Raw genomic sequence first — 72,089 nt, 5'->3', positions numbered from 1 at the left:
TGCAGTGCATAGTGAGACTTTGAGGAAAGACAGGCAGATGATAGAGCAAAACTGCAGTCAGTGTGACGAGTGTAACATGGAGGGAAAATCAAAAAGGGTGATGAAAACAGGACTAAGTGTGCTATATTTGACTGCAAATGGTCATGTAGCACAGATAGTGAGGTATGATGCTATGGGCATCACTGTATCATGGCTGAAAAAAGATCATAATTATGAGCTTAACATCCAAGAGTAAACATTGTATCAAAAGGACAGGGTGGTAGACAGAAGGGGAGGAGTGGGTCTGTTGGCAAAAAATGAAATTGTCTTTACAAAGAGGTGACATAGGATGTGAAGATGTAGAATCCTTGTGGGTAGAGTTAAGAAGGTAAAAAGACCCTGATGGGAGTTATATACAGGCCTCTGAACATTAGCCAGGAGGTGAGCTAACAATTACAGCAGGAAATAGAAAAGGCATATAAAAGGGGTGATGTTATGATAGTCATGGAAGATTTCAATATGCTGATAGATTGGGAAAATCAGGTTGGTTCTGGATACCAAGAGGGGGAATTTGTAAATTGCTTTTAAAATGTTTTTTTTAGAACAGCTTGTGATTGAGCCCACTCGGGGATCCGCTACTCTGGATTGGTTATTGTGTAGTGAACTGGATTTGATTAGTGAGCTCAAGACAAAGGAAACCTGAGGAGCCGATGATCATAATATGATAGAAGTCACCATGCAATTTGAGACAGAGTAGTAAAAATCAGATGTATCAGTATTACAGTGGAATAAAAGAAATTTCAGAGGCATGTGAGAGGAGCTGGATAAAGTTGATTGGAATGGGATACTAGCAAAAATGACAGGAGAGCAACAAAGGCTGGAATTTCTAAGAGCAATTCAGAAGGTGCAGGATAGATACATTATGAAGAAGAAGTCTTCTAAAGACTGGATGATGCAACCATGGCTGACAAAGGAAGTCAAAACCAACATAAAAGCAAAGGAAACAGAAGCCAACAGAGGCAACTAAAACATCCATAAAGAGGGAAACGATGAAATATGAAGGTAAGCTAGCCAACAATATCAAAAAGGATACCGAACATCTTTTCAGCTATATAAAAAGTAAAAGAGATGTGAGAGTGGATACTGGACCACTGGAAAATGACACTGGAGAAATAGACATAGAAATGGTGGATAAAGTGATTGATTATTTTGCATCAGTCTTCACACTGAAGACACCAGCAGTATGCTAGAGGTTTGAGAGTATTTGGGGCAGAAATGAGTGCAGTTGCTATTACTAGGGAGAAGGTACTTGGGAAGCTGAAACGTCTGAAGGTAATAAGTCACCTGGACCAGATAGAATACATCCCAGGATTCTGAAAGAGGTAGCTGAAGAGATTGTGGACACATTAGTAATGATTCCTTAAGAATCACTTGATTCTGAAATGGTTCTGGAGAACTGGAACACACCACACTTCAAGAAGGAAGGGAGTCAGAAGAAAGGAAATTATAGGCCAGTTAGTCTGAACTCAGTGGTTGGGAAGATTTTGCAGTTGATTGTTAAGGAAGTGGTTTCGGGCATATGATAAAATAGGCCAAAATCAGCAGGGCTTCCTTAAGGGAAAATCTTGCTTGATAAATCTGTTGGAACTCTTTGAAGAAATAACAAGCGGTATAGACACAGGAGAATTGGGAGGAAGTTGTGTACTTGGATTTTTAGAAGGCTTTTGACAAGGTTCTCCACATGAGGCTGCTTAGCAAGATAAGAGCCCAGGGTATTACAGGAAAAATACATGTGTAGATAGAGCATTGGCTGATTGGCAGGAGGTAAAGAGCGGGAATAAAGGGAGATTTTTCTGATTGGCTGCCAGTGGCTAATGGTGTTCCGCAGGGGTAATTGTCGGGATTGCTTCATTTTATGTTGTATGTCAATGATGGAATTGATGGCTTGTGGCTAAATTTGCAGATGTTGCAAAGCTAGGTGGAGGGGCATGTCATGTTGAGGAAGCAAGGAGGCTGAAGAAGGACTTAGATAGATTAGGAGAATGGGCAAAGAAGTGGCAGATTGAAAACAGTGTCAAGAAGCATATGATCATGCACTTCGGCAGAGGGAATAAAAGTGCGGGCTCTTTTCTAAGCGGGGAGAAAATTGAAACTCCAAGATGCAAAAGGACTTGGGAATCCTCATGCAGGATACCCTAAAGGTTAACTGGTTATTGATTTACTGGTTATAATGTTAAGTGCAATGTTTGCATTAATTTCAAGAGGACTGCAATATAAATGCAAGGATGCAATGTTGAGGCTTTATAAGGCACTGGTGAAGTCCACTTGGAGTACTGTGAGCAGTATTGGTACACTTATTTAAGAAAGGATGTGCTGAAATTGGAGAGGGTTCAGGAGAGATTCCTGAGAACCATTCCAGGAATAAAAGGCTTATCATATGAGGAGAGATTGATGGCTCTGGGCCTTTATTAAATAGAATTTAGAAGATTGAAGGGGGATCTTATTGAAACTTATCGAATATCGAATGGCCTGTATAGAGTGGATGTGGAGAAGGTGTTTCATATGGTGGGTGAGTCTAGAACCAGAAGACACAGCCTCAGAATAGAGAAGCATCCATTTAGAATAGAGATGTGAGACAATTTCATTACTGGAGTGTGGGGAACTTCTGGAATTTACTGCCACAAGAGGCTGTGGAGACCAGGTCAATCAGTGTATTTAAAGTGGAGTTTAGTAGGTTCGTAGTTCTTCAGGGCATGAAAGGTTATGAAAAGAAGGCACGAGAATAGGATTGAGAGGGAAATGGATCCACCTTGATGAAATGGCAGAGCAGACTTGAATGGCCAAATGGCCTAATTCTGCTCTTAAGTTTTTTTAAAATATTTAAAACAGAGGTTGATAGTTTTTTCATTAGTCAGGGTTTCAAATGTTACATGGATAAGGCAAGAGAATGATATTGATAGGGAAAATAAATCAGTGATGATGGAATAGTGGAGTAGACGGTAGGCCGAATGGCTTATTTCTCCTCCTGTGTCTTATGGTCTTATGATCTAATAGTATCAGTGAAATACTGCAAACAAAGACTGGTTAAGATCAGTGTTGAAAAGAGACAAACTGTACAAATGGACTAAAACATAATAGTAATAAAAAGAATTAAATGAATAAATCTGAGAACATGAGTTGTAGTGTCCGTGAAAGTGAGTCTGTTGGTTGGGGAATCAGTTCAGCATTGAGGTGAGAGTCCATGTTTGTTTCGGAGTCTGATGGTTGAAGGGTAATTACTTTTGTTAACTTGGTCACGTGGGACCAAGGGAACATGTACTTCTTCTGCGATGGCAGCAGTGAGAAGAGAAAATGACCTGCATGATGGGACCCTTCATAACGGGTGTTGCTTTACTGTGGCAGTGCCCTTTGTAGATATGCTTAATGGTGGGGAGGGTTTTCTTCTGATGGACTGGGCTGTGTCCATCACTTTTTGTAGATTTTCTATTCATGCACATTGGTGTTTCCATTCCAGACCAGATCAGGATACTCTCCACTGAGCATCTATAGAAATTTGTCAAAGTTTAGATGACGTGCAAAATCTGCACAGATGTCTAAGACAGTAGCGACATTGTTGTGCCTTTTTCTTGTGATCACACTTATGTGCTTGTCCCAGAACAGCTTCTCTGAAATGATAACACCAAGGAATTCAAAGTTACTGACTCTTTTCTCCTCTGATCCCCCCAATGAGGAGTGGTGCATGAACCTGAAATTTCCTTCTCAATCAGCAATTTTGTTTTGCCAGTGTTACTGTGACACAAATGAATCAGATTTTCAGTCATCCCTCTATATGCCGATTTGTTACCACCTTGGATTCAGCAAAAAATAAGTTGTGTTGTCAGCAAACTTAAATATGGCATTGGAGCTGTTCTTAGCCTCACAGTCATAAGTATAAATTGAGTAGAATAGGGAGATATAGCTCACAGCCCTGTGGTGCACCTGTGCTGATTGTGATTGTGGAGGAAATAAGACCATAAGATATAGGAACAGATTTAGGCCATGTTGTCCCTCAATTCTCCTCTGCCATTTCATCATGGCTGATGCATTTTTCCTCTGTTGCCAATCTGAACTGACTAGTGTCTGAAAATGAGAAAATTGAGGATCCAGTTGTATAAGGAGGTATCACGGTCTTGGTTTGGTGCTTATTGATTAGGTTTGAGGAGATGATAGTGTTGGATGGTAAGTTATAGCATCCTGATGTATGTACCTGTCCAGATGTTCTAGGGCTGAGTGAAGAACCAACAAAATGATATCTGCTGTTGACCTGATGTGATGGTGGGCAAATTGGAGCAGATCGAAGGCATTCCTCTAGTAGGAGTTGATATGTTTCATGACCAACCTTTCAAAGCACATCACCACAGTTTACGTAAGTGCTCTTAAGCAATAGTTATTGAGGCAAGTTACTGCATTCCTTTTTGGGAACTAGTATGATTGGAGATATTCAGAACAAAGTGTTTAATATTACTTTCTGGTCATAAACCAAGCCCAACAGATCACCTGTTACAAAAAGTAGTGGCTACAGCCCAGTTCATCATGGGTAAAGCTCTACTCACCACTGAGCACATCTACAAGGAGCGCTGTCACAGGAAAGCAGCATTGATTATCAAGGACTGACATGATCCAGGCCATGCTCTCTTCCTGCTGCTGCCATCAAGAAGAAGGTACAAGAACCTTAGGATCCAAATCACTAGGCTGAGGCTCTCGAACCAGAGGGGATAGCTTTAATCAGCTTTGCTTACCTCAACACTGAACTGTTCTCACAGTCTATGGAGCAAACATGAGGAAATCTGCAGATGCTGGAAGTTCAAACAACACAAAATGCTGGTGGAACACAGCAGGCCAGGCAGCATCTATAAGAAGAAGCACTGTCGACATTTCGGGCTGTGTTCCACCAGCATTTTGTATGTGTTGTCACAATCTATGGACTCACTTTCGACTATTCTTCATCTCTTTTCTTGATATTGATTATATTTATTGTATTTTTTGTGTTTGTATTTACACAGTTTGCTATGGGTGCATTTTTTCTTTGATTCTATTGAGTTTCTTAGTATTTACTGTGAATGCCCACAAGAAAATGCATCTTAAGGTTGTTTATGATGACATATATACACTTTGATAATAAGTTTATCTTGAACTTCTGAACTTCGAACATAACCAAAGACTCCTCCCACCCTAGACATTCTCTTTCCTCCCACCTTCAGATGCAACAGTCTGAAAGCACATGCCACCAAAGACTGCTTCTATACAACAGAATATATCATCAGGTGATGACAAGGAAGTATACTGGAGTGAGATATGTCAGTTAGTTGAGTGGTACCCTTGTATAGCTGGAGCACTGCCTTTCTAATAGACAAAATGCATTTGGACATATCCTTTAGTAAGATGCAGTAGCTGTTGTGACAGCAAAGCATGACTGATTCCAGTGATACATAGACTCGCCACTGTCTAAGTAGGCTGCTGCTTCATACAGCTTTGCCTCTGCTGAAGCCAACTCAACTTCAAGCTCCTCCTTGAATTCACTTAATGTAGCCTCTAAACACACTCTCTTCAAGGCTATACAAGCTTTCTCCATTTGAATCTCAACCTTGCACTGAGCAAAGGATGCTCTCTTCTGCTGAGCTTTGGCATGAGCTTGTGCTGTAACTCTGCTAACTATAGTTTTGCTCAGGCTTTTCCATACAAGGCCATAATGCAGCTGTCAATATACTCTCCAGTACACATCTATAGAAGTTTGTCAAAGTTTTAGATGTCACGTCAAATCTCTGCAGACTCCTAAAGAAGTAGAGGTGTTGCTGTGCTTTCTTTGTAATTGCACTTATGTGCTGGGTCCTCTGAGATAGTAACAGCCAGGAATTTAAAGTTGCTAACCCTCTCCACTTCTGACCCTCTGATGAGGATTGGCTCATGGATTTTGTTTTCTGTCTCCTGAAGTCTATAATTAGCTCCTTGGTCTTGCTGACATTGATAAATCAATCAATCAATGATAGTGTACATATATTGACTAGATTAAAAAACAAACAAAAACAGAAATAATATACATTAAATAATGAGGTAATGTTCATGGGTTCAATATCCTTTTACGAATCAGAGAAAAATCTGTTCCTGAATCTCTGAGTGTGTGCCTTCAGGCTTTTGTACTTCCTACCTGATGGTAACAATGAGAAAAGGGCATGCCCTGGGTGCTAGGGGTCCCTAATATTGGATGTTGCCTTTCTGAGACACCGTTCCTTGAAGTTGTCCTGGGTACTTTGTAGGTTAATATCCAAGCCGGAGCTGATTAAATTTACAACCTTTTGCAGCTTCTTTCAGTCCTGTGCAGTAGCCCTCCCATACCAGACAATGATGCCGTCTGTCAGAATACTTTCCATGGTATATCTGTAGCAGTTTTTGAGTGTTTGTGTTGACATACCAAAACTCTTCGAACTCCTAATGAAATATAGTCGCTGCCTTGCCTTCTTAATAACTGCATCAATACGTTATGGCCAGGTTAGTCCTCAGAAATCCTGACACCTAGGAACGTGAAACTGTACACTCTCTCCACTTCTAGTCCTTCTATGAGGATTGTTATGTGTTCCTTCATCTTACCCTTCCCGAAGTCCACAATTGGCTCTTTCGTCTTACTGACATTGAGTGCAAGGTTGTTGTTGTAACACCACTTGACTAGTTGGTATATCTCATCTCCATCTGAGATTCTACCAACACTGGTTGTATTATCAGAACATTTATAGATGGTATTTGAGCTATGCCTAGCCACACAGTCATAGGTATACAGAGAGTAAAGTAGTGGGCTAAGCACACACCTGTGAGGTGTACTAGTGTTGATAGATAGATAGATAGATAGATAGATAGATAGATAGATAGATAGATAGATAGATAGATAGATAGATAGATAGATAGATAGATAGATACTTTATTCATCCCCATGGGGAAATTCAACTTTTTTTCCAATGTCCCATACACTTGTTGTAGCAAAACTAATTACATACAATACTTAACTCAGTAAAAAAAATATGATATGCATCTAAATCACTATCTCAAAAAGCATTAATAATAGCTTTTAAAAAGTTCTTAAGTCCTGGCGGTTGAATTGTAAAGCCTAATGGCATTGGGGAGTATTGACCTCTTCATCCTGTCTGAGGAGCATTGCATTGATAGTAACCTGTCGCTGAAACTGCTTCTCTGTCTCTGGATGGTGCTATGTAGAGGATGTTCAGAGTTTTCCATAATTGACCGTAGCCTGCTCAGCGCCCTTCGCTCAGCTACCGATGTTAAACTCTCCAGTACTTTGCCCACGACAGAGCCCGCCTTCCTTACCAGCTTATTAAGACGTGAGGCGTCCCTCTTAATGCTTCCTCCCCAACACGCCACCACAAAGAAGAGGGCGCTCTCCACAACTGACCTATAGAACATCTTCAGCATCTCACTACAGACATTGAATGACGCCAACCTTCTAAGGAAGTAAGGAGGAGATATCATCACCAACTGACAATTGTGGTCACACAGATTGTGGACTTCCAGTTAAGAAGTCAAGGATCCAATTGCAGAGGGATGTACAGAGGCCCAGGTTCTGTAACTTCTCAATCAGGATTGTGGGAATGATGGTGTTAAATGCTGAGCTATATTAGATGAATAGTATCCTGACATAGGTATTTGTATTGTCCAGGAGATCTAAGGCTATATGAAGAGCCATTGGGATTGCCTCTGCCATTGACCTATTATGGTGATAGGAAGTTGCAATGGGTCCAGGTCCTTGCTGAGGCAGAAGTTCAGCCTAGTCATGACCAACTTCTCAAAATATTTTATCACTGCAGATGTGAGTGCTACCGGGTGATAATCATTAAGGCAGCTCAAATAATTCTTCTTCGGCACTGGTATAATTGTTGCCTTTTTGAAACAAGTGGGAACTTCCACCCATTGCAGTGAGAGGTTGAAAATGTCCTTGAATACTTTGGCCAGTTAGTTGGCATAGGTTTTTAAAGCCTTACCAGGTACTCTGTCAGTGCCTTCTGTGTTGTGTGGTTTCATCCTCTTTAAAGACAACCTAACATCGGCCTCTGAGACAGAGATCGCAGGGTCATCAGATGCAGCAAGGATCTTGACAGCTGTAGTTATATTCTTCCATTCAAAGTGGGCATAGAAGGTGTTGAGTTCATCTGGTATTGAAACATTGCTGCCATTCATGATATTGGGTTTCGCTTTGTAGGAAGTAATGTCTTGCAAATCTTGCCAGATTTGAAGTAGCCAGAGTTGTTGTACATCCGATGTCACCTCCAACCTCATTCAAAACTGTTTCTTTGTCCTTCAAGTAGCCTTCCACAAGTTATGCCTGGTTTTCTGGGACAGATCTCGGTTGCCAGCTTTGAATGCAATATATCTAGCCTTCAGCAGACGACATACTTCCTGGTTCATCCATGGCTTTTGGTTTAGGAATATACAGCAACACTTTGTAGGCACTCAGTCATCTGCATAAGCTCTAATGAAGTAGCTAACTGCAGCATACTCATCCAGATGTGAAGATGAATCCCTGAGTATGGTCCAGTCCACCGATTCAAAGCACTCCTGTGCTTTCTTTGTCCATACCTTCTTGGTTCTCATTGCTGATGCTGCAGTCTTCAATCTCTGCCTATACTCAGAGAGTAGAAGTACAACCAGGCAATCAAAGTTCCTGAAGTGAAGGTGTGGAATAGCATGGTAGGCATTCTTGATGATGGTGTAGCAATGGTCCAGTCTGTTGTTTCCTCTGCTATTGCAAATGAATCTATTGATAGTAATTGTTTAGTGATTTTTTTCAGACTGGCCTGGTTGAAATCCCCAAAGCAATGGTGAAGGCATTCAGGTATGCTGTTTCATGTATGCTGATCCCATTGCTCAGATCATTTGAAGACTAACTGACATTGGCCTGAGGTGGAATGTATACCAAAATCATCAAGGAAATCTCCCGTGGATGGTAAAATGGATAATACTGGGAAACTTGGCTGCGTGGAATCAGAATTAGTTTGGCCACTAAACGCAGAATGTGCTCATAGATGGATTGTATTCTGCCTGGAAGTCTGCGACTCATAGTGTTTCATAGGAGGCTGTGCTGGGACCCCTGTTCTTTGTAATTTTTATAATTAACTTAAGTGAGGAAGTGGTCTAGTACATTTGCAGATGAAATAAAGGACAATGGTGCTGTGGATAGTATAGAAGGTTGTTGTGTGTTACAAGGGGGCATTAATATGTTGCAGAGCTGGGCTAAGAAGTGGCAGATGGAGTTCGAACCAGTAGAGTGTGAAAGGTGGAACTTGAAGTCAGAGTACAAGGTTAATGTCAGTATTGTTGGCAGTATGGAGGAACAGACAGATTTTGTGGTCTATGTCCATAGATGCCTCAAAGTTGCCATTCAACCTGATAATGTGGTTAAGAAGGCTTATGGTCTTTTGGTTTTCATTAGTTGAGGCATTAAATTCATTAAATGCATGTTAATGTGGCAGCTCTATAAAAATCTGATTAGATTACACATGAATTATTGTGTTCATTTCTGATTACCTCATTATAGGACGGATGTAAAGGCTTTAGAAAAGAAGCAGAGCAGATTTACCATGATGCTGCCTGAATTAGAGAGCATGTGTTATGAGGAAAGATTGTGTGAGGTTTTAACTTTGGAGCAAAAGAAGATGAGAGATGACTAACAGCTGGAATACCTTGGAGCAATGCAATAAGTTCAAGACAGATACATCCCAAAAAAGTAGTATCCTAAAGGTAGGATGACACAAATGTGGTTGACCAGGGAAACCAAAGTCAACATAAAAGCAAAAGAGAGGGCATATAATAAAGTAAAATTGGAGGGAAATTAAAGGATTAGGAAAATTTCAAACTCCAATAGATGTCAACTAAAAAAACCATAAAAAAGATAGAACATGAAGGCAAGCTAGACAATAATATCAAAGATAATACCAACAATTTTTTCAGATATATAAAGAGCAAAGAAAGGTAATAGTAGATAAAGCACTGTTGAAAAATGATGCTGCAGAAGACAAGGAAATGGTGGACGAACTGCATAAGTATTTTGCATCATTCTTCACTGCAGAGAACATTAGCAGTATGCAGAAAGTTCAAGAATGTCAGGGTGCAGAAGTGAATGCTATTACTAGGGAGAAGGTGCTTGGGAAGCTGAAAGGTCTGAAGGTAGATAGTTCTCCTGGACCAGATGGTCTACAGACCCTAAGGTTCTGTAAGAGATAGCTGTAGGGATTGTGGAGGCATTAGTAATAATCTTTCAAGTATCAATAGATTCTGGCATGGTTCTGGAGGACTGGAAAATTGAAAACATCATGCCACACTTCAAGGGGGAGACAGGCAGAAAAAAGGAAATTATAGGCCAGTTAGCCTGAACTCAGTGGTTGAGAAGATGTTGGAGTGGATTGCTAAGTATGATGTTTTAGGGTACTTAGAGGCATATGATAAAGTAGGCCAAAGTCGGCAGGGTTTCATTAAGGGAAAATCTTGCTGGGCAAATCTGTTAGAATTCTTTGAGGAAATGACATGCAGGATAGACAAAGGAGAACTGGGGGAAGTTGTATACTTGGAATTTTAGAACGCCTTTGATAAGGTGCTGCACATGAAGCTGTTTAGCTTTTTAAGAGCACATAGTATTACAGGAAAGATGCTAGCATGAATAGAAGATTGGCTGATTAATAGCAGGCAAAGAGTGGGAATATAAAGACAGCCTTTTTTGATCAGCTCCCAGTGACTAGTAGTGTTTCCCAATGTTGGGAAGATATGGATGATGGAATTTATGACTTTGTGGCCACGTTTGTGGACAATACGAAGATAAGTGGAGGGGCAGGTGGTGTTGAGGAAGCAGGGAGACCGCAGAAAGACTTAGACAGATTAGGAGAACGGGCAAAGAAGTGGTAAATAGAATACAGTGTTGGGAAATGTATGGTCATGCATGTTATTAGGAGGAATGAAAGCATAGATTACTTTCAAAACAGGGCGAAAATTGAAAAATCTGAGATGCAAAGAGATTGGGAGTCGCATCCAGGATTCCATAAAGGCTAACTTGTAGGTTGAGTCAGTGGTAAGGAATGCAAATGTAATGTTAGGACACATTTTGAGAGGACTAGAATATGAAAATAAGGATGTAATTCTAAGGCTTTATAATACAGTGATGGAAAAATATGAGCAGTTTTAGGGCCCTTATTTAGCAAAGGATGTGCTGATATTGGAAAGGCTTCAAAAGAGTTTCATGAAAAGCTTATCATAGGCAGAGGGTTTGATGCCTCTGGACCTGCACTCACTGGAATTTAGAAGATTAAAGGGAGATCTCATCGAAACCCATTGAATGTTGAAAGGCCCATTTAGAACAGAGATGAGAAGGAATCTCTTTAGCCAGAGGATGGTGAATCGGTGGAATATGTTGCCAAAGGCAGCTGTGGTGACCAGGTCATTGTGTGTATTCATGGTGGTGGGTGATGGGTTCTTGATTGGTCAGGGCATGAAAGTCTACTGTGTGAAGGGAGGGGAATGGAGTTGAGAGAGAAGTGAATCAGCCATGATGAAATAGTGGAGCAGACTCAATGGGCCAAATGGTCTAATTCTATTCCTATATCTTCTGGTCTTATTGTCTATAAGATGATAAGAAGCATAAAGTAAACAGACAACACTTTTTCTCAAGGGCAGCAATGGCTAATACAAAAGGGCATAACTTTAAGTTGATTGAAGGTAAGTATTGGGGGATATCAGTTATGTCTTTTTTTTCCAATATAGTGGGAAATATGTGGAATCTATAGCCAGGGATATTGATATAGATGACACTTATGAGACTCTTAGATGACTGAAAAAAAAATAGAAGGCTGTGTTTGAGGAAATGGTTAGACTGATCTTGGAGTAGATTCAAAGTCTGGAGCACTATCATGGGCCAAATTGTCTGTACAGTTCTATGATCTATGATTTGTAATTGAATAATGACATTGCCACAATCCATTCGATCTAATGTTCCATGGAAACATAAATTCTTGATATTTAGAAAGCACATTATGTAAATAATTAAATTTTACTTTGTACTTTTGAATCGTTATGACATATCATCAAATATTATCAAAAGAATAGGGTTAATTGTTCGATTGGATTGGCATCTGCATTGGATTTACGCAAGTCTAGTAACTGACATGGCACTCATGTGATTAGGGGCAGGAAATTGGGAAGTGAAACCTCTTTCTTTAAAGATAACTTCTAAAGATTTTTTCTTTTAAGGAACTAGTGACATCCAGCACTGCGTGACAGTGATGAGGTCCCACAGTGCCTTGATGTTCTAGGGATGGTGTTCAGTTTGTTAAATGGGAATAAGCTGACAATTCAAGAACACAGTGGTATGACATTTTTTAGCTATGTATTAAGGTGAAGTGTGTGTATCCTGCAGAAAATTTTTATCGATTTGGTATTTATATTGGAGATCTGATGAATCGATGATCTTGTTAAACATTAGATTCTGAAGTGGCTCTAAAGCAAAGATGGTAGAAAACTTTTTGCACAAACAGTATTTCTAGAGTTAGGATGATTATTTATAGAAGTAGTGAATTAAGATGAAGGTGAGAAGATTTTTTTCCCTCTCAGATGGCAGGGAACTTTTGGAAATCGCTAACCTAGAAAACTTTACAAACTGCCAATGAATATATTCTGAACTGAAGATTTTGTCTATAGTAGTCAGGAGGGATAATACAGTTATAGACAGAAGGCTGGAGAATGAGGTTGAAAGGGACAATAAATCAGCTATTATTGAATGTTGGAGAAGACTTGATGGGCAGAATGGCCTAATTATGCTCTTACGTCTAATGTTTTATTGTCTTTTAATGCAAAACAGAAGGAAATTGAATTTAGGACCGAGATCAGATAAGCATTGATCTTGCTGAGCCAGAAATTTGACTTAAACAGCCAGGAGACTTACTCCTCCTCCTATTTCTAATGTTCCAGGCAATTTTCATTGGTTATTTCCTAAATCCAGGCATACATTGCAAATTTGAGACAGATACCATTTTAGCAATGTGTTAAAACATCTGGTTTACAACTTACTTTATCTTTCATTCCTAATTCCATTTTAGGCATGCGGGGCTAGATGTGTGCTGAAGGGAAAGTGATGTGTAGTACCATAGAAAAGCAGGTTCTCCGTCATATTAACATTCAAGAAGGATAAATGACTGAGGACATATATCTGAATGCCAAATCAGAATCAGTTTTATTATCATTGAATACTTTGTGCAATTTATTGTTTTGCAGTAACAGTGTAATACATAAACTATAGTTTTAATTACAAGTTTGGCCCTGCCAAACTTGAGAAATCTTGTTTGGGTGGATGCTGTGTGATGTGTCCCTGTTACAAATCAGTACCATGAAATAAGAAACAGTACGCAACATGCAATTAAACAATTGAGCTTGATAATTCATAATTTGACTACATGTGCCCCCCCCTTTACGAAGGTAGAGTGTTCCTATGAAACGTTTCTTAAGCCGAAATGGCGTAAAACAAAGAACCATTAATTTATATGGGAAAAATTTTTGTAAAAGCAAAAATCCTCCTTGTAATGCGAAAACAGGTTACTAAAGTAGGTCTTCTGTAAAAGCGAAGTGGCGTAAAGTGAACATTTGTAAATCGGGAGACACCAGTATAGGGTTAGTAAAGAAAACAAAAAAGGATAAAGGGCCCATTCTCATGAAACAGTCTAATGCATAAAGTTGGAGCTCACTGTTTCTCCTCTGTTCATTCTCTATTGATTTCCCCTGGGCATCGTCAACTTCCGTTCACATCTCAAGTCCACTCCGTCCTGCAGACTACATCTTCCCTATTCTGGCACCTTCTCTCTCCATCTTCCACTGAACAAAAGACCACAAAACCTTATCTCAGGCATACAAGAAAGAAAAACACCTCCCCTCATTGGCAAGCAAACGTTCCAAATCCCCTGTTATCTCTAGTCATAACCCAAATACTGCACAACAGAGAAACCATTACATTAGCAGCGAAACCTTTCTGATGTGGTTACACTCTGCCCCCACCAAATTTAGTCATTTTTTTATGACTCTGAGATAATTTGCCAACCCTTCCTGCAAAACACAAAGTCCAGCCCTGGCAGTGACATAGCTCCCCAAAACAGTAGGGGCCACACTCTGTTCCTTCGGTGCTCCATAGGCCAGCCTATCTGGTGGTCTCCTGATTCTGTGAGACCTCTGTACTGCTCATCTAGCTCTGTATGTTCAGATTCTACCGGGGATATTTCAGGTCTACCTGGTGAGGCCTCCCCTGGCCTATCACTCATGCCCACCTGCAACTCAGACCCCTCTGTCCCCTGGCTAAGCTCAGCTTCTTCCCTTGCAGGGTCCCGCTGCAATCCAGGTTGTCCACTGAAAGAAACCCCCCCCCGCACCCCCCCCCCCCCGATTTCACCTGGCTCAGCGGGAGAAGGGATGGCAGTCTCTTTTTCAATCTGTTAGCAAAAGGCAGCATATACCACAACTGCAGGTTCTCATCCTCCAAATCACTATCCCTCTCAGGAGCATGGGCTGGCCTAACCTCTCCTGCTATTGGGCCTGCTGTCACCCCGCGTCGCCGCAGAGTCCTCTTACTACGTGTAGGCTCCAGTTCGGGTTCTGGGTCATCCTGCACCTCTTGTCCCAGAGGCAGAAGGTGGTTCTGATGGAGAATCTTGACAGGCCCATTCCCATCCTCTGGTTTCACACGGAAATCTGGTACGTTTGGCACCTAGCTATCCACCACATAGGGCGTAGCCACCCAGCGATCAGCAGACATATGCTTCCCAGGTAGCCCCAAATTCCTTATGAGGACTTGGTCTTCTGGCAGGAGTTGGGAGAATGTCACCTTTTGATAATGGCTCCTCTTATTTCCTTGATTTTGCTTGGCAGCCACGACCCCAGCTAATTCACAAGCCCTTTCCAGCTCCCTTCTCATATCAGACACATACTTCAGATAAGCCTTCAGTGGTAGTTGGCCTTGTTAGTCCCAAAACAAAGGTCAATGGGCAACCTTGCCTCGCACCAAGCATCAGGTAGTGCAGTAAGTACTCAGTAGCTTCATTTCAGGAACAGTTGTCACTGTAGACCAGATGTCCAATATGTTGTCTCCATCTACTCTTCCTGCTGATCTCGAAGGTCCCAAGATGTTTAGCAAAGTTCGATTAAACTTCTCGGGCAGGGGATCGGGAGTGGTCTCTGACCTCTTGACTCCAAGCATGCCCAGTAACTCATGTATGAGCCTGCTCTCAAAATCCCAACCCTGATAACTATGTATCCACATGTGGAGGCCTTTATAAATGAACTACTTCTCCCATAACACTTTGCCACCAGGGACACCTCCTGGTCCTTGGTGCAGTGGTCCATGATGACTATGACATTCACTATTTGCTGGTATCATTTTCTATTGACAGGAAATCCATACACACCATGTCCAGGGGCCCCGCAATCTGCAAGTGGAACACGGGAGCTACCCGCATAGGCAGCGCCTTCTGCCGTGTGCATCAAATGCACGACTGCAGCATTTTTCTACTTTGTGCAATGTCATCATCAGGAGCTCCTAATTGACCTACCACCCGATCCTGACCCTGCTTTCCTCCTGCCTTCACCGTGATGGCAAATTACCACATGGCCTTCACCCCCAGGGCAGGAACGCTCTCCCACTCTTCGTCCCTGCCCAGCCCCTCACGCGTACGTCGGGACAAAGCATCTACATCAATGTTCCTGCTTCCTGTCCAGTACTTCAGACTGAAATCATAGGCAAACAATGCTGTCAACCGCCGACAGTGATTGTTGTCCGTCCTCACCTCAAACTTGGCCCCATGGAGGTAGTCACTCAGCTTAACCACCACCGCCCATTTCAATGCCAGAAACTCCAGTTTGTGCATGAGATAGTTTTTCTCAGAGGATGACAGACTCAGGCTGACAAATGCAACAGGTCTCAACCCGATGCTCTGATCCAGGTACAGGATGCCCCTAAGCCCTCTCGGTTGGCATCCATATGCAGTACATACAGCAAGCGGTGGTCTGCCAAAGCCAGCACTGGTGCCTGGGTCAGCAGCTCCTTCAGCAACTGAAAGGCCTCCTCACATTTTGCATCCCAACTCAGTCCAGAGGGCTCTGACGGGCTAAGATACTCTCTACCCTCCTCTTCTTTTTCCCTTTCCTTTTCTTCCTCAAGGAAGGATAACCATATAGATGTGGGTGTCTCACTTTCGTGTAGCCCTTAACGAACCTTCGATAGTAACCACAGAACCCGAGGAATGAGCGCAGAGCACTTACAGTCTGGGGCCTAGGCCAGGTGGTCACTGCCTCTATCTTAGCTGGATATGTAGCTACTACATCCCGTGAGACTAGGTGCCCAACATAGCTAACAGACGTCTTGCAGAACTGGCACTTATTGAGGGAAAGTTTTAACCCTTCAGCCTTTAGTAGACTCGCTTCACTTTCTTCCAAGGTGGACTCAAACACTATGAGGTCATCCAGATACACCAATACTTCAAGCAAGTTTATATCCCCCACCGTATTCTCCATGACCTGCTGGAAGGTTGCTGGTGCTTTGGATATGTCTTGGGGTAGCCTTTCGAACTGGGAGAACCCCAGGGGACATATATGCTATCTTCTCTTTGTCAGCCTCACTCATGGGACTCTGCTAATATCTACTCCTCAAGTCCAGTACACTGAACCACTTGACACCACTCAGAGAGGCCAGTGTGTCTTCAATCCTTGGGCCTGTATACTGGTCAGGGATGGCACTCCTGTTCAGAGATCTATGTTCTACATACATCGGTATTTCCCTTTCGTCTTTCTGGCCACGACTATTGGAGATGCATAGGGCCTTTGGACTCAGTGATGGTCCCAGCTTCCTACAACTTACACAAATACTGCTGCACATCTTCCATTTAGAAACATAGAACATAGAAACATAGAAAAACTACAGCACAATACAGGCCCTTCGTCCCACAAAGTTGTGCTGAACATGTCCCTACATTAGAAATGACTAGGGTTACCCACAGCCCTCTATTTTTCTAAGCTCCATGTACCTATTCAAAAATCTCTTAAAAGACCCTATTTTATCCGCCTCCAACACTATTGCCAGCAGCCCATTCCATGCACTCACCATTCTCTGCTTAAAAAACTTACCCCTGACATCTCTTCTATACCTACTCCCAAGCACTTTAAACCTGTGCCCTCTTGTGGCAGCCATTTCAGCCCTGGAAAAAAGCCTCTGACTATCATCAATGCCTCTCATCATCTTGTACACCTCTATCAGGTCACCTCTCATCCTCCTTCGCTCCAAGGAAAAAAGGCCGAGTTCATTCAACCTGTTCTCATATGGCATGCTCCCCAATCCAGGCAACATCCTTGTAAATCTCCTCTGCACCCTTTCTATTGCTTCCACATTCTGCCTGTAGTGAGGCAACCAGAACTGAGCACAGTACTCCAAGTGGGTCTGACCGGGGTCCTATATAGCAGCAACATTACCTCTCGGCTCCTAAATTCAATTAATGATTGATGAAGGCCAATACATCGTATGCCTTCTAAACCACAGAGTCAACCTGCCCAGCTGCTTTGAGTGTCCGATGGACTTGGACCCCAAGATCCCTCTGATCCTCCACACTGCCAAGAGTCTTACCATTAACACTATATCCTGCCATCATATTTGACATACCAAAATGAACCACTTCACACTTATCTGGGTTAAGCTCCATCTGCCACTTCTCAGCCCAGTGTTGCATCCTATCAATGTCCTGCTGTAACCTCTGACAGCCCTCCACACTATCCACAACACTCCCAACTTTGGTGTTATCAATAAACAAACTAACCCATCCCTCCACTTCCTCATCCAGGTCATTTATAAATATCACGAAGAGTAAGGGTCCCAGAACAGATCCCTGAGGCACACAAATGTTCACCGACCTCAATGCAGAATATGTATCGTCTACAACCACTCTTTCTTTGCCTTCTGTGGGTAAGCCAGTTCTAGATCCACACAAAGCAATGTCCCATTGGATCCCGTGCCTCCTTACTTTCTCAATAAGCCTTGCATGCGGTACCTTATCAAATGCCTTGCTGAAATCTATATACACTACATCTACTGCTCTTCCTTCATCATTGTGCTTAGTCACATCCTCAAAAAACTCAATCAGGCTTGTAAGGCACGACCTGCCCTTGACAAAACAATGCTGACTATTCCTAATCATATTATACCTCTCCAAATGTTCATAAATCCTGTCTCTTGTGATCTTCTCCATCAACTTATCAACCACTGAAGTAAGACTCACTGGTCTATAATTTCCTGGGCTATCTCTACTCCCTTTTTTGAATAAGGGAACAACATTCACAACCCTCCAATCCTCTGGAACCTTTCCCGTCCCCATTGATGATGGAAAGATCATCACCAGAGGCTCAGCAATCTCCTCCCTCAACTCCCACAGTAGCTTGGGGTACCGGCGACTTATCAGACTTGATGCTTTCCAAAAGCTCCAGCACGTCCTCTTTCTTAATATCTACATGCTCAAGCTTTTCAGCCCGCTGCAAGTCATCATTATAATCACCAGGATCCTTTTCCATACTGGTGAAGTAAAGTATTCATGAAGCATCTCTTCTATTTCCTTCAGTTCCATACACACTTTCCTACTGTCACCCTTGATAGGTCCTATTCTTTCACGACTCTGCAGGGTACAGTCGCTGCGAACTCCCTCTGAAAGAGTTGTCCTTGCTCACCCAGATAGTGACGAGTGCTCTTGGAACAACCCACATCAAATTATTCAGTGGAAAAGACACCTTCCAGTTTCAAAATCTTCTTTACCATCCTACTCTTCCAACCCACAGGTACCGGGGATTCCCCGAAGCTGAATGACCCAGCGGTCAACTTTCCCCTCTTTTCCAGTAGTTTCTCCCTAGCTTGTCTCACAGGGTCACTAGATATCACTGTCACTGGGAACAGATGCGCCAGGGGCATCCCCTGCTTGAAGGCGACCTCCCTCTTTGTACTGTTCCTGACAATCTGCAGTTCGGGCTTCACCAGTACCCCAAAAGGAAATCTCATCTCCCCTTCATAGCCTTCTGGAGCATCCACTAAGTGGCCCTCGCCCTCAGGCACTCTGGGAAATTTGTTGGTCCTCATTACTCTCGCTGCTTTCCTGGGCCATAACACTATTGGCTTCAATTGGGTGAAACACACAATCCCTTGTCTAAAGTTGGTATCCAATACAGCCATGCTTTGAAGGCTTTTGACAAAGTTCCACACAGGAGATTAGTGTGCAAACTTAAAGCACACGGTATTGGGGATATGGTTTTGATGTGGATAGAGAATTAGTTGGCAGACAGGAAGCAAAGAGTGGGAATAAACGGGACCTTTTCAGAATGGCAGTTAGTGACTAGTGGGGTACCGCAAGGCTCAGTGCTGGAAGGCTGAGGATATATGAATTATCTGCTGTAATTTGCACAATGGTGCAAATGGTGCAGAAGAATAGGATATGTTCTAAATATGTAACAATTTGGACAGCATCAGTGAGATGGAAAATAGGGTTCTCTGTTCTTCTCTTACCACAGCTGTTTTTTGTTGAGTACTGTATTTCCAACATTTTCACTTTTTATGACGCATTTTCAGTGGATTTAGAGAATATTCAGTTTATGTCAAATAAATTCTTTGAAAACTACTATATTTACTGTTTTCCCTCATATTTAAGAAATAGTGAACAGACATAATAAGTATTTTGCATCAGTCTTCACTGTGGAAGATACTGCATGTTCAATTGTTTTTCAGGTCAAACGTCAGAATGGGGAAGAAATATGATCCAAGTGACTTTGACTATGGAATGGTTATTGCTGCCAGAATAGTGCACAAAAACAAAAACTTCCTGTAAACAGCAGTTCTGTGGGTGAAAATGCCTTGTTAATGAGAGAAGTCAGAGGAGAATGGCCAGACTGGTTCAAACTGACAGGAAGACAGTCATAACTCAAATAGTGTGCAGAAGAGCATCTCTGAATGCACAACGCATCAAGCCTTCAAGTAGGTGGGCAACAGAGCAGAAGACCATGAACATGCACTCAGTGGCCATTCTCTCTAAACTCTAGAGACTGTTGTGTGTGAAAATCCCTGGAGATCAGCATTTTTGAAATACTCGAACCACCCCATGTGGATCCAACAATCATTCCATGGTCAATGTCACTAAGATCACATTTCTTCCTCATTCTGATGTTTGACCTGAACAACAAATGAACCTGTTGGTATTTTCCACAGTGAAATATTTGCTACATTTGTTCACCATTTCTAAATTATGTGGGAAAAGTTGAAGTTCTGTTGATAAAAGCATCACCACAAATGAGATAGAGTTCAATACTTCCCAATCACCTGACCTGTAGAGTAGACTGAACAAGAACAGGAAATACAATAGATATTAGGTCAACAGGTACCTAATAAAGTGGCCACTAAGTGTAATTGCAAATGATTATGGCATATTCAAGATGTATTATTTTGAATCATGTAACCTTAAAATGACATCATAGCATGGGAATACAGATCCACAGCACTGGTAATTTCATTGTTGTAAATCTGAAATCACTCATTTCCAGTTTTGATGGTGAATGTGATGATTTTTGAATTTAATTACACCAGACTACAAATTCTTCTAGTGCACAGAAACATGACATTTTCCTGGGGCTCTGATTGTCCTTCAATAATAGTATAATTTTTGGACCAACGCTATTAACCACTCACATTATACCTTTTTTTTGGAAAGTGTTCTTCAGTTCCTAATCTGTATTTTTCCCTTCCACTAATAACATACCCCAATATCAATCCTCACATCTGAAGGCCAATCTCTGGGTATCTTCCTATCATCAAGTCCAAAGGCAAAGAGTAAAATGTGCAAGACACAATCAGTGATACCTAATAATTTAGACCCAAAATTACAGATATTTTTTTCTATCACTGCTTCAGAACTAAATTATACATTGGCCTGCATTGAAATCACCCTTCATCCTGGAAATAAAGAAGCATACGAATCTTTAGGCCTGTATGAGTCAGTAGAATGTATTGAAGAATAATGTATACACACTCACTTAATATTATTACTATGATTAAGTGGTGCTTCAAAAGAGAGTAACTTATTCGTCTATTGCATGGCATAACATTTCAACAGAACAAATTTTATTTCAGGTACCAAGACAAATTGTCAGTTAAGTTATCAAATGATGTTTGCTTATTACTCAACTTTTATAGTTCAGCTTGAATGATCTGAAATTCCATTACTAAAAACTGGAAAATAAATCCCATCCCTCCATCTATTCACTGAAGATTTGCAGTATGGCATTGTTTTCAATTGGAAGCATGGGAAATGGATAAATAGGACCACTATGTGCTTTAGTACAGCAAACAGCTTACTATTTTAATGTATTGTGTTCACTATTTAAGTTTACTTAATTATTTTTAAATGCATCTAAAATCTCTCAAGGCTTTTAAGGATCCACCACCTGAGGCTTAATTACTTACCACGTGTGGCCCATTCTGCCGGGGTTGTTTGATCTCATGATTCTGCAGATGTGGAAAAGGCACAGAAGGCCAAGTGTGGGTGGTGATTGGGAGTGAGGTAAATCCAGTCTATTTACATACTCAGGATTTGAATATAATTTTAATTAACAATATAACTCAAGAAATATGAGTAATTAAACTTGCAATTAATTATATTTAAGCACAGCAAAAGATTTTAACATCAAGAAATATTATTCCAAATAAGGTAATCAAATAAAATCATGGAACCATTATTTAATATGCATTGAAAATAATTATCCTGTTGAAGACTGAAGTCTGTGGCTTCTGTCTATTAACATACACGTGGCTATGTATAAAAACTATTTATGTATTTATATTAAGTGTGTTTTTATTATTGTTTTGTTTTATTGTGTGTAACATGCTGTAAGGTTTCACTGCTGATGTAATGGTTTTCTCAGTAGCATCAATATTTGGGTTATGACTAGAGATAACAGGGCTTTGGGATGTGGGGCTATCCAATGAGAAGGATGTTGTTCTTTCTTGTGGGTCTGGGAGCAAGGATTTTGCGTTCTTTTGCCGGGGAGAGATAAGGAGAGAAGACGCGAATGGAGAGAGTTGGTAGACCGCCAGTCGGAGTGGACTTGGATTGAGGGTCCGAAGGTCAGCGATGCTCGGAGGAGGTCGATGTTGGACAACTGTCTTATCAGTGAGCTCCAATGTTGCGCATTAGACTGTTTCACGAAAATGGGCTCTTTACTTCTTTTTGTTTGATTACTAACCGTATAGTCAAATTAAGAATTATAAAGCTCAATCGTTTAATTGCATATTGTGTACTGTTTGTTATTTCATGGTACTGATTTGTAATGATGGACACATTGCGCAGCATCCACCTGAACAAGATTTCTTAAGTTTGGCTGGGTCAAGGGTTGTTCCCCTAGATTAAGCCGCTCACTGAACTGAGGGTTACAATTGTGGTTGACTCGTCTGGGATTGATTTCTTTGAATGCTATATGATTACCATGAGCATTGAACCAGTGAGGTAGATATTCATACTCCGGATGAATTGTTAATTGGCCTGTTAAGTACTGTGAATGTTGCAATTGCTGGGCAGAGGTTTGATAAAATGGCCGGTGCAGCTCTCGTTTTAATGCAGACCAGTGCTGATGTAGCAGTAGCTGAGGGTGGAAATTTCAAAGACAGGTTTCTATCATTTCTGAGGAGTGAGGGGAAGGAGTGGTTGAATTTGGAATGTCTAATTTTGTTCCCCAGTTAAGAGTGAAAATTCTGAGTTCGTATCCGCCCTTACCTCTCTAGCGAATAAATGGAAAAATGCCCAGGTTCAAAGTCCCTGCAATGGCAGTCTTTGCCTATTCTCTGGAATAATGCTCACCCCTAAAGAGGAGGAGGAGTATGAGGCTTGGGCAGAGCAGACCTCTCAGTTGTTAGGTAAGTGTCAGTGCTCTGATGACATAAAGTGACAGAGATTGGTTGAGATTTTGAGTGAGCGGGCTGCTGACATTGTGAGAGCAGTCAGGTTACGGTATCCCATAGCAACAGCTGTCACTTACATGCAAGCATGGGACAATGCTTTTGGCCTGTAGGAAACTCAATGGAGCTCATAGTGGGGTTTCAGAACATGCGTCAAGAGAAGGGGGAGAAGTTCTCTCCTTATATTTTTTGGCTAGAGAGGCAGCTCAGTTGTTTGCAGCATAAAGGGGTCATTCAGGCAGCTGAGGTGTATCAGTTAAGAATGGACCAGATAGCCAGGGGTTCCCAATCCCAAGACCTGATTGCTTGGGGTCTCCAACAGTCTCTTATGATGTGCCCCACTCCATCTTTTGTTGAGCTGATCAGAGAGGTACGGGAAGAGACTAACGTGTTGGAGGTGCGGGAAGTCTCTATCAGCAGGGTACAATCCTCAGTAGTGACCCTGCAGCGAAGTGACCACGAATAGCCTGCTCCGGGAAGTGGTACAGGAGATTGTGGCAGAGTTGAGAATGGAGATGTTTCGGCTGTTATCAGCGGGTGTGACCCCCCCTAAGATGGAGCTGATGGGGGGGGGGGGGACGGATTCCCCAAGGTGACAAACAATGCGGAGGGCTACTGGCAGCAGGTGTCACGCCAGAAGGAGAGTGAGTCCTCGGGTACCTCAGCGGCGAGAGTCATTGGGAAAACCTACAGGAATCCCAGTGAGGGAACGGCCTGGTGTCTCTGGGGAAACACATTCCCTGCAATATACCAAGGAACCCCCGAAAGTGAAAGGCCCTATTCCTGAAGGCTTAGTGGGGCCATGCTCCAGTGTGTTGCTAGAGATAGAAGGTATTTATGTTAAGTCCATACTCGACACTGGGTCACAGGTCACATTGTTGTACTTTTCGATTTACACCTGGTATCTGAAGCATTTACCATTGACTCCATTCAGGGCACTGGAGATCTGGGGGCTTGGTGCCAGTGATTATCCATGCGATGGTTATTTGTCAGTGAAGTTGGAGTTCTCGGAGGCCGATGTGGGAGTGTCTCAGGTCCTTGATACATTAGTGCTGGTTTGTCCGGACCCTGTTGAGAAGAGCGGCGTTTTAATTCTGGTGGGGACCAACACCCCTCTTGTGAGGAGGCTCATGGGGGCCTGCAAAGAGAAGGCTGGTGAGAGCTTTCTGGGAACATTGTCCATGCACTCAGTGTTATGAGTGGCTTTTGAGGAAGTGCATGGCTGTATCTGGCCGGATACCAACTTTAGACAAGGGAATGTGTGGTTCACCCAGTCGAAGCCAAAAGTGTTATGGCCCGGGAGTGATGAGGACCCCCAAATTTCCTGGAGTGCTTGAAGGTGAGGCCCTCTCAGTGGATGCTCTGGAAAACCACAAGGGGGAGTCAGAATTTCCTGCTGGGGTACTGGTGAGGCCTGAATTGCAGAAGCCCTCGGTTGTACAGGTGAGCAGAAGGGCAGTGATTGTCAGGAACACCATGAAGAGGGAGGTCGCCTTCAAGCGGGGGATGTCCCTGGCGCATTTGTTCCCAGTGACGATTATGTCTAGTGTCCCAGTGAGACAAGACAGGGAGAAACTATTGGAAAAGAAGGGAAAGTTGACCACTGAGTCATTCAACTTTGGGGACTCCCCGGTTCCTGCGGTTTGGAAGAGGAGGTTGGTACAGAAGATGTTGAAGCTGGAAGGTGTCTTTCCTACTGACGAGTTTGATGTGGGTTGCTCCAAGAGCACACGTCACACTATCTGGGTCACCAGGGACACCCCATTTAGAGAGCAGTCATGGTGACTGGCCCCTGCAAGGATGGAAGACATACGGCAACATTTGTGTAAGTTGTAGGAAGCTAGGATCATTACCAAGTCCTGAAGTGCCTATGCATCCCTAATAGTAGTGGCCCAAAAGAAGAATGGGAAGATATGCATGTGTGTGGACTATAGGACTCTGAACAGGCGCACCATCCCTGACCAGTAGACAGTCCCGAGGATTGAAGACATGCTGGCCTGCCTGAGTGGTGCAAAGTGGTTCAGTGTGTTGGACTTGAGGAGTGGGATATTACCAGATTCCTGTGATTGAGGCCGACAAAGAGAAGACAGCATTTATATGACCCCTGGGATTTTTCCAGTTTGAAAGGATGCCCCAGGGCATTTCGAGAGCTCCTGTAACCTTCCAATGGGTCATGGAGAAGACAGGGGGTGGGGGGGGGGATATGAACTTGCTTGTGGTATTGGTGTATCTGGAACGCTTCCGCATAGTATTTGGATCCACCTTGGAAGAACATGAAGTGAGGCTGCTGAAGGTGCTGGGCCATCTGAAAGCTGCAGGGTTAAAAATTTCCTTGGACAAGTGCTAGTTCTGCCAAACATCTGTTAGCTATGTTGGGCACATTGTCTCACTTGGTGGAGTATCAAGGAAATAAGAGGAGGATTGATCAGAAAGTGAGGTTCTCCCAACTCTTGTCGGGAGACCGAGTCCTCGTAAGGAATTTGGGGCTTCCTGGGAAGCATAAGTTGGCAGACTGTTGGACGGCTAAGCTCTATGTGGTGGAGAGTCAGATGCCATACCTACCAGTTTTCCTGGTGAAACCAGAGGATGGGAATGGGCCTGTCAACATTCTCTATCGGAACCACCTGCTGCCCCTGGGACAAGAGGTGCAGGTAGACTTGGAGCCTACACCTAGTAACCTCACCTGAAGGGCCCACAGCAGGTGAGGTTAGGCAGGCCCCCACCCCTGAGAGGGATACTGATTCGGAGGATGAGGATGATGGGATATGCTGCCTTTTGCTAACTCCCCATTGATTGAGGAAGAGAGTTCCAGTCCTTCTCCTACTGAGTCAGGTAAAGTGGGGGGTGCTATCTGTGGACAACCTGGGTTGCAGTGGGACCCTGCAAGGGTTGAAGCGGGACTTGGCCATGGGACTGAGGTCTCTGAGTTACAGGTGGCCATGAGTGATCGGTCAGGGTAGGAGGCCTCGCCAGGTAGACCGGACGTATCCCCAGTAGTGTCTGAACCTGGAGAATTAGGTGAGGGCGTACAGAGGTTACATATATTTAGGAGACCACTGGATAGATGGCCTACGTAGCACCAGTGTGACCCCTACCATTCTGGGGAGCTATGTCATTGCCTTTTACACCTGGACTGGACTTGGTGTTTTGCAGGAAGGGTTCGCAAATTATCTCACATCATGACTAAATTTGGTGGGGGGAGAGCGTAATACACTGTAAGGTTTCACTGCTAACGTAATGGTTTTCTCTGTAGCAGCAATGTTTGGGTTATGACTAGATATAACGGGGCTTTGGAATATGGGGCTATCCAATGAAAGGGATGTTGTTCTTTCTTGTGGGAGCAGGGATTTTGCGGTCTTTTGCCGGGAAGCGATGAGGAGAGAAGGCACGAATGAGAGTGTTAGTAGACCGCTGGACAGAGTGGACTTGGAGCGAGGGTCCAAAGGTCAGTGAGAGTTATATGTGTGCTGCCTTGTATCTGATGTAACAATCATTTCATTCTCCTTCACCCTTGTGTACCAGAAATTACATTAAACAATATTTTGATCTTGAATCTGTAGTATTTTGTTACTGCTGAACTTAATTATTTTAGCAGTATTGGAATAGAAGAAAGATTTGTACCTCACAGCATCTCTGATCATTCTTTACAGCAAATTAAAAAATGCTCCATCTAGATACACAAAACTCACACAAGCATCGTGAATTGTTATGTCACAGGCAACACAACATTTATTTCATGTTCCTAATTGCCTTTGAATTGAATAGCTTGCCAGACAATATCAGAGGGCAGTTGAAAGTCAACACATCTCTGTGGGTTTGTTGTTTAACACTGGTCAAACCAAGCAGATTTCCTTCCTGAAAAGACCTGAACTGAGCAAAGCAAATGAAGCTTTAGATAGAGACAAGGATAAAGATCGCTTTATTTTTCACATGCACATGGAAAGATAGAAACATACAGTGAAATGAGTCATTCATGACCATGACTTAAACACTACGCAAGTGGCTCCATGTCACCACATTTCTGGCACCAAGGTAGCATGCTCACAACTTATTAATCATAAACCATACATTCTTGGTGTGTGGGAGGAAACCAGAGCACCCAGATGAAACTTACGTGGGCATGGGGAGAATGTATAAACTCCTTACACACATTTGTGTTTGAACCACAATTTTCTAATCACTGGTGCTGTAAAGCATTACTGATGGGTTTATGAACATCATCTCAGATAGATATTAGCTTTTTTTCTCTTTTTTTTCATTAGATTGCTTTTAAATGTTTCATCTTCTGTGTTGGAATTAAAACATATGATACTGGATGATGACTCTAAGTCTCTGGATAACTATTACAATTTAACAACAATATTATCATACCCTTACAATCCACCCTGCTAGTTACAATACAAGAAACTATAGCTGTTTTGTTAACAATATTTTTTATTTATTGAACTTATGTGCTGTGCTTGTCTATTTGCTCTGTCACTACTTTCCTCATAATGGAATCCAATAATAACATTTCTTACCCAGGTAACCCCCAGATTCTGAGAAAAGTCCATATCACAATTTTCTGTAATACAAAGCTTCGTCACACGCACAAGTTGAAACATTTAATATTGTGTTAATTTATTTTCTTCTTTTCAGATAAATTCTGTGAGGGAAAATAATTCTGGATCTCAACTTTTTTTGGATTGTACTTTCTGAATTCTGTATGGGCAAGCTTCCATTCACCAAATAAGTGTAATATTGCGTAAAAGACAAACTGCTGGAGAAACTCAATGGGTCAGGCAGCATCTGTGCAGCGAAATGGATTCACTGAGTTCCTCCAGCAGTTTGTCTTTTACTCCAGCTTCCAGCAGTCTCTTGTGACCCCTAGCTATAACATAGAGATCACCTGTCCTAGAGGCATTATAAGTAGCCAATAGGTCCATATTTCATCTGTTCATAAACAGGACTGCATTTTTCTTCTTTCATATCCACATAGTCCACTCTTGATTTGGAAACTTTTGCTGTGACAATGCTCATAAGGTACATGATCAGCTGTTATCTTACTGCCTAGTGGAACCTCGAGGAAATATATAACTATTTTACTGTAATACTTTTAAAACCAGAATCAATGTATTCACTTTCTTTGAAGTTAATATTATAAAAAATCAGGATGTGCGATTCAGACTCATTATGTCAGCTTTTAGTTTTATTGTCTTTTCTTGATCAACATGAATTATTTTAAGTTCCTCACTTAATAAATCATTAGCTTTGTTACACATTTTATGGTTTAAAACTGTTGTTTACAAATTTCCATACAACAAGGCAAATTCGCATTGACACTTGTCACTCCTAATGGGTATTGCATCTCCTAACATCTGTCACAACCACAGACTCTACCGTGGAGTCTGGGCACCTTCGCAGGTGGGTAACTGAAAGAAGACAGCAATCACCCATGTGAGAATGCAGATTCCAGCTAATTAGAGATTTTTTATGTAATTGTATTTAACTCGCTTCCTTGCATTTCAATCTTGTCAATCTTGACTAAAGCACAGTGACAGCAATGCTCTCTGCCTACCTTAGTGCAGATTCTGGGACTGATTAACGATTTCGACTGACGCTGTAAAAAGTCAATCTAAAGCGTTAGTTTTAAGTTACTGCTTCTGAGCCGCAGTGATATCATTAGATTTAGTTTAACAGTTTTAGTCAGCAGCCCTGTTAGCCTAGTGGTTATTATTTTCTTTTTGTTCTGTACAGTTCTTATTAAAACTCAATTAAAACACTGGAAAAAAAAAGAGGAGCAGTAGATTTAAAAGGTAAGGGGAGGGGAGGGGGTTGATAGGTGAAACCGGGAGGGGGAGGGGTGAAGTAAAGAGCTCAGAAGTTGATTGGTGAAAGAGATACAGGGCTGGAGGAGGAATCTAACAGGAAAGGATAGAAAGCCATGGAGAAAGAAAAGTGGCGAGGAGAACCAGAGGAAGGCGATGGGCCAACAAGGAGATAAGGTGAGAGAAGGAAAAGGGGATGGGGAATGGTGGTGGAGATTGGTGGGGCATTACCAGAAGTTCAAGAAATCAATGTTCATACCATCAGGTTGGAGGCTACCCAGACAGACTATAAGGTGTTGTTCCTCCATTCTGAGTGTGGTTTCATCGCGGCAGTAGAGGAGGCCATTGATAGACATATCAGAATGGGAATGGGAAGCAGAAATAAAATGGGTGGCATTTTAAAATTTTGGCTTTTCCTCCCCTCCCCTCACCTTTTAACTCTACGCCTCCTCTTTTTTTCTCCAGTCCTGCTGAAGGGTCTCGGCCCAAAACATGGACTGTACTCTTTTCCATGGATGCTGAGCTCCTCCAGCATTTTGTGTTGTTGCTTGGATTTCCACCATCTGCACATTTTCTCTTGTTTGTGAAAGTATGGGCAGGAGTAAGTAAATTAATTTGTTGTTTAAATAAACCATTCATTCATTGAATTAGACCACTGGCCTGATGATAATAGGGGACATGGAAGACTCACCGTACAGCATTAGGGACAACCCATCATCTAATCCTAAATCCCATAAGGTGTGAACCATTATCAGATTGAATGTCAAAGGGATCGCTATGTTTATGCAGAAACATGATGTCCTAATCCCAGATGGGTAACATCAAAACACCAGAATAAGAGTCCACCATAGTGAGTAGATACTGCAATTGCTTCTGTTAAGGAAGGGGACTGATATAATCTGTTTGCCACATCTGAGCAGGGGTATACCCATGACAAATGACAGCCGTGTCATTTTAAAAGCTGTCAGTCCTTAATTTCTAAACCTAGCCCACAATTCCCTACCGCTGTATGAGCTAACTCAGTGGGAATGAATAATCCCCGCTGCCTAGGCCACTCCATGGCACCCTGCACCCCCAAATGAATAGAAGAATCATGGGCTCTCTGAACAAGAAGCAGTAATGATATTTGAGGCTGGGGCTTAGATGTCTCCGTGTATTAGCATTGTTGTTAGATCTTGTCATTGGTTGTCAACACGGTAAACTGTAATGGTAAAACGTGATGATCAGTTCCAAATGTCCCTCCACAGCTCCCCTATTAACAGTGTAAGGCTGCTGGTTCCATTTGAACAACCAGGTAGCAAGTCCATTAGCAAAACCAAAAGAATAGATTTAAATATGGGCTTTTGTTTACATGCATAATGGCAGTAAGCCCAGCTACAAAATTTGCATGTTGATTCAACACAGCATAGCCCCTCTTCTTCAGAACTTCTCGGGTGAAAGGGTTAAAGGCAGCAGCCTTCCAAGAAATGATGATCAGTCTTCCATACTGCAGAGCTGTCTGTGAACCAGGCACGCTGCTGCTGAGTGGGAGTCAGAAGATCAAAGGGAATGCTCCATGTCACTTTGACTGGAGTAGCTTCTGGCATGGGTGACATAGCCTGAAGTGACCTAGCATGTATTTTATTAATTCCTTCCAGTCCCTTTCATGCTCGTTCAAAAATACACTGCTTCCATTTGACAGTGAACTCTGTTGTGCCCACCCTATGCTGTGGATGAGTGTGTCAGTGAGTACCCATCTCATAATGAGAAGGCTAGAGTAGAGAGAGATGAGAGAATCTCCCATCTGTGTTTCAGTCTCCATTAAAGGCCAGTAGCAGGCAAAAAGTTGTTTCTCAAATGCAGTGTATCTCAGATTCAGATTCAGATTCAGTTTATTGTCACTTAGAAACCACAAATAAAATGCAGTTATAAAATGAGACAACGTTCCTCCAGAATGATATCAACAAAGCACATGACAAAATAAACTACACCAGAAAATCCACATAACGTTTGGCAATTCCCAATCCAGAGTCCGGAGAGGCTGCTGCGTATTAATATCACGCTACCATCTTAGCGCATTCCCCGGAAAGGAGCTCCAAACCCACCAGACAAACAAGACCAAAAACTAAAGCTACAAGACCTGCACAAAACCACATAGTTACAACAAATAGTTACAACAGTGCAAACAATACCATAATTTGATATAAAAAAAGACCATTGGCATGGTAAAAATAGTCCAAAGATGTTAAAAGACTATAAGTTCGAAAGAAACCACCACACAGTTTCCACAAGTCCTCAGGGTCCTGATAGATTTGTCATCTCACGCCAGGAGCAGAAGGGAATACCTCTGCTATGGACTTCCACGGCGCCGCCCGACGCAGCCTTGCAGACACAGCACACAATGAAAGCTCCGTCGAATCCAGCCTCGCAGACACAGCACACACTGAAAGTGATCTGACCGCAGCAGACTCTGAATCTGTCGAACCTCCGAGCCTCCGACCATCCCCTCCGGCACAGCTTCTCCAAGCACCATCCTCTGCCGAGCGTATTAAGACAGCCCCGCCAACGCATCCCCGAGGACTGGGGGCCTGTTCTTCTCAGCAGAGACCCAGACCTCACAGCAGTAACAGCAATGAAGAGGACCTTCCTGGCAGAATCAGAAAGCTTTCAGGACCAGAAACCCAGAGGAATATTTCACTCTTCCATACCTCCATACGGCCACCGCTGGCTTCAGAACAGCCACATCATCTTGAACAGAAACTTGCAGTCCAAAGGGCACGCCCACTCAACGAGGAGACAGGGGTCAGACTGCAGGCCGGTTTCCTTTGCAGCCTCAAAAGCTGATGATTGCCTGGGGCCTCATACAAAACTAAATTTTTTTCTGGTCACAGTGCACAAGGATCAGATGAGCATAATCAAATGAGTATGTGGTGTTGCCTGTATCCTAAAAGGCCAACAAAGTGTTGAGCTTGTTGTTTTGTATTAGGAGTGCTATGCCTAGGATCTTATTTCTGACTTTATTGGGAATTATCCTATCATCCTTGGTCCATTGAATTCTTTCTTTTTTTTTGTAATTTATTTTTTATTGAAGTTCATCATCAAACAAACATTTCCATAAGATGTATTTTAGATACTGTACATACATATCATATAGTCATATTTGCTACAAATCTCCACGTAATATTTATCTGAGGTATACACTTATAGAAAAGAGAGGAAAGGAAGAACAAACAAAAGGAGAAAACTATGGACAAGTAGGGAGTGATGTTTTTTTAACAACATATTCATTGATTTGTGAGAATAAAATCAGGCCTATGAGATGTTATGTAGTTTTTCCCAGTATGAATCAAATTATCATATTTTCTGGGAATGCCCCGTTATCAAAGACTATTGGAGTGGGATATGTAATGCCCTGCAAAATGTGAAATACCCTTAGAAAGTAAGACCATATATTTTGGGTATATACCTCAAGAATGGTTGAAAAGAGATAAATATTTAATGAATGTACCGCTGGTGGCTGGTAAAAAGACTCTTACCAGGAGATGGTTATCACAGGAGAGCCCAACTTTAAATGCATGGATGGAAATTACAATGGACATTTACAAAATGGAGAAGATAACAGCATCTGTTAATCATAAATTGGTCCATTGTATTCTAAGAAAAATACAATCATAGCTGGGCCCTGTATCTTATTGGAGTTAATTTCCCATCCTTTGGATTGTGTGTGATCAAAGTATTAAAATCTTTGGAAACCTCTGCTTCAGAGGATGTTGGTAATAACACGTAATCTATATAGGGAGCTACTTTAATGTGAGGGGATAGGATGCATTCACACAAATCCCATGGCACCACACAATAGCAAATAGTAACACTATGGAAGCCATGTATAGTAGTACTGAAGGTCGTTGCATATAAAAGGAACTGCTCAGCAATAGGAATGGAGAAGAAACATCAATCACATCAGTAACAGCATATGATCTGTCAATCCCGCTGGAAACGTCTTCAGTCAGGATCACTATGTCTGGAACAGCTATGGCTATTGGAGGGGCAAACCAATTTACTGGTGACAATCAATGGTCATACAGCATGAACCATTGGGTTTCTGATCTGACCAAGCAGGGCTATTATAAGGGAATGAGGAAGGACGAAGAACCCTCCGGTTTAGAAGAGACTGAACTATGTCATTGATTCCCTTATACCCACCCTGGATACAATATTGGTTGAAAACTACTTTTTGCAATGGTACAGGTACAAAGACAAGTTCCCATTTTACCTTTCCAACCAGAATATACACCTTCCTAATACCGAAAGCAAATTTGCCAAAGGGTGTTGTGACAGGGGTTCCTGTTAACCAATAAATTCCCAAAATGTTTTCCTGTACCAGAGGGATAAGGATGGGGACAGACAAAGTAGATAGGCCAATAGTGAGGCAGACCTTTGTTCATATAACATTCATAACTGATTCCCCAATTTCCCTGAATAATAATTCCCATGCAATAATGTAACTTCTGCCCCATTATCCAACAGGGTAATTCACTGCTGCTTATTACCCTGTGACACCAAAGAGTAATAGGTACATATGGCCTCAAGTTTCCCTCTAGGACACTGGAATTATGAGTTCCCATAGCAACGGCAGTGGCCCCAAAGCCCTGGCCATACTCCTAGGCAACGAGCTGAGTAAGCTGCCATCCAGGGTCCAATTCAACTAATCTGGATACAGTTGGGGAACGGCCTGCTTTTTGGGACTAACATTACATTCCAGTGAAGCGGCTGGAATTCTGATCAATCCATTTCTCTGGGCTATTGAATGCAACCCACCTGGGTCACATGATCATGGTACAACACATAAAGATCTCGAGGTCAATGCATCATGCACTAAGATGGCCTCTGCGGCCATTGGGATATAAATGCAACATAAACCTGCACTGTTTCTGATTTACATCTGAACCTTCAAGTTGGGCCAATACTAGACTCTGCAACAGTGTAACCCTCAGCTGGCTCTAACGGGCATCTCTGTCCACAGTGAGGGTTCCCATTCCATCGGTCGGGTGTGCATACCAAGGTAAATGGGTCAGCCTCAGGGCCGATAAAGGCATGATTATAATAAATGCCAGATTGTGTTGCTGTATCACCGAGGCATGAAATAGCCTCCAGAGGGGTTTTCCAGCGATGAGTAGATGCATCTCAATTGAAAGGGTAGAGTAGCAAGCATGAATAAAGCTTAAAGTTCAAATAAAATTTATTAGCAAAGTACACATATGTCACCATATACAACATATTCAGTTTCTTGCAGGCATATTCAACAAATCCATAATAGAAGAGTTACCATAATAGACCACACCAAACTGAGCATTCAACTAGTATGCAAAAGAAAACAAACTATACAGATAGAATAAATAAATTGATGATGATGATGATAATAATAATAATAATAATAATAATAAAAATGATAATTACCAAGAACATGAGATGAACAGTCCTTGAAAGGGAGCCCATAGATTGTGGGAACATTTCACTGATGGGGTGAATGAAGTTGAGTGACATTATCCCCTTTTGGTTCAAAAGCATGATGGTTAAGGAGTAATAACTGTTCCTGATCCTGGTTGTATGAGTCCTGAGGCTCCTGTAACTTCTCCCTGATGTTGGTAGTGAGAAGAGAATATGACCTTAGTGGTGGGGGTCCGTGATGATGGATGATGCTTTCCTGTGACAGCATTTCATATAGACGTGCTCGATGGTGAGCAGGGTTTTACCCATGATGGACTGGGCTGCATCCACTACTTTTTGTAAGATTTCCCATTCTAGGGCATTGGCGTTTCCATACCAGGCTGTGATGCAGCCAGACAATATACTGTCACTACAAATGTATAGAAATTTGTCAAAGTTATAGATGTCATCCCAAATCTCCACAAATTCCTAAGGAAATTGAGGTACTGCCATACTTCCTTCATAATTATACATTTGTGCTGGGCCTAGGATAAGTAGTCTGAAATGATTCTACCGAGGAATTTAAAGTTGCTGATTCCAACCCTGATCCTGCAGAATGTAATGGGCTGGATTAATCAGAACCAAACTTTTCAAGTGTCCAGGAGATGTGGTAATAAGCATGCAAGCACATCCGTAGCAATTACGTGAAAACAAACGAAAAGTCACTGAGAGGCTGTGAGGGAGCATTGAACTGTATGATGCACTTCCACCTAACTGAATTCCAAGTCAAAAAGGATGTTTAGTCCTCTATTACAAAGCAACAATAAAATCATTCAGATTTTCTATAATTCATGTAAAACAAAAGCAAGCGAGACAAGTTATTGGATCTATTCAAACAAGGACAAGTGGTCAATAAAAATAGGCGCTCCCGACTAAAAACTTCCTTTATGCCACCATGCAGATAAACAGGTGACTATAATATTTTTTTTCCATCACCACCCAATGCCAAATGCTGCCTGCTAACCACTACCCAACCCTACATGACAAATTACCTAACCCAGGGAAAGAATGTAAACACAAATACAATACAGACAGACAATAAATAGATAATGGGTCCTACACACAACAAAGTAACTTGAACCCAATTTAATATCATTAAATAGAAAGCACAAATAAATCTCACAAAATACTACGTAGCAACTCACAAAGATTTCCGTAAATGTTTCAGGGCTCACGATTTATATTTACCACTTGATTGTTGTTGTTGTCGGGGGACTCCGAATTCCGACTCATTCATGAAACCACTGATCACTGGCACTGATCACAACGTTTTGTCTCAACACAGCCTGTCTTTCTTCAAACACATCCTGTGTCCATTAACACAGTATTCAACATACCTCATAAATCGACTGGATAATTTAATGGTCACTCTTCATTCATTAGTCCACCAATATTTTGGACACAACATTCCTCGGACTCACAGAAGAACATTAATATTACAGCCCCAATGCCGATAGACACCAAGAAAGAATTTATCAACGTAGGCTTCAAAGTGACCAACAGACATTTAGTCATTTTAATGGTGCTGGAGACAAAGAAAGAATCCAGTTACAGACTTTAATAAGCCTAGAATATTCACCTTGAACAAATAATCTGCAAACATTACTCACTAACAGACCTAGAGACATCTGATGTTAAGGGCTCAGAAAGTGTTAAATTGTGATTTTGAACTGTTCAGACATTCATTCAATGATTTAAACCATTTAATATAACACAAGCTTATGTTTCTTATAAGTTGTAATTTCACTCGAAGTCTGTCTGTTCTGATGTTATCTCTCACAGATAGGCCAAACTTCAGTATATGCACAGAAACCTAATTGAAGGGTAAAGTCACCAATTTAGACCCAATTTGTGAGAAACTTAGGCATCCATATGGAACTATGTTTAACCAAACTTGTTTAACTTTAGAAACTTTTAGAGACATCAAAGATTGGAATATTTTACCTCATTAGTTATGGCTGGATTCAATCTAAAGCTCAGAAGTTGAAAGCATAATATATTAACCCATCAGAACATCTAAAATTTCACTTCCATGTCAGGTTTTGTAAAAAAGTACTGCATTTATCAAGCATTATTGCTATTAATGCAGATCAACTACATTACATATGTTCCATTGATCTATTAATAATGAGCAGGGAACTTATTCTTCTAATATTATGTCTCATATAAGTTTGTTAATTTGTTTTTGATTGTTTAACTGTTCAAAGACATGTTTCATTCTACTGTCACATGTCTTTCATTGATGCTATTAAGTCATAGAAAGATAAAACATAGAAACAGACCTTTTTGGCTATCAAACCCATGCCAACTATTATTCACTTAATTACCATAGGACTGTAAGACCATGAGATAGACCATTTGGACCATCGAGTCTACTCTGCTATTTCATCATGGTTGATCCAATTTTCCTCTCAGCCCCAATCTCCTGCCTTCTCTCCATAACCCTTCATGCCATCACCAGTCAAGAATCTATCAACCTCTGCCTTAAATATACATAAAGACTTGGCCTCCACAGCTGCCTGGGGCAAAGAATTCCACAGATTCACCATTCACTAGATAAAGAAATTCCTCCTCAGCTCCATTCTAAAAGGAAGCTACTCTATTCTGAGGCTGTCCTTTGGTCTTAGACTCTCCCACCATAGGTAACATCCTCTCCACATCCACTCTATCAAAGCCTTTCACCACTCGATAGGTTTCAATGAGGTCATCCTTCATTCTTCTGAATTCTAGTGAATACATGCCCAGAGCCATTTTTTCAATGATAAGGGGCCCAGAACTGCTCACAGCACTTTAAGTAAGGCCTCAGTAGTGCTTTATAAAGTTTCAACATTACATCCTTGCTTTTATATTCTAGTCCTCTTGAAATGAATGCTAACATTGCATTTACCTTCCTCACTACAGACTCAACCTGCAAATTAACCTTTAGAGAATACTGCATAAAGGCTTCAAGTCCCATTGCACCTCAGATTTTTGTATTTTCACTCCATTGGGAAAATAGTTTCATTTTTTTCTGCTGAAGTCCATGAACATGCACTTCCCAACATTGCATTCCATCTGCCATTTCTTTGCCCATTCTCCTAATACGTCTAAATCCTTCTGCAGCCTCTCTACTTCCTCAAAACTACCTGCCCCTCCACCTATCTTCATATTATCTGCAAACTTTGCAACCTTAATCCTGCGTTCTCATCAATTTTCCCCATAATCTGTCACTTATTTGCATGTTAGTAGTAATTTACAATGGACAGTTAACCTACCAGCCACACACTTTGGAAATCAAAGCTCTTGGAAGAAACTCACATGGTCAGAGAAGAACATATATATTCCACGTGGAAATAATTGAAGGCGAGGAGGGAATGGGTTAATTAAACGGAGTTAGTTTCATAAATTGATGAGGTATCAATGTCAATCTACATCTCCAGCAATGAGTTGGACAGGAAAGGGTGGGATCAAATCACATGACATATAAATTAGGAGCAGGGACAGGCCATTCAGTTATTTAAACTTAACCTGCTATTCAATATGAGCAATGCTATTCAATGTAACCACAGCTTCATATTCTCATCTGCCCTGACTTTACCCCAGTCCTTATCAAAAATATTACTACCTCTAACTTAAGATTATTCAAATACACTGCATTCAGTACCTTTTAAGGAAGAACATTTGGATGATTCATAAACTTCTGAGAGAAAACATCATTGATTTACAGGAGTGGATTAAAAAAAAAATACTGACCATAATTCCACAAGAGAAAATATCTTCTCCACATACAACCCCTTCAGGATCTAATAATTCAGTGAAGCCCCTTTTCATCCTAAACCTTGGCTGATAAAATTCCAGCCTGTCCAATCTTTCTTCATAAGGCAACCAGTACATTTAAGGTTTCAGTCTGGGAAACTTTTACTGAACTTTTTTCAGTGCCTTAATATCCAAAACTGTACACCATAATCCAGATGTAGTCTCATTAATATCCTATGTAGCTTAAGTAGAACTTTACAATTGGCCCTTTGACACAACTACTCTGCCTACTCCCATCGCCATGCACCTAAACCATAGCTCTTCATCTCCCTTTCATCCCTGTACCTATCCAAATTTCTTTTAAATGTGAAATTAGACCCATTCTAGTATTCCCACTGGAATCCCACTCTCACCACCTTCTGAGTGAAGAAGTTCCCCCTCATGTGCCACTTAAACATTTCACCTATCACCCTTAACCCATGACCTCGAGCTCTAGTCTCAACTAATCTCTGTGGAAAGAGCCTGCTTACATTTACCTTGATAATTTTTTATACCTCTATCAAATCACCCCTCATTCTCCTGCACTCTAGTAAGTAAAGTCCTAACCTATTCACTCTTTGATTATAACTCAGGTCTCTAAGTCATGGCAATTTCCTTGTAAGTTTTCTATGCACTCTTTCAATCTTATTGATATATTGCTGGTAGGTGGTGACCAGAACTGCACACAATACTCCAAATTACACCTCCCCAATGTCTTGTAGTACTTCAACATAACATCCCAACTCCTGTACTCAATACTTTACCTTTTAAAGGCCAATGTGCCTGAAGTTCTGTATGGAGCATTCAGATCCCTCTGCATCTCAGAGTTCTACAATCCCTTCCCATTTAGAAAATATATTTATTTTTCCTGTCAAAATTGACAATTGCACATTTTCAAACATCAATTGGTTTGATTTCCATTCTATTCGCAGTGGATGCTATTTTGATATCTTCCCATTCATTACTTTAATCGTTCACTCACTCCTCAACTAAAGCACTGTGAGCATGGTGTTTATCATTAAAAAAAGCAGTGCATTTAGTCGCCAAAGCTACTCCAATATTGGCTCCCAAATACATGATCTACACAACTTAAAGACAAGGGCAACAAAAGCAGTAGATACCCAAACTTACCTTCAAGTCACAGGCTATACAAGCTCAAGAATACATTGCTACTCCTTCATTGTTATTGACCAATGTCTTCAGGGATTCACAAAGGACAATAATAAATGCTGATTTATCCAGAAACTCCAGATCAGGCTAATGAGTAAAAAAAAATTCATTTATGAGGATGAAATTCTGTCATTATTTTGGTTACTTCTCTTCAGATCCAAGCAATCTTACTTCAGGTAATCTTTCCCAACACAATGGCACGTGCTGCTTGACCATCACCTTAATGGTGGCCTCAGAAAACTTGAGAGTTTTCATCAGAACCATTTTTTTCTCTATATGAATACAATATATCCTTGCAGAAATCATTCAGAAGGGAATAAAGGAGAAAGCTTTCATGCTGCTGCTGTGAGAAGGCTGCTGGACATCCTCAGAGATTTCAGTTCAGAGCCTACACATAAAGTGGGATATTATTTGAATAACATTCTTTTCAGCTGAAGTACTCAGGAGAGTAGTGCTACAAGAGATTCAGTGACTTGACAAGGGCAGATAGTGTAATACTTTGCTCCTCTCCCTTTCCATTTTTCAACCTATCTACTGCTCCCTTGGACTGTTGTTATAATCTTCAGCCACACTTGGTTTCTAAAAGATTGGAAACTAAAAAGAGAAAAAAGGATTTTGCTTTCAAAGCATTATATAGTTTCAGGATAGTGCAAGAATCTAAACTTTTGAAAAGTAGTCATGGGCACAGTGAGCATCTAAGAATCATTAATACAAATTTGCTTTATAAAACAATGTGATATACTTAAATACACTTACCATAGATATACAGATTGAGAGATAAATATTTGCCAGGAAATTGGAGCTAACTCTTCTGCTGACCTTTCACATTAAGCCATGTTTGCATTCTTGTGTAGTATAGACAGGGGCTCTGTTTGATGTGACCATTACTTGCTGAAATATCAGTCTAGAATTTGATATTCAAATCCCTCAAGTCATTAGAAGTATTCTGATTCAGTATGGCCAACTGCACCACAACCAATACCGTTTACCAGCACATTATTTCAATTTAACAAGGGTTTTCAATCCAGAACTGCCAAGGGATATTTAAAAGAGGTGGTACTGCTGATTGCAACCAGCATGGTCTGGAAGCAAAATTAATTCAATTGTGAACGCCACTTTTCAAATGATAACCTGTTTTAAATGGCCTTCCTACCTGATTATTTTACATTTGATACTTTCTGCTTGCGAAACAGGAAGTAAGTATTTCTGCAGGCCTAAAAACAATGGTTTATAGGCCAAAACCTGAAGGTGAAAGACATAGGACCACGTTACAATAACCACAGTGCCTGCTGTGCATTCAGTTTTTTCACCCATCTGGGTTTTGCACCTCATCTGTACAGAGTATTGGGTAAGTTGTTGGAATTTCATAGATAAAAAAACTGGAAGAAGTGTTAAAACAAATTATGTACCTTGTGCAGATATGAGCCCTTCTATTTTTGCCTCAAAATAAGTACAAAATTTGTGAACTCTGAAATAAAATTGAACAACTCATGAGGCTAAACATCTGTAAAAAAAAAAAAAGAAAAATCAGCATTTTCATCACTTTCTGTAATGTTTTTCTTTCAATAAGTACTATCTGATCTGTTGTGCTTTCTTAACAAGTCTGGATTCTTTTGCTCATGCCAGATTTCCAGTATCTGTAGATTGTTCTGATTCTAGAGTAAATTTTAGTAGCTGAGAATGGGCAGACCTGGTGAACATTCAATGCTGCATGGCACAGTTTTTAGAAGGAATGTTTAAATAGATATTATCCCTCTTGTGGATATTTCAGCTAGGGGTTGCTGTGCCTGAATATGGTCCTTTCCTAATATGATCTTGAATATATCTCTTGAAGCATGGAACTTGGTTCCACAAAACTAACATCTCCATCTCATTAACAATCAACACTGGCATACCACAGGGATCTGTGCTTAGCCTTCTCCTCTACTCTCTCTACAAACATGAAGGTGTGGCCAGGCACAGTTCAAATGCCATCTATAAATCTGCATATGATAATCTGCAGATCTGCAACAGCACTGCTGGTAGAATTTCCGATGGTGAGGCCATACAGAAGCGAGTAATATCAGCTAGTTGAGTAGTACTGCAGCAACAACCTTGCACTCAGTGACAGTTAGACCAAAGAGCTGATTGTGGACTTCAGAAAGGGTAAGACAAGAGAACACACACGGTCCACAGAGGGATCAGAAGTGGAAAGAGTGAGCAATTTCAAGTTCCTGTGTGTTAATATCTCTGAGGACCTAAAATATCGATGCTGCTATAAAGAAGACAAGAGAGCGCCTGTACTTCATTAAGAGTTTGAGAAGATTTGGTGTGTCAACTAAACCATTTACAAATTTCTACAGATGTACTATGGAGAACTTCCTGACTGACTGGATCACCATGCGGTTGTGGTGGCGGGGGTGGGGGTGATATTGCACAGGATCTGCAGAGAGTTGTAAAATTAGTCAGCCTCATCATGAGCAAATATCCAAGACATTTTCAAGAAGCAGTGCCTCAAAAAAGCAGCATCCTTAATTAAGGACAACAATGCCCAAGACATGCCCCCTTTTCATTGTTACCATCAGGAAGGAGGTACAGAAGTCAGAAGCCTGAAGGCACACACTCAGCAATTCAGGAATATCTTCTTCCCTTCTGCCATATGATTTCTAAATGGACACTGAACCCATGAAGACTACCTCACTACTTTTTTAAAATATTCTAATTTTGTACTACTTATTTAATTTAACTATTATATATATATTTTTTACTGTAATCCACAATTTTTATTTCCTATATTATCATTGTGCTGCTGCCACAAAGTTAAAAAAGTTCATGACATATGCTGGTGATATTAAATCTGAGTCTGATTCTTTATTAAAAGAGGCATTGAAAAAAAATGATCTGCTTAAAATTTACTGTAATTCACTTTGAAGATCTATGATAACCGATCATGACGGAATAAGCAGGATTCACTAACTAATCCAGCCCTTCTGAGATCCTAGTTCAGAAAAAAAAATAAAGTATGTAAATGTTGCTGAATTCCTAAATTAAATTACAGGTTTAGAATCACTCTTTTTAGCATATACTTTAAATAATATGTATTATGATTGCAATTAATATGATAATAAGGCTCATGACAGTTTAAAGTGAAGCTAATATTTTGACTATAAAGAATTACAAAGGAGTCATCACAGCAGAATAATATTGTTAGGTGAATCCCATGGGGAAATTATAATGGTTGGCAGAGCTGTAGTGGAGTTGAATGGATATTGTACCCAGATAAAAGTATGTATGTGTATATATAACTTCATACTATATTTCAACCCAGGGCTCAATTAGTGAAAAACCAGCATGCTGAAAGAAGTTACCTGCAGAATTTCATCCCTCCCCTAAAACTCAATGGCCTGAAAGATGCTGTGGAGTAATTATATTCTTTAGATAGATAGATAGATAGATAGATAGATACTTTATTCATCCCCATGGGGAAATTCAACTTTTTTCCAATGTCCCATACACTTGTTGTAGCAAAACTAATTACATACAATACTTAACTCAGTAAAAAATATGATATGCATCTAAATCACTATCTCAAAAAGCATTAATAATAGCTTTTAAAAAGTTCTTAAGTCCTGGCGGTTGAATTGTAAAGCCTAATGGCATTGGGGAGTATTGACCTCTTCATCCTGTCTGAGGAGCATTGCATCGATAGTAACCTGTCGCTGAAACTGCTTCTCTGTCTCTGGATGGTGCTATGTGGAGGATGTTCAGAGTTTGAAAACATCTCCACAAAAAAAAAGAAACACTTGCCTGTGAAACCGAGCTGCATTTTCTCTGACCTGCATTATCTTCTATCATCTTAAATCAATAACACTAAATCCCCAGTACCTTACTGAAATCGATGGTAAATCAATCAATGCACAAGGTAACAAGCACCCACCCCTCTTATATAGTTAAATTAAATTAAATTCTGAGATCCAAAGACTTTTTATAGAGTAAACTTCAACAAACTGGGACTGAGCTGGGAGAACCACTACAGCGCATCTTCAACATGAGCCTGGAGCAGAGAAGAGTACCCAGACAGTGGAAAACATCCTGTATTGTCCCGGTACCAAAGAAACCACAACCAAAGGAGTTGAATGACTTCAGACCTGTTGCCTTGACGTCGCACGTGATGAAGACCATGGAGCGGCTGATAATACAGAATCTGAGGCCACAAACCAGGCACGCCCAGGATCCTCTTCAGTTTGCGTATAAGGAGAAGGTGGGAGTGGAGGATGCTATCACGTATTTGCTGCACAAATCACTCTCTCACCTAGAGGGGGTCAGTTGTGCTGTGAGGATTACATTCCTTGACTTCTCTAGTGCCTTTAACACCATCCAGCCCAAGATCTTAAGGCACAAACTAACGGAGATGGGAGTAGACTCTCACATGGTGGATTGGATAGTGGACTACTTGACAGATAGACCTCAGTATGTGCGGTTGGGAGACTGTAGGTCTGACACGGTGGTCAGCAGCACAGGGGCGCCGCAGGGAACCGTACTCTCTCCGGTCCTGTTCACCCTGTACACATCAGACTTCCAATATAACTCGGAGTCCTGCCATGTGCAGAAGTTTGCTGATGACACGGCCATAGTGGGGTGTGTCAGGAATGGACAGGAGGAGGAGTATAGGAAACTGATACAGGACTTTGTGATATGGTGCAACTCAAACTACCTGCGTCTCAATATCACCAAGACCAAGGAGATGGTGGTGGACTTTAGGAGATCTAGGCCTCATATGGAGCCAGTGATCATTAATGGAGAATGTGTGGAGCAGGTTAAGACCTACAAGTATCTGGGAGTACAGTTAGACGAGAAGCTAGACTGGACTGCCAACACAGATGCCTTATGCAGGAAGGCACAGAGTCGACTGTACTTCCTAAGAAGGTTGGCGTCATTCAATGTCTGTAGTGAGATGCTGAAGATGTTCTATAGGTCAGTTGTGGAGAGCGCCCTCTTCTTTGTGGTGGCGTGTTGGGGAGGAAGCATTAAGAAGAGGGACGCCTCACGTCTTAATAAGCTGGTAAGGAAGGCGGGCTCTGTCGTGGGCAAAGTACTGGAGAGTTTAACATCGGTAGCTGAGCGAAGGGCGCTGAGTAGGCTACGGTCAATTATGGATAACTCTGAACATCCTCTACATAGCACCATCCAGAGACAGAGAAGCAGTTTCAGCGACAGGTTACTATTGATGCAATGCTCCTCAGACAGGATGAAGAGGTCAATACTCCCCAATGCCATTAGGCTTTACAATTCTACCGCCAGGACTTAAGAACTTTTTAAAAGCTATTATTAATGCTTTTTGAGATAGTGATTTAGATGCATATCATATTTTTTACTGAGTTAAGTATTGTATGTAATTAGTTTTGCTACAACAAGTGTATGGGACATTGGAAAAAAGTTGAATTTCCCCATGGGGATGAATAAAGTATCTATCTATCTATCTATCTATCTAAATTGAAAAAAAAACACAAATTCAAATCTTAAGTGAAATATATTTTCATCTGGCATACTTATAAAATCTCATGCTCTCACTTAAAACTCCTGAACTGTACCTGCTCCATTGCTGCTCATGTACTAAACTCCAGTTAAAGTCATTTGACTAACCTCAACAGTCACTTAGACAACTCCTTTTATGATCTAGAACAAATAAAAAGGGTAGAGAAAGGCAGATGGTAGATCACAAAAAGGATTTAGCACTTGTGAGATAACTGCATCCTGAAAAAATTACCTTTATTGTAACAAGAGAAAAGGGATAACTACTACAGCTGTTGGCATTTTATTTCCTTTTGTAAGCTGTAATCAACCGTCAAAAATTTCAAGACATTGATGTGGTCATAAATTACCAGAACACTGACGATCTTCAGTCAGGAAATTTTGGTTGAATCAGTCTTTTCACATGTAGATCATGAGTTACAACATCTCAAGCAGGACTATATTAAAACTTGAGCATTTATTAACAATTAACCTATAAAGTGATTTGGAAGCACAGTTTTGCTTCAAAATTAGAAGTGCTCGGCACTTTTTTGTCAAGTCTTCAGGAAGAAAGGAACATGCAAAAATGTAATGTAGCACTTGAATGCCTAAAATAGAGTTTAAGACTTGGGGGAAATGAAACACTTCTCCTAAATTGAACTCAGTACATGAATATCAAAACTGATCACAATATAAATATATTTAATTTCAACCTACTGCAGGATACATGGTTGCTAAGCAGAGGATTTTATCTCAAGTTATTCTCTGTTGCTAAACTAACAAAGTAATAAAATGTCATTTTGTGCTGCTTATTTGTGGATATTCGTAAAGGACCTTTTAGGACCCTACGACATTTTCAATTAATTGTAATACATCAATACATGGGCCACCATGAGTTTTTTGGAACATTACATTTATTTTACTGTGAACAATAGGTTTTATATTTAAATATGATATTTCTTTTGGACATCCAGAACACTTGCAGTTATGAATCTACCTCCTGCTCCAAGAGAGTTGAAAGCTTGAATCGTAGTTCCTGTTGCAACGCAGGAAATGATATGACTACTTTTCACACAAATTCCCACAGGCAGCATCATTTTAGTGATTAGATCATCCTTACAATGTTATTGGTTATGATCTGTATTAGCCAGAGACAACATGTTGACTCTGGTTTAATAAGGACCGCATGAAAAAACAAAGAGGGTGACCGTTTGTGTTGAGTTGCTCTCTGATCTTGCCAGTTGCAAACATTTCTTCACCATATGACGAGACATCATCAATGCACTGTTAATTTGTGGTGTGTCCTCTGAATGCTTGGCCTTTATATAAATATCTATCAGCTGATTGGTCATCAATATGAAACTTAATTGTGATGCACAGAGGGAGTCTTGTCGCTGATTGGTTGCGTGGCAAACTCTGTGGGTCATGGTCTGGGGAATTTAGCCTGCACTGGCTGATAAATAGGATCAAGGTCTACATGTTTGTTGACAGGATTGTTCACGGAAAACCGTGCTCCTGGGAATTCTCGTGCATGTCACGTGTTTGTATGTGCCAGCACTTTCACTGATATCCAGTTGAATTTGTGGACCTCTCAGTCTTCATGGGTAGAGTCTAGGGGAGTTGGTCATGCCATTTTACAGTCTGTTGATGTTCCTGGATCCTTGTGGATAGTTTTCTCCAGTTTGGCTGATGTAATATTTGCTGTAGTTCCCACTTTGGATTTTGTAGATCATATTAGTCTTGTCCAGTAGCTTGGCTTGTTCTTAAGGTCTGCAGAGTACTCTCCTCAACATTGCTGTTGGCTTATGCCTGACTGAAATTCTATGTTCTTGTAGCAATCAACTCATCATTTCCAAGATATTTCGAATGTATGGAAGAACAATGGTTTGGTTGCTTCTTGGTCGGTGCATTGTCATCCTGATAGGCGTCTTTGTATGAAGTTCTGTGGCTGTCCGTTTCATGTGAATACTTTGAAGAGATGTCTTTCAGAATTCTCCACCAGAAGTGAGAAAAGATGACAAAAGCGATTATGTGAAGAATTGTGGAAGTGACAGCAAAGAGTGAGAGAAAAGTCACACCATCATAGAAATCATGATGCAAAAGGCCTAGCCCTCACTATTAGCTTCCAATCTTTTCTCACATTTTCATCACTGTAAATTCACCTGTCATAAATCCCTCCCTATTACGTTTATTGCCTTATGATCACTGCCCTGTACTTCAGTCCAAAGCTGACTGGCTTCTTGATGTGAAATGCTGACACTTGCAGCTTTAATTTCTTCTGGATAAGTTGTTTGTGTCATTAAGAATTTTGTAGAATTACTTGAAAAGTGGCAAAGTTGTCATTCTCAATTTTGACAACGTATTCTGGCCTCTAATCCAAAAATGCTTGCCCACAAATAGTCTATTACCATAAGATGGCACTAGATAAAACTTCAGTCCTTTCACTGTGTCTTTGTCACAGACTAATATAGCATGAAAACAGGCCCTTCAGCCCAACTGCTCCGTGCTGACCACCCATCACCTTTGTAGTTCCACTTGCCTGTGTTCGACCCATAACCCTTTAAGTTATCCAAATGCTTCTCAAGTGTTGCAAGTTTATCTGCCTTAACAGTCTCCTCTGACATCTACTTCCAGGTACTCAACACACCCTGGTGTAAATAACTTGCTGCTCAGTCCTCTTTTAAATTTCACTACTTCCATATAACTGGGGGCATTCACGCTAAACATGGTAAAGGTTATTTGCAATGAAATGCTTTGCTATATCTGAAAAAGTAGCCCCATAAAAGAAAGAAACAAAAGCAGCATTCAAATGTAACAATTTTTATAAAGGTTTTGTACATATGTTCATTCAATTTTACTTCAACAATACTGTACTCTGGTGATTTCCAAGTCACTGGATAATTTACACACAATGTAGCAGTAAACAGAGAATATATAATCACAATAGAAAGGAGATGTTATAAATGCCATCTATTTCAGAGAAAAGTAAGTATGAAGTATGTTATACAAACTTCTGACTAAGTTGTGTGTGACCTATTTTCCCACAATAAGCAAGATAACACTTGTTTTTAATGAAGGTGACCCATTAACAGATTAATTGAGCATTGCATGAAAAGAATGCAAATGAAACTCAGCAGAAGTTTCATATCTCTAGGACACCAGGAAATACACTTATCCAAAGTAAGAATATATTATTGGGGCAAGTCATGACACTAAACAGAATCAGAATCAGAATCAGGTTTAATATTTCCAGCATACATCATGAACTTTGTTGTTATGTGGCAGCTATACATTGCAATACACAGTAAATTAATAAAAAAACTATAAATTACAGTATTGATGGATGCGCCTTTTTGAGGCATCACTCTTTGAAAATGTCCTGGATGCTGGAGATGTTAGTGCCCATGATGGAGCTGACTAGGTTTGCATCTTCCTGCAGCTTATTGTGATCCTGTTCAGTGACCCGTCACCCCCAATGCCAAACAGTGAAGCAGCCAGTAAGAATGTTCTCCACAGTATACCTGTAGAAATCAGTGAGTGTCTTTAGAGACATGCTAAATCTCCTCAATACTAGATATAACCACTGTCATGCCTTCTCTGTAACTGCATTGATATGCCCAGCATAGATCTACAGAGATGATGACACCCAGGAACTGAAATTGTGCATCCTTTCCACTATTGATCCTTCTGTGAGGCCTGGTGTGTGTGCCATCATCTTACACTTCCTGATGTTCACAATCAATTCTTTGGTCTTACTGCCATTGAGTCCACTAGCTGATCTACCTCATTCTGTACGCCTTCTCGTCACCATCTGAATCATATTTTATTGCCAAAATCTTCTTGAATTAAATCTACCATTCCATTCATTGAGACAAATAATTTGTGCAAAATATGAACCACAGAACTGAGAAGCTTAACTGTGGAAATTCAGAAAATTATAGATCATTCAATTGTTTTAATTACAACTATTTATATAACTATAACAGATATATCCACTCTCATCGTCTGATACCCCAAATCTCTATTACCATATAGTAACTTTGAGATCATAAATTAAAGTGATAATATGTCTCTCGAAATAAAGCAAAAGATCCGGGAATACTCAGCAGAGCAGCATATATAGGTTCAATGTCAATTCCTCCACCAAGAAGCTGCAGCCAGAATTGTCTGTTTGAATCTGTTTCTGCATTTTATTTCCTTTGCTATCTCTTGTGAAGATGAAATGCATTTTGCAGTGTTTCTCAGAGAAATCCAATCCCTGACTTTTCTGTTTAATGCTAACTGCATACGTGTTTTAAACAACTTCCCACTTCAACCAGGTGTATCATTGGACTTGCTTGTGTATTGATAAATTTTATTTATGATGTAAGCTTCTACCTGTTCAAAAACAAAATAAAGAGAGTGCACTTCAAAAATGCAGTACATGATCAGACAACGATTTAAAAAGTCATGGATATTGAAATGCACTTCAGAGTTTTATTAGTCAACTCAAATTGGACTCCCAGGGTTAAATTGGGACATGATTTAAACGTGACAAATTCCTGCCCAATTCTGCACATTACCTTTTCCCACTGGAACCATGAATACAGTAGTGAAAGGGAAGTAGAAGCTGCAGGATTTCTAAGGTAAATGGTACTTCCAGCAATCCCTGTGAGCCAGGAAAACAGGAATGCTTCCTAGTATTCCTCAAAGAACCTTTCAGCTTACTTGCTGCTCAGTGTGGTTTCCTGTAGTAAGTCTGCTCTCCGCCACACACAACAAAATAGCTTTGCTGTCCTGCCAACCAGTCCTCTTTGCTCTCTCTACTTACCACCAACATCTATTATTGATCTTTGTTGCAGTCAGGAGGAATGAAGCAAAGCATTACAACATTCCTGCTTTTCGGCTCAGTCTGGTGAGTGCTTTGACTAGTTCTAGTTTATTTTACATCTTTTCCTCCTTTGTCTAAATTTTAGAAGCCTGTCACTTTATTCCTTTATCATAAAATCATGAAAACACTCAGATCAGTCAGCATCCATGGAAAGAGAAAAAGTTAAAATGATTAATGATTCACATCCATGACCTTTTAACCAGAAAGCAAGTTACTTTGAGACATGAGAGGTGGGAGCTGGAAGATGGGTAGGAAAAAAGTGATTTAACCTGATAGTGACACCAAATAATCTAATGTAGCTGTTTCCATAGATAAAATCTGATGTGCCCAGTGTTGTCAATGTATTCTATTTTTACCTCAGTGCACAGAGAGTGATTGGAGTCAAGACTAATCAATAAGCTTCAGGACATTGGCTTCAATACCTCTTTGTGCAATTGGATGCTTGATTTAGTCACTTGTGGATACTAGTCAGTTCGGACTGGCAACATCTCTTCCACTCAGCACAGGTGCACCACAATATTTATTACCATTTACTTATTTTTGCTATTTTTCCTGCTTTGCACTGTATTTGCATTTTGTTGTATTTTGCACATTCGTTGTGTGTCCACCCTGTTGGGTGTGGCCTTTCATTGATTTTGTTACAGTTCTGAGTATGCCTGCAAGAAATCTCAGGATTGTGTATGGTGACATATGTCCTGTACTTTGATAATACATTTACTTTGAACTTTGAATCCTCTTTCTTAAAGATGCTGCCTGAACCTAGGTTAACCATTTTGAAAGGCTTTAAAATAAAAGCAGCATGTGCTGTGGATCAAGAAAACAGTTGACAGATCTGAGTGATGGAAGCATTTTACATTGGAGTGTGGTTAAGGCTGTGGCAGAGGATTTCCTGAAATCCATTTATCAATATGCCAGCTTTCTTTGACATGACTGCCAATGGCCTCAGGCCTGGGGATGATGCAGCTCATGCAATACTCTTGGTACCTATTATCCATCTGACAAGATCAATCTTATTCCCTCTCCACAGATTTTCCAAAAACCTGCTGAGAGTTTGTTGAACTTTTTCAGAACCAGAATCAGAATCAAGTTTACTATCACTGACATGTGTCATGAAATTTGTTGTTTTGTTGCACCAGTACATTGCAAGACATAAGAAAATGTTGAAAGTTACAAAAAAAACTATGTAGATAGATAGATAGTGCAAAAGAGAAGTAGTGAGGTGATGTTCTTGGGTTAATGGACCTTTCAAAAATCTGATTGCAGAGGGGAACAAACTGTTCCTAAAAAATCATTTGTCTTTATCTTTGATTTCTGGGATTTGCCAGTTGAGAGTTTTGTTTATTGTCAGTTTTTAACTCATCAAGGGTAGTTAAGAGTTCAGACAAAATTAACATATTAAACAGTTCTAATTTAAATAAATGTTGAAAAAGTCCCCGAGCTGAAAAGTGTTCTCATGAGTTTGTGTCCATTTTAATGCTGTCAGTAGAATGCATCTGATCTGAGCAGAGAAAACATGACAGCATTCCTCAATTTACAGAGCATGTGTTGCTAAGAAAATAGCTTATTAAGTGAAATTTGTAAAACAGGTAGGTTTTGAGAAATGCATTGTGGATATTTGAGTACTTTTCTCTATTTGTGCAGAAAGTGTTGTGCTATTGCTTTGAACAAAATAGATTTAAATATTGATGATACATACTCAGAAGTGTCAGTGGCATCATAGCAAACATTTGTAAATCAAAGGTTCATAATTGAATAATATCTGTACTTTCATACAATATTTAACAGAGCTAAAAGACTTGATATTTTAATACAACTGTGCATCAGCCACCTTTCTGTCACTAGTGCATGAGAAGTTGTATCACGACGTTCCTGCTCTTAACATTAGTCCTGCTGAGACTATAGGATAACTTTAGTCTCTCATACATTATCCATTTCCACTAGGAACCTACATTACTGCGAAAAATGCCTTTCTTGCTGCAAAACGTTGAACAGTTTTTGCAAAATTAAGTCAAAATTTAGAAAACCAAAAATGCTTCCTCAATACAAAGGACAAGTACTGCACATAGGTTATTTTGACTAGCAATGATGTAAATTCAACAAATCATTTCTCATTTAAAAAGGGTTCTAAGAGTAAACCTAGCAATTATCGGCCTGTAAGTTTGACGTCAGTGGTGGGTAAATTAATGGAAAGTATTCTTAGAGATGGTATATATAATTATCCGGATAGACAGGGTCTGATTAGGAACAGTCAACATGGATTTGTGCGTGGAAGGTCATGTTTGACAAATCTTATTGAATTTTTTGAAGAGGTTACTAGGAAAGTTGACGAGGGTAAAGCAGTGGATGTTGTCTATATGGACTTCAGTAAGGCCTTTGACAAAGTTCCACACGGAAGGTTAGATAGATAGATAGATAGATAGATACTTTATTCATCCCCATGGGGAAATTCAACTTTTTTCCAATGTCCCATACACTTGTTGTAGCAAAACTAATTACATACAATACTTAACTCAGTAAAAAATATGATATGCATCTAAATCACTATCTCAAAAAGCATTAATAATAGCTTTTAAAAAGTTCTTAAGTCCTGGCGGTAGAATTGTAAAGCCTAATGGCATTGGGGAGTATTGACCTCTTCATCCTGTCTGAGGAGCATTGCATCGATAGTAACCTGTCGCTGAAACTGCTTCTCTGTCTCTGGATGGTGCTATGTAGAGGATGTTCAGAGTTTTCCATAATTGACCATAGCCTACTCAGCGCCCTTCGCTCAGCTACCGATGTTAAACTCTCCAGTACTTTGCCCACGACAGAGCCCGCCTTCCTTACCAGCTTATTAAGACGTGAGGCGTCCCTCTTCTTAATGCTTCCTCCCCAACACGCCACCACAAAGAAGGGGGCGCTCTCCACAACTGACCTATAGAACATCTTCAGCATCTCACTACAGACATTGAATGACGCCAACCTTCTAAGGAAGTTAGTTAGGAAGATTCAATCATTAGGTAAAATATTGAAGTAGTAAGATGGATTGAACAGTGGCTCAATGGGAGATGCCAGAAAGTAGTGGTGGATAACTGTTCATCAGGTTGAAGGCCGATGACTAGTGGTGTGCCTCAGGGATCTGTACTGGGTCCAATGTTGTTTGTCATATACATTAATGATCTGGATGATGGGGTGGTAAATTGGATTAGTAAGTATGCAGATAGTACTAAGATTAGTGGCATTGTGGATAATGAAGTAGCTTTTCAAAGCTTGCAGAGAGATTTAAGCCAGTTAGAAGAGTGGGCTGAAAGATGGCAAATGGATTTTAATGCTGATAAGTGTGAGGTGCTACATTTTGGTAGGACTAATCAAAATAGGACATACATGGTAAATGGTAGGGCATTGAGGAATGTAGTAGAACAGAGTGATCTAGGAATAATGGTGAATAGTTCCCTGAAGGTGGAATCTCATGTGGACAGGGTGATGAAGAAAGCTTTTGGTATGCTGGCCTTTATAAATCAGAGCATTGAGTATAGGAGTTGGGATGTAATGTTAAAATTGTACAAGGGATTGGTGAGGCCAAATTTAGAGTATTGTATACAGTTCTGGTCACCGAATTATAGGAAAGATGTCAACAAAGTAGAGAGAGTACAGAGGAGATTTACTAGAATGTTACCTGGGTTTCAGTACCTAATTTACAGAGAAAGGTTGGACAAGTTAGGTCTTTATTCTTTGGAGCATAAAAAGTTGAGGGGGGACTTGATAGAGGTATTTAAAATTATGAGGGGGATAGATAGAATTGATGTGGATAGGCTTTTTCCATTGAGAGTAGGGGAGATTCAAACAAGAGGACATGAGTTGAGAGTTAAGGGGCAAAAGTTTAGGGGTAACACGAGGGGGAACTTCTTTACTCAGAGAGTGGTAGCTGTGTGGAACAAGCTTCCAGTAGAAGGGGTAGAGGCAGGATCAATTTTGTCATTTAAAAAAATATTGGATAGGTATATGGACAGGAAAGGAATAGAGGGTTATGGGCTGAGTGCAGGTAGGTGGGACTGGGTGAGAGTAAGCGTTCAGCATGGACTAGAAGGGCCGAGATGGCCTGTTTCTGTGCTATAATTGTTATATGGTTATAACCTTTTGCAGTGAAAGTAAATCATGGGAAATCACATTTCTTTTCAAGTAAGTGGTCAGGACTCTCCAGCCTTGTTTGAATGGAACACACTGCTACACTGGACACTAGGCTACATGTAACATAAATACTCTGCTTATTCCTCTAATCACAGGATCAATTGGATAACTGGAGCTAGTGAAGGTGTTGTTGAACAATTTTATTTATTCTATATTTGCCAGTCAGTTCAAATTAGTTGTCTCATTTTAGAAAAGAAAAATTGATTGTCCAAAATGTTATCTCTGGTCAGTAATACTGAATGAAGTTTGGAAGTAAATCTAAAAACCATAGCATACTTGCACTTGTAATTTGGGAATAATCTTTTATGGATACGATATCACACTATGCTCACTATTTGCTATTCTTATTAAACTATAGAATTCACAAGAAAATAAGAACACAAGAAAAAGGAGCAGGACTAACTCTCAGAGACTGCTCCACCATTCAGTGAAATCACTGCTGAATTGGCCATGCACTCAGCTCCAAATAGTTTGTTGTTCCCCACAACTTTAATTTCACTACAATGCAAAAAATCTATCTAATGGTAACAAACATATTTCATGAGGCAGATTCTCCTGCTTCCCTGGGGAGAGAATTCCACATATTTATTATCCTTTGGGAAAAATAGTTCATCATTTTTTTCCATACTATATCTATTGCCCTGTATCCTGGGCTATGTCCCCTAGTTCTAGTCTCACTTACCAGTAGAAACAATTTACCTGTTTCTATTTTATCTAAACCTTTCATAGTTTTATGTTTCTGATAAGAACCTCTCTCATTCCTCTGATCTCCAGAAAATACAGTCTGAAGTAACTCAGTCTCTCCTCAGAGGCTAACCCCTTTATCTTTGGAATAACCTGGTGAAGCTGCTCTAACTTCCAAAGCCAGTATATCTTTTCTCAAACAACACACACAAAATGCTGAAGGAACTCAGCAGGCCAGGCAACATCTATGGGAAAAAGAACAGTCAACATTTCAGGCCAAAACACTGACTGTACTTTTTTTCCCCATAGTTGTTACCCTGCCTGCTGAGTTCCTCCAGCATTTTGTGTGTGTTGCTTGGATTTCCAGCATCTGTAGATATTTTCTTGTTTGTGGTATATCTTTTCTCAAGATAGGAGACTGGAACTGGTAGCTTCACAAGTGCATTTGCAGCATAATCTCCCTGCTCTTGAATTCAATCCTTCAAGCAGTGAAAGGCAACATTTTATTTCCCTCATTGATAACCCACTGCACATGTAAACAAAATGTTTGCAATTCATGCAGAATCACTCCCAAATCCCTCTGCACAACAGCATGCTGGAATCTTTCTACATTTAAATAATAATCTGTTCTTCTATTTTTCCTTCCAGAGTGGATGATCACACATATATCACCGTTTATTCTGCTAAACACAACCTGACCTTCCTGAATCTATGCTGCGTTTCCCTAGTGGAACCATTTCTATCCAAATGCCTCACTATTTCTTCCTTAGTGATAACTTCTTGCATTTTTTTCCCAACCAAAGGCATTAAACTAACTGGCCTATAGGTACCTGCCTATTTCCTAGACACTTCTTTTAAAAAGTAATGTGATATCCACTATCTTCCAATTTGCTTGGATCTGCTCAGAGTCCAGAGAATATTGGTAAATTATCACAAATATCCCTACTATAACTTCCACTATTTCTGTCTCAACCCTTCATTGCATCCAACAAGACCAGGGAACTTTTGGCCCACAAGTTTGCTCAGCATTCCCTATTTAGTGATAGTATTGAGGCCCTCACATTTCACTGCATCAATAATATCTTCCATTGGCATGTTTGATGTTTCCTCCATCCTGAAAGAGGACACAAGATAGTTGGACTAAACTTCGGCCATTTCTGCATTATCCAATATTAATTCCGCTGTCTCTTACTGTCCCAGACCCCATGGAATATCTGTGATGTTGAAAGTAGGAGGGATAACTCCGATAGGTAGTCCAGGCTGCATGTACAGAACAATCCAGAAAGTTATCCCCATGCCAGGAGTGTGGAGCAGGACAGAGAACGATGCAGGATATGCTGCTGGAATGAGGGGCCAGGGAGCGCTTTCAAGATAGGAGATCCCACCTCTCTACCTGGAGTTGCCATTTTCCCAGATGCAGTTGGCATGTGTTGGTGGTCAGCATCTCCATAGTAGGTAGCATGTTTTTCTCTCCGAGGATGCTTAGACTACTGGGGGGGAGGGGGCGTTAAGGAAGTCCTCCCTAAATACCTATGTTCTGAAGGCTCCAGTGATGTTCTGGAGGGTGGTCCCATTAGGCTCTTGTTAATATGGAGGGTTAGAATGATGAGGCATTCAAAGTCAGTGAGCATCTCCCCAGGTAGACAGTTCATCCTTCAAACACACCAAGAGGCTGTGATAATAATGGGCCCCAACACTTCTTCATTCTGGCATCACATCACTGCTAGGGTCCTGAATTGCACAATGTAATCCAGTGCAGAGTGTGAGCCATGGGATAGGTGAAGTATCAGATCATATCCCTTCCACTTCCCAGATGGTCAAAAACCTGGTGCATCTCAGTGTTGCAAGCTCATATTTCTTGCAAATGGTGCCGTAGTTGTCCCAGTTACCAGTGGCCCAGTTCAGAACTCGCCCAGTCAAGAGAGCGTGATGAAGGTGGCAGTCTTGGCCCTGTCTGAAGAATTCAGAGATGGCTGGAGCTTAAAGTGGAAGATGCACTGGAACAGGATATTGTGGCATTTGGCTGGAGATTCATTGAAGCCTGGTTCAGAGTTACTGCACCGGGTTGGAGAGGAGAGTGTAAGTGGCAGATGGATTATTAATCACTTCCTTCAGCTTCTGGATCATTTGCTCATGTTGGCAGATGACTTCCTTGAGATGAATAAACTCTACTGAATCAATCTATGGTTCAATCATCCTGTCCAGAAATGTAGATGAACTTGACCCAAATACAGAGCGGCAATGAAGATTTAGTACTGAACAATATCTTTAACAATAGAATCCAAAATAACACACCACAAGGCATTACAAAAAAGAGAGAAACTAAACACAACAGACAACATGGTGAATTTTAGGCAGAGAGAGTGAAAGCTAGGAGCAACTGGTTGAGGTTGGCTGGTTCAGAGACTGAACAAGGACTGTGGATGAGAACAGGGGCTAAGCAGGCTGCAGGTAAGGATTCTGGAATAAGCCACAGGCGAATCCCATTAGTTGATTTGGAGACCGGCAAGTGCCTGCATGTACAGCCAGGGAGGTGTCAGTCAGCAGGCTCTGAACTGGTCCACTGCTAACTGGGACAATAATGGCACCATTTGCAACAAATATGAAGATTTCACCACTGAGATGCATCAGTCCTAATATCTCACTCCCCTGTATTTTCCCTTCTTTAGGCATAACACATTGATTTTAGATTGAAAATCAGATGTATTCAACATTCTGCTCCTTGGATTTGATACCATCTCTCAAAATCACCCTGATCCCTTTTTTAATTACCAATCCAATCCACCTCCTTTTACTTCCTGCCTATCCTTTCATATTATCTCATACCCCTAGACATTTATTTCTTAATCATCCCCATCCTGCAGTCAAATTTCTGAAATGGCCTTTAAATTGCATCATTTTGTAATGATTTGTGCCACAGATTCATTGACCTTGTTTCGAGCACTACATGCTTTCAGATAAAATTATCCTTATAGAATCTAATAATACTTGTGTCATTTTTGACTTTTCCGTATTCCATTCTTACTTTTTTCTTTTACAACTTTTGTCATGGTCTATGTATTGCTTCCCTCTGTCCTTCTGAACAGATTCCCATCCCCTACCATATCAATTCACACCCTGACTGACAATACTGTGGGGATATTGATCACAGATTCAGACAGGTATAGACCATCTAGTCTGTGCTCCTCCCAACTCTCTCAGAACCATCTGGTAATGTAAAGGTTGAGAAATGTGAATGTACACGTTGTACCTTGAAGCTATTGGAGTTTTTTTTTTGTACAGATTTGGGCCTAAGGATTGGTGCAGGTGATGCTGTTTATTCTAAAGCTCACATAAAGGGCTCTGAATATGACTACTTCCAGAATAGATGACATTTCCAGATCAAGTTGTTTTACACAAGAAATTTGGTCAAATACTTCCATTTTCAATTGTGCTTGTGCCAGTGACATGCAAACAATGACACTATTGCCTTGTTCTGCTGCCAAGAAATTATTCCATATTTTTCTAAGGTGTGCATGCTTTAGGGCATTCCTCAGAAGAACCATGCTTTTTCTGAACACTTCCCAATCCAAGGAAGGGAGCCACATCCATGGGAAGGCCCCTTATTTCACATTGCTATCTATCACGAGCCAAATCATTAAATCTCATCAATCCAACCTCAATATACCCAAAATATTACCCTAACACTCAATATGGATCCAAATCCTGACCCAACTCTTCAGAGGCCTTATATCGATGGCCAGTTCCTAACTCTCAGCTCTGCCTCAAACCTTGCAAATCCCTTTATTCATCTGCACTCTAAGTTGTTTCCCTTTGTGTTTTTTGCAATGGCACTGTGGGCAAGGGAAAGTGTCAGTGATATCTTTTAGGAATACTTCATATCCTGGACATAAGATACTGATTAATTTTACCACCAAAGGCCCAAGATCAATAAAATATGGCTTGAGGCACAATGTACCTTCAGCACACTATCCTCATGGATTTTTTGCCCTTAGTTTTGAAAGGTTTGCATCTCAAAACAGGACCAGATTTACAGATACAGTGCCTTGAAAAAATTATTCAGCCCCCACAACTATTCTCACATTTTACAGTCTGAATTTTCTAAAATTAAAATATATTGAAGTAGGATATTTGAGCTAATCTACAAAATATTGTGCGCCATGTGAAATCAAAAGAACAATTCCAAAATCTGTCAACAACTTACTAAAAAATAAAAAAAAATTGAGGCTGAAGAAGTATTCACCCCCTTTGCAATTACTACGCAAGCATTCCTCAGTTGTAATTACAACTCACCAAACTGGGTGAATTGGTAAGGTAATATACAGGTAAAATTGGTATATTACCTTACCAATTCACCCAGTTTGTTGATATAGGAAATTTGAGGATCATCTGAATAAATGCCTGCTCTCTCAGAAAGGTCCAACAGTATGGCAGATTTTCAACAGATCAAATTAAGACAGACAGACAGACATACTTTATTGATCCCGCAGGAAATTGGGTTTTGTTACAGCCACACCAACCAAGAATAGTGAAGAAATACAGCAATATAAAACCATAAATAATTAAATAATAATAAGTTGATCATGCCAAGTGGAAATAAGTCCAGGACCAGCCTATTGGCTCAGGGTGTCTGACACTCCGAGGGAGGAGTTGTAAAGTTTGATGGCCACAGGCAGGAATGACTTCCTATGATGCTCGGTGTTACATCTCAGTGGAATGAGTCTCTGGCTGAATGTACTCCTGTGCCTAACCAGTACATTATGGAGTGGATGGGAGTCATTGTCCAAGATGGCATGCGACTTGGACAGCATCCTCTTTTCAGACACCACCCTCAGACAGTCCAGTTCCACCCCAACAACATCACTGGCCTTACGAATGAGATTGTTGATTCTGTTGGTGTCTGCTACCCTCAGCCTACTGCCCCAGCACACAACAGCAGACATGATAGCACTGGCCACCACAGCCTCGTAGAATATCCTCAGCATCGCCCTGCAGATGTTAAAGGACCTCACTCTCCTCAGGAAATAGAGACGGCTCTGACCTTTCTTGTAGACAGCATCAGTGTTCTTTGACCAGTCCAGTTTATTGTCCATTCATATCCCCAGGTATATATAATCCTTCACTATGTCCACACTGACCCCTTGGATGGAAACAGGGGTCACCGGTGCCTTAGCCCTCCTCAGGTCCACCACCATCTCCTTAGTCTTTTTCACATTAAGCTGCAGATGATTCTGCTCGCACCATGTGACAAATGAAGATAGAAGATCATTCAAGACAAGTCAGGGAAATGATAATAGAGAAACATAAATCTGGGGAAGGGTACAAGGTAATCTCAAAGGCATTGAACATACCTTGGACTCAGAGCAATCCATCATGAAAAAGTGAAAAATCTATGAAACTGCAGCCACAACTGCCCCTCTAAACTTAGTCACCATAGATCAATGGCACTTGTAACAGAGGCTACTGCGACACTAACAGTCACTCTGACTCGGCTGCAGAAGTCAGTGGCTGGAAGAGAAGATAAAATGCATGTCTCCATGATCTTGAAGACCTTGTGCAGAAAGGATATTTATGGAAGTGTGACAAGGAAGAAGTCCTGGCTAAAAAGATCGTATCTTGGCTGTGAAGACTTTGCAAAGCATCACTTAGAAGATACTGTAAGGATGCAGAAGATGGTTTTATGGTTGGATGAGACGAAAGTGAAACTTCTTGGCTTCAACACTAAGTGGTACATGTGGCATAAATCTAATACTATGCAACAGCAAGGTAACACCATCCCTACTGTAAAGTATGGCGGAGGTAGCGTCATGCATTGAGGATACTTTTCAACAATAGGACTCGAAATCCAGTCAGGGTTGATGGGAAGATGAATGTTGATAAATATATAGAGATCCTGGATAAAAACCTGTTAGTCTCTGCTAGAAATCTTAAACTGTGCAGGACAACTACCCAAAGCACACTGCCAGAGCAACCATGGAGTGCCTTCAAATGAAGAAAATTGATATCCTTGAGTGGCCCAGTCAAAGCTCTGACCTTAACCTGATCAAACATTTCTGGCAAGACCTCAAGATTGCTGTCCACTGCTGTTTCCCTAATAACCTAACACAGTTTGAACTATTTTGCAAGCAGGAATGGACAAATCTTGAACTATCATGTTGTGCAAAGCTAATATAGACTTATCCAAAAAGACTGTAATAGCTGCGTGAGGTGGTTCAGCTAAGTACTGAACAAAGGGGGATGAATACTTTTGAAGCACTGACATTTCAGTTTTTGGAATTTTTGTTTTTCATGCTTTACAATTTTACCTGTTTTAGGGGACTCTGTTATGAAAAAAGGAGCAGATTCACAAATAAAAATTCTCAGTTATATTGATCAAAATCCTTGCTTGTAATACAGTACTCATTAAAGTGAACACAGGGTTGGAGGCTGAATACTTTTATAAAGTACTGTAATAGCTATGGCAATGCATAAAGAATTGTAGGTATAAGACAAAAAATGGAGTTAGAAACCTAAACATCCTCTTATACTTTTATCCAATTTCAAGGTGCTTGGAATTATATATAAGGTAAATACTTCGATTAAAATTATGCCTGGGAGGTGTCTGCAATCAGAGCATCTTTGCAATACATGATAAAGGGGAAGACAGAAGATGACGACATCAAGCTTGGAGAGCCGAACCATTCCTGAGGTAGATGAGCCTATTCTGGTCATTTTGGGAATAGCCACAAGAGATCCAATCATCTTTAAGAGCAAAGAATGGAAAGTTCCCTTCCTTTGGTCAGCTTCAGCTTACAACTGTTTCACCACAGGTCAAAGTCTCAGATGGCAGCTGAGACCCAAAGAAGGCAATGGGGCACATTCAGCATATTTAAAGAGGAAGCACAATAGCTTCAAGCAAGTGCTGTTGACACCTCCAGTTGAAAGTTGCAATTGAAGAGACTGGACTAAAAGTTCCTTCTTGTTAGAGGAATTAACTCTTCACCCAACAGCCTCCTCCCATAATCCAAACTAACTAAATGTTGAACAGGTGTTGTGCCCTGGAAATATCACATTATTTTTCACCACCATTATTTATATTAAAATAAATTTGCCTCATAAAACTCTTCTCAAAGTTACTTTCTCCTACATTAAAGATCTATTTGTAGTATTTCTACACTGGGAAAAAGACTATCTATCCTATCTATGCCTCTCATAATTTGTATATACTTCCATCAGGTCTTCCCTCAGCCTCCGATGCTTCATAGAAAACAAATTAAATTTGTCCAGCCTTTCCCTATAGCTAATACTCTCTAATCTAGGCAATGTCCCATTGATGTTCTTCTGCACTCTGTCCAAAGCCTCCATATTATTCCTGTAATGCAGTAAACAGAACTGCACACAATAATCCTAATGAATGTTTTATATTGCTGCAATGTGAATTAACTATTTTTAAATAGCTGAATGAATGAAAAAAGTACTATTCTCCTTGAGTTTAACAGGTATATATATATATATATAATAATTTGATTCCCATTAATAGGACCATCAGTTAATTGGAGCAGCTGCTTATTTAGAACAATGCTTAAAGAGGAAAAACTAATTGAAACAATAGATGGAATTTCCTTTGTTTATTTGGGACACTATACCACTCAATCGGGGCAGGAGACTGATGTCAAACAGATTCTAACTTCTGTCACACTGGCACACTGTACTGGGACAGGAGAGAACTGTTCCGGAGGGACGGGCTTCACCTGAACCGGGCTGGGTTTAGTGTCCTGGCGAATCATATAACTAGGGCTGCAGAGAGGTCTTTGAACTAACTAGTGGGGGGGAGGATTCTAGAGAGCAAATAATTAAAAAGACAATGGACAAGGTAATGGATATAGGTAAAAGTGGAGGAATGAAAAGACAGAGTGTGTCAGAAGGGGAAAGAATGTACGGAGATAAGCATAAAGTTGTACAAAAGGAAAAGGTAGGAAATAAGTGTCAAACATATTTGAAAGTCCTTTATTTGAATGCACGTAGTATTAGGAATAAAATTGATGAGTTGACGGTACAAATAATTACGTATGGTTATGATATTGTGGCAATTACGGAAACATGGCTGCAGGGTGACCAGGACTGGGAATTAAACATACAAGGGTATTCGACAATTAGGAGAGACAGACAAGAAGGAAAAGGAGGTGGGGTGGCTATGTTAATAAAGCAAGAAATCACTGCAATAAAGCGAAATGATATTGATCAAAGGATCAGGATAACAAAACAATTTGGGTAGAAATAAGAAATAGTAAAGGGAAAAAAGCAGTGGTGGGAGTAGTCTATAGGCCTCCAAACAGCTGTAACTCAGTTGGTCGGAGCATAAATCAGGAAATAGTTGGGGCTTGTAATGAGGGAACAGCTATAATTATGGGGGATTTTAACTTTCATATTGACTGGACTAATCAAGTCGGACATAGCAGCCTTGAAGAAGAGTTTATTAAGTGTATTCGGGATGGGTTCCTTGAACAATATGTTACTGAGCCGACAAGGGGGCAAGCGGTCTTAGATCTGGTCCTGTGTAATGAGACAGGACTAATAAAAAATGTCCTAGTAAAGGATCCTCTTGGAATGAGTGACCATAACATGGTCGAATTCCATATTCAATTAGAGGATGAGAGGGTTGGATCTCAAACAAGCTTACTGAGCTTAAATAAAGGAGACTATGATGGTATGAGAGCGAATTTGCTTAAGACGGATTGGGAAAATAGATTAAAGGGTAGATCGGTACTTGATCAGTGGTGTATATTTAAGGAGTTATTTTACTATCAAGAAAAATATATTCCACTGAAGAAAAAAGGGTGTAAAAGAAAAAATAGTTATCTGTGGCTAAGTAAAGAAATAAAGCAAAGTATACGACTAAAAAGAAAGTTATATAAGGTAGCTAAATCTAGTGGGAAGACTGAAGATCAAGAAGCTTTTAAAGATCAGCAGCAAATAACAAGAAGATTGATTAAGAAGGGGAAGATAGATTATGAAAGTAAATTGGCGAAAAACATAAAAGCAGATAGTAAGAGTTTTTATAGTTACATAAAAAGAAAAAGAGTGGCTAAACTAAATGTTGGTCCCCTAGAAGATGAGACTGGGAAATTAATGGTAGGGGACATGGAGATGGCGGAAACGCTGAACAAATATTTTGTATCAGTTTTTACAGTAGAGGACACTCAAAATATCCCAACACTGGATAAACAGGGGGCTCTAGGGGGAGAGAAGCTAACTACGATTCAAATCACCAAGGAAATGGTACTTGATAAATTAATGGGACTGAAGGTGGATAAATCCCCTGGACCGGATGGCTTGCATCCTAGGGTCTTAAGGGAAGTGGCGGTCGGGATTGTGGATGCATTAGTGATAATTTTTCAAAACTCGCTGGACTCGGCAATGGTCCCGGCAGATTGGAAAAATGCTAATATAACTCCTTTATTTAAAAAGGGCAATAGACAGAAGGTTGGGAATTATAGGCCAGTTAGCCTAACATCTGTGGTTGGCAAAATGTTGGAATCGATAATTAAGGAAACAGTAACAGGGCATCTGGATAAACATAGCTTAATAGGACAAAGTCAGCATGGCTTTACAAAAGAGAAGTCATGTTTGACAAATTTGTTGGAGTTCTTTGAGGACATAACATATAGGGTAGATAAAGGGGAACCAGTGGATGTGGTGTATTTGGACTTCCAAAAGGCATTTGACAAGGTGCCACACCAAAGACTATTACTTAAAGTAAAAAATCATGGGATTGTGGATAATATTCTGGCATGGGTGGAGGATTGGCTTTCTAACAGAAAACAGAGAGTTGGGATAAATGGTTTATTCTCAGACTGGCAGTTGGTGACTAGTGGTGTTCCGCAGGGGTCGGTGTTGGGACCCCAACTCTTTACAATCTATATTAATGATTTGGAGAAAGGGACTAAGTGCAATGTATCGAAGTTTGCTGATGACACAAAGATGGGAGGGAGTGTAATGAGTGCGGAGGACATCGAAACCCTGCAGGGGGACATAGATAGGCTGAGTGATTGGGCAGACATTTGGCAGATGAAATATAATACTGACAAGTGTGAGGTCTTGCACTTTGGCAGGAAAAATAATAGAGCAAGTTATTATCTAAATGGAGAGAAACTGGAAAGTGCTTCTGTGCAAAGGGATCTGGGGGTCCTGGTGCAGGAAACACAAAAAGTTAGTATGCAAGTGCAGCAGGTGGTCAAGAAGGCCAATGGAATGCTGGCTTTTATTGCTAGGGGGATGGAGTATAAGAACAGGGAGGTCTTACTGCAGTTGTACCGGGTATTGGTGAGACCACACCTGGAGTACTGCGTGCAGTTCTGGTGTCCATATTTAAGAAAGGACATACTGGCTCTCGAGGCAGTGCAGAGAAGGTTCACTAGGTTAATTCCGGGGATGGGTGGGTTGATGTATGATGAGAGGTTGAGTAGGTTGGGACTCTACTCATTGGAGTTCCGAAGAATGAGAGGCAATCTTATTGAAATATATAAGATTATGAAGGGGCTTGATCAGGTAGATGTGGGGAGAATGTTCCCAATGATGGGTGAAACTAGGACTAGGGGGCATAATCTTAAAATAAGGGGATGCCGTTCCAGGACTGAGATGCGGAGAAATTTCTTCACTCAGAGGGTAGTGGGGCTGTGGAATTTACTGCTCCAGAGAGCTGTGGAAGCTACTACACTCAATAAATTCAAAACGGAGATAGACATTTTCCTGGATAAAAATGGCATTAGGGGATATGGTGAGCAAGCAGGTAAGTGGACATGAGGCTAGGTTTAGATCAGCCATGTGATCTCCTGGACCAGTTTTTGATAGACTGGATGGGTCGGAGAGGAATTTTCCAGATTTTTTCTCCTCAATTGGCAACTCGGTTTTTTTTCCCCGGGTGATCACATGGGTTTGGGCGGGATGAATAATAAAATAAAATGGGCAGCATGGTGCCCTGTTGATTGGCACTGTTGCCTTGTGGGATTCGGTGAAAACTAGAGTTAAGATTGGATCAGCCATGATCTTGTTGAATGGCGGAGCAGGCTTGAGGGACCGATTGGCCTACTCCTGCTCCTATCTCTTATGTTCTTATGTTTGTCACTCGTGTGTACTTACATGGCTGTTAAACACTACACTCTGTTTCTAGTGAATAGTTTTAAAATAGCATTAGTTGTGTGTGTTTGTGTTTAAAAAGCAGTGATTTTTGTCATTAATAGTTGGCAAGAAATAAACAGAAAAACAATTCAGAACTACTTTTTTTTTTCATTGCAGCTTCAAAGATACAGACTTGGTGATGCCAGAAATGGCTGGACGTGAAAATAAAGCAGTTTCACTACTTCAACAAGTTAGGAACTATGAAGTATTTAAAGGTATCAACAATTATCTTGAATGTTACAGTGAAAATGCAGATTTAGAAGATGTTATAATTGAAAGCACTGTATGAAGGCAGTCCACTATCTGTACCAGATGTCAATCATTTACAATCAATCAAAAGAACAGGGCACTATCTGAACTCCTCTGTCAATAAAAATAAGGAACTAATGCACAGTTTTAAGGTATTGTAGTAGTATCGGTAATGTTCCAATTTGTTCTGTATTTCATTTAAATGCACAATTTGTCATTCAGTTAAACAGTAGTTTGTTGTTTTTATAGCTTTTTCACTATTTCCATGAAATCTCAGCTAATTGGGACAAAGTATACAAGACCCGATGTGTCCCAATTAACTGGAATCCATCATAGTTGTAAGAGTCTTACTAAATTACTATAATTTTGGTAAATGATTTCCACAAGTTAAGGGCTCTGCTCTCTACTGTGGGTCTCTAGTTTCTAATTTGGCTGCATTGTATCTCAGATTTCCCTCATGGCCAGCTTAGATCTTCATTCTATCCCAGATACCAAATCCACCTGTTTCTGAAACAATCAAAGTAATCAATTCCTAGGATTGGAGCAAGGAACTGCAGTGAACTAAGGGATGCACAATTGGAATAATGATAATCATTATGAAGGTAAAAACCTCTACAGATGACATATTATAGCATGATTTAAGTATATGTTTTTAAATAAGCGTTATTAAAATGTTTATATAATATGAGCTTTTGTTCCCAGAAATAAATAAGCCTACTGACTTTTGAAAATAACTGCAATTACTAAATGTAAACAATTTTTCCATAATCAAAATGCTGGTGGAATACATTTTGTGTGTGTTGCTTGAATTTCCAGCATCTGCAGATTTCCTCGTGTTTGCATTTTTTCCATAATTTTGTGTGCATAATTCATAACTCAGCTGCATTCCTTTTGAAGTTCATCTTACTCTTCAGGTAGAACCTTATATACACAATTTGCCACAACACATATAACCACTGTTAGACAGCGCTGAAGGAAATGAAGCATTAAGCTTTGAAAGAACACAGCCATGTTGTTTATCCATTAAAGGCAGTAGGTTTGGAGCCAAGTCAGCATTTTTGCTTTGATTGAAGCTCACTAAGTGCTTTTTAAATTGGATCTTTCAAAATGCATCTCAACCTATTCAACACATTATAAACAGGCTCCTGTCCAAATAAGTGAGATCTACTTTGACAAGCAGAAGCAATGTCATACGGTGTTCTGTTAGTTCCCTGTACATATTTATGATGTAATACACAAGAGGCCCATTACATTTGAATGACACAATGAATGTGCTTTGAACAAAACTCATGCAAGAAACAAAGATATCAAATGAATATGTTTTAATAAAAAATGGTAATTAATAACTCACTAGAGCGTGCTATGAGTATAAAAGGCACTCAGTAAATGTACCAATTAACAAACCTGAGAATGCACGGCCAACATTAAATTAGGAATTCAGAGCATGTTTGTCTTGTTGTTTTATCCATAAATTGTTATGCATATTAAACAGATGTCGCATTCCTTATCTTTATCGTGCTTTTTTATTCATCAACAGAATTAACATTACAACTGCCAAGCAATGTTCCATTTGCTCACTATTTTGATGAGTCTTTTTGTCAGCCTCTAGAATGTCCACATTTGGACCTGAGTAGAATTATCAAAGTGATATCTTCAACAACTTGTTCAAGCAAGGGTCAACCTGATTAGTACACTTTTATAAATGCCTACCAAATGATGAACTTGAATTCTGAACGGACACAACTGTGATAGAATAAAGCCTTTCATTTAACTTTCATTGTAACATTTACATTTGACATAAAGGATCACAAAGAAACTTAAAAGCGGTCAGGCAGAATTCTAATTAACTAACTTAATGCACATTTATTGTGCTTTCATCTCATAAGGAATAATCTTATACATCGATGTCAGGAAAATGCTTACCAAATGGCATATTTTGGTTAATAATGTTAGCATTCTCTGTGTGAAGTTCCAAATGAAAACATTTTTTTATATTAAGTTTAACAGATCCATTAAGATAGATCTCCTTTGGAGCAAAAGAAGCCCTCAAGAAAATTAAAGGCAAACCATAAAATTACATGAAAATTAAAACAATAATATTAATAGCTAAAATAAATTCAACATTCTTGTGGAGCATTACTCATATAATAAGAGAGTTAGATACCAACAAGACAGCTGTTTACAAAAACAGTAGCAAAATTATGCTACTGAAGGGTTCGGCCCAAAACGTCAACTCTTTACTCTTTTCCATAAATGCCAAGTTCCTCAGCATTTTGTGTGTGTTGCTTTGGATTTCCAGCATCTGCAGATGTGTTTGTGATACTACTCTTTAATATGCCAAAAAAAGCTGTAAATGAAACCACAATGTACAGGAACTATGTCCTTGGTTGCCAGTGTTAAATAAGATATGGAATGTTAATTGCCATTTCACTTCTACTTGGCTTGTACTATCATAATGGAAGTGAATGTCACAAAAGGAGTACAAAATCTGTCTGAAAGCCTCGTTACTAACTGGCAAATGTAGTTATATAATGCTGTGAACTACTTTGATATTCCAGAAAGAACCTGCAATGATCTATGTTCAGCAAGAAACTTTTGTCTGCCAATAGATTTACAATCCAGTTTCTTTGGCATCTAAGATCAGGTTTCTGAAACTGCCAAAAATTATTTCTATAATTTATCATATATTTAATAAATAAGATATGTGGTAAGTATTCCTCTTTCAGAAGATGTAATATCTATGAACATCCTTCCATTATAATGTCAAAAGTGGGAACAATTGAGATAATTTCACAGTATCTCAGCAACTGAAACAGTCCAACCAACACACAGCAAGACTGATAACATTCAGAGTGATCAATGAAAAAGTTATATCTGCATCACAAAAGTTCAAGACAATACAAATGTCCACCAAGAGAGAAGTAAACCTCCATCATAAAATTGTAAGATTGTAAGAGATAGGACCACAATTAAGCTTTTTGGGCCATATTCAAAGTTGCTAATAACACCACTGTCATAGGCCAAATCAAATGTAGTGATGAATCAGCATGTAGCAAGGACATTGAAAATTTACTTGAGTAGTGCCATATAAACAGTTCCTTACTATACAGCAACTATACTTTATTAGGAGTTTGAAGAGATTTGGCATGCCAAAATAAACTCAAAAACTTCTATAGTTGTATCATGGAGAGCATTCTGACAGGCTGCATCACTGTCTGGTATAGAGGGGCTACTGCACAGGACTGAAAGAAGCTGCAGAAGGTTGTAAATATAGTCAGCTCCATTTTGGGTACTAGCCTACAAAGTACCCAGGACATCTTTAGAGAGCAGTGTCTCAAAAAGGTAGCATCCATTATTAAGGACCGGCAGCACCCAGGGCATGCCCTTTTCTCACTGGTGCCATCAGGTAGGAGATACAGAAGCCTGAAGGCACACACTCAGGAACAGCTTCTTCCCCTCTGCAATCCGATTCCTAAATGGACATTGAAGCTTTGGGCACTACAGTATTTATACAGTATTTCTGTTTTGCACATTTTTAAAAAATCTATTCAATATATGTAATTGATTTACTTGTTTATTTTATTTATTTATTATTATTTTTTCTCTCTCTGCTAGATTATGTATTGCATTGAAGTGCTGCTACTAAATTAATAAATTTCACATCACATGCCGGTGATAATAAACCAGATTCTGATTCTGGTTCCTTACTCAATATCTGTAAGACCACAAAACTGATTATTGGCTTTCAAGTACTCTTATTGATTTACTTTCAAGGACCCTTCATCTCATGTTCTTGAGATTTATTTATTATTATTTCTTGCTTTTTGTATTTGCACAATTTGTTGTCTTTTGCACACTGTTTGAATGGCCAAATTGGTTTGATCTGTTATTCTATGTATTTATTAAATATGTCTGCAAGAAAATGGATCTCTGGGTTATATATGGTGACACATATGTACTTTGCTCCGTTTAAGATGATGCATACCGAGTATATGCGACAACTTACTGGTAAATCATACGGCAAGAGAATCAACTAAAAAAGCTACTTATGACATCTTTCATGAAGCAAGTTGTAGTGAACTATCACCACAGACAGTGGGGAGGCAGGCAGAGGCGGAGGCGAAGCTGGTCTGGGGAATGAACCATGCTGGTGCATGGTGAGGTGCAGTGTGGTGGGGCTGCCGGGATCACAGATGGAGTTGGTGGTATCGCTGCTGGAGATGGAGTGGGCATTTTGGAGAGGAGTCAATACAGATGAGGTTTGTTGTCTGTACATCTTGTGAGGTTAAATCGCTCTAAGCACCAAGCCAGTTTGGCGAGAACAAGAACAGCTTCAGGCAGGGGTAGCCCAGACAATTTGGGGTGCCTGGATTTGGGTGCTGGAATGGGGCACTACTTGAAGCTTGGACAAATTAAATGTCAGCACAGATAGACTGGCAGCCCGACTGTCGGGTATGGAGCTGAGGGTTGGGCTGATTTTTCTTGCTCATCCACAAATATTTATTCTTTTCTGCATGGCGAAGAGGCTGTGAAGTGATCTGGCTGCTCTGTGTTTTTGGCCCATTGGTGCAAAAACTGGGATTGAGGCTTAGCTTAAGCCTAATCCGGCTGCTTCAGATGCAAATCAGAGGCTCATTCTGGTTTAGAATGCTGTTGGCTCATTTCTACCATCTGCATGATGTTTTTTTTTTCCATGTATCTTTCTCTGTGCAGTGATTTTTGTTTTGTTTTTCATGGGGTTATTCAAGTTTCTTGCTTCGTAGCTGCCTATAAGTAGACAAATTCCAAGGTATATAATTGATAAATTCTTCGATAATAAATGTGCTTTAAATCTTTGAATCTTTGAAATTACTTTGAACATTGATGTCTGCTCTGTCATTCTATAATGTTGATTTATTATCTCTTTTAACCCTATTCTCCCACATTCTCCCCATTGCACCTTTGACACCTTTGCTAATCAAGAACCTATCAATATACCCAATGAATTGGTCTCCACAGCCTTCTCTGGCAATACATTCCATGATTCACCACCCTTTGGCTAAAGAAATTCCTCCTCATCTCTGTTCTGATCCAAGATTCTTCTACCACTATAAGAAGAAACACACACTCAACAACCACTCTATCCAAACCTTTCAATATTTGATAACTTTTAATGAGATCCCCCCCCCCCCCTCATTTTTCTGAACTCCAGCGAGTACAGGCCCATACCCAGGAAACGCACCTCATATGTTAACCCTTCCATTCGCAGGATCATTCTCGTGAACTTCTTCTGGATCTTCTCCAATGCCAGCACATCCTTTCATGGATAACGTGCCCAAAACTGTTGTCATGGTCCTGATCATTTATTCCCTATCTTGCTCCTAATTTCCATTGATTGTGCCACAGTTCCGACCATTTATTTCTCAATTGCTTCTAATTCACTTTGATGACAGCACACCTGGTTTCCATCTAGAACTATAGTATAAGAACCCCGGCATCACAACCACTAGTTGCCAGTTTGTTGGTCTTCCTCCTGTGAGATAACTACATTTCCCGACTGCTTAGAACCATTTGTTCTAAGTTTAGCTCCAGTTTCAAGGTTTACCTATGAGACTTCGACTCTCTGAGTCAAGGCTGCGTGTCAAGATCCCTCCTGTTTGCTGTTCGGCATTTATGCCCGTGTAAGCATCCAAACTCAAGCTCTGTGCCTGTGTCCTGCACTTGGGTTCACTACCTTCGCTCCTTGCAACAGAACAAACTGGCCAATATGAACCCAGAAGACACAAAGACCTTGCAACAAGCCCTCACCAGCCAAGGCTCCCTACTGGGTCTGCACGATCAACCTCTCCGAGATGTCGTGGAGGATCCTCTGTTCCCTGTCCGCTAACATAATGAAGATCAGTGACCAGGTGGACCGTTTATCCACTAATCTTACCCCATCCTCTCCTGTCAAACTTGTCCAGAGTAGGTAGTGTCAACCATCTACGTAACAGTAACACCCCCGCCAAGAGAGCCACGCACACCTGAACCAGAACACTACACTGAGGATTTGGGGAAGTTCCAGGCGTTCCTTCTACAATGCTCCTTGGTGTTCGATCAGCAGTCATCCACATACTCCACGGACAAGTCAAAGGTAGTTTATATCATGGTGCTGTTGTGGGGAAGTGCCTTATCTTGGGTTACAGCTGTCTGGGATAATCAGCTGGAGGTCTGGTCTTCATTCCCCACCTTTATCGCAGAGATAAGAAAGATCTTTGACAACACTGCC

This window comes from Hemitrygon akajei, chromosome 4, assembly GCF_048418815.1.
Source record: "Hemitrygon akajei chromosome 4, sHemAka1.3, whole genome shotgun sequence".
Lineage (NCBI taxonomy): Eukaryota > Metazoa > Chordata > Chondrichthyes > Myliobatiformes > Dasyatidae > Hemitrygon > Hemitrygon akajei.
The sequence above is the reverse complement of the archived record's forward strand: the minus strand, read 5'-3'. Positions refer to the sequence as shown.